The sequence below is a fragment of the Ahaetulla prasina genome, chromosome 10 (genome assembly GCF_028640845.1).
Source record: "Ahaetulla prasina isolate Xishuangbanna chromosome 10, ASM2864084v1, whole genome shotgun sequence".
NCBI classification, from domain to species: domain Eukaryota; kingdom Metazoa; phylum Chordata; class Lepidosauria; order Squamata; family Colubridae; genus Ahaetulla; species Ahaetulla prasina.
This window is the reverse complement of record NC_080548.1, coordinates 21,809,623-21,870,570: the sequence shown is the minus strand read 5'-3', so window position 1 is coordinate 21,870,570 and position 60,948 is coordinate 21,809,623. Positions and strand designations below refer to the sequence as shown.

The 60,948-nt window shown below is 39.8% G+C and overlaps 4 protein-coding genes and 1 non-coding gene across 8 annotated transcripts; 1 reads left to right on the top strand and 4 right to left on the bottom strand.

Annotated features, from left to right (window-relative positions):
• Positions 1 to 1,882: 1,882 nt before the first annotated feature.
• Positions 1,883 to 15,696, bottom strand: SMPDL3B (sphingomyelin phosphodiesterase acid like 3B). Of its 2 annotated transcripts, XM_058196189.1 has the most exons (8): positions 15,413 to 15,696; positions 14,430 to 14,643; positions 12,734 to 12,831; positions 10,226 to 10,369; positions 9,871 to 10,043; positions 8,034 to 8,214; positions 6,352 to 6,485; positions 1,885 to 4,866 (listed from the first exon to the last, which is right to left on the bottom strand). In XM_058196189.1, exons 1-8 carry the CDS (start codon positions 15,471 to 15,473, stop codon positions 4,471 to 4,473), a joined length of 1,401 nt encoding a protein of 466 aa, XP_058052172.1. In that variant the 5' UTR covers positions 15,474 to 15,696; the 3' UTR covers positions 1,885 to 4,470. The 2 variants fall into 2 exon arrangements, with proteins under 2 accessions (XP_058052173.1, XP_058052172.1); XM_058196190.1 differs by lacking the exon at positions 14,430 to 14,643 and having other exon boundaries at positions 1,883 to 4,866; positions 15,413 to 15,692.
• A 1,830-nt stretch (positions 15,697 to 17,526) lies between these two features.
• On the top strand, positions 17,527 to 25,266 carry RPA2 (replication protein A2). The gene is made up of 9 exons (XM_058196217.1): positions 17,527 to 17,655; positions 18,208 to 18,299; positions 18,382 to 18,483; positions 19,311 to 19,424; positions 19,763 to 19,837; positions 21,086 to 21,199; positions 21,465 to 21,578; positions 23,004 to 23,098; positions 24,442 to 25,266. Exons 1-9 carry the CDS (start codon positions 17,640 to 17,642, stop codon positions 24,524 to 24,526), a joined length of 807 nt encoding a protein of 268 aa, XP_058052200.1. The 5' UTR covers positions 17,527 to 17,639; the 3' UTR covers positions 24,527 to 25,266.
• A 1,454-nt stretch (positions 25,267 to 26,720) lies between these two features.
• On the bottom strand, positions 26,721 to 38,876 carry PPP1R8 (protein phosphatase 1 regulatory subunit 8). Of its 3 annotated transcripts, none has more exons than XM_058196125.1 (7): positions 38,728 to 38,876; positions 36,624 to 36,684; positions 33,560 to 33,713; positions 33,143 to 33,405; positions 31,616 to 31,760; positions 31,201 to 31,265; positions 26,721 to 30,030 (listed from the first exon to the last, which is right to left on the bottom strand). In XM_058196125.1, exons 1-7 carry the CDS (start codon positions 38,793 to 38,795, stop codon positions 29,680 to 29,682), a joined length of 1,107 nt encoding a protein of 368 aa, XP_058052108.1. In that variant the 5' UTR covers positions 38,796 to 38,876; the 3' UTR covers positions 26,721 to 29,679. The 3 variants fall into 3 exon arrangements, with proteins under 3 accessions (XP_058052108.1, XP_058052107.1, XP_058052109.1); XM_058196124.1 differs by having other exon boundaries at positions 26,724 to 30,033; positions 38,728 to 38,875; XM_058196126.1 differs by having other exon boundaries at positions 26,726 to 30,033; positions 33,143 to 33,363; positions 38,728 to 38,873.
• Positions 35,765 to 35,932, bottom strand: LOC131204892 (small Cajal body-specific RNA 1). Its single transcript, XR_009156663.1, has one exon. It is a non-coding gene; the product is annotated as a small Cajal body-specific RNA 1 (non-coding RNA).
• A 3,720-nt stretch (positions 38,877 to 42,596) lies between the features above and the next one.
• On the bottom strand, positions 42,597 to 56,360 carry STX12 (syntaxin 12). The gene is made up of 9 exons (XM_058196130.1): positions 56,099 to 56,360; positions 51,512 to 51,581; positions 50,408 to 50,507; positions 48,805 to 48,942; positions 47,969 to 48,012; positions 46,781 to 46,886; positions 45,507 to 45,579; positions 45,048 to 45,130; positions 42,597 to 44,277 (listed from the first exon to the last, which is right to left on the bottom strand). Exons 1-9 carry the CDS (start codon positions 56,205 to 56,207, stop codon positions 44,185 to 44,187), a joined length of 816 nt encoding a protein of 271 aa, XP_058052113.1. The 5' UTR covers positions 56,208 to 56,360; the 3' UTR covers positions 42,597 to 44,184.
• Positions 56,361 to 60,948: the final 4,588 nt, after the last annotated feature.

The following is a 60,948-nucleotide window of genomic DNA, read 5'->3' as shown; positions in this document are numbered from 1 at the left end:
CCTTTTTCATAGGTTGAGTAATACTTTAAAATGCTTAATTTAGAACTGTTGCAAGACCAATAGCTCTCATGACACTTTCTGTCATTGTTTTCAATTGCTTATTCTGAGTTCTTAAGTATTTTGAATCATGCAGTTTGACACATACTGGAATTAAAAGTTAATTCCCTCAACTCTTTTGTTTCCTTTTTATCAGCCCTCAAAAGCCCAAGTTAAACACATTCAAGGCTAAAATCCTTTGAAGACATAGTTGGAGGTAATAAGTTGTCAGGAAAATATGCCCAGAACTGCACTGTAATTCCAGGGTTTTCTGTGGATCATATTTTAGGCCCTATTTATGCAGAAATACTGAAAATCCCAAAGGTTCACAAACCTCAAAACACCACTGCAGTTCCCACATAAATTACCAATAGTCAAAACTGGTACTCAAAAGTATTTGCAGATTGATTATTTATTTTGGAGCATTGTTATGTCCCCTCATCTCAGTTTTTATATTATACCTTTTTCTTTAATCTGACAGTCAAGGGGACTGGAACCTAAGTCCAAGCAACTTCTTCTGCCCTATATGTAAATATGATCTTCAGGTTCCAGGAAGTGTTTGTTTTGTCTCCGTGAAAACTTGAAAAAACATTAAACAATCGCTGTGAAAAGGCTGATCCTCAAACCACCTTTAAGTTGTTGTTGTTGTTGTTGTTGTTGTTGTTGTTGTTATTATTATTATTATTATTATTATTATTTATTAGATTTTTATACCGCCCTTCTCCTGAAGGACTCAGGGCGGTTTACAGCCAAAATAAAAACAACAGCAATGTACAATTAAAACCAAATTAAAAAACTTATTATATAATTGGCCGAAATTTAAAAACATTTAAAATCTAAGAACCCTTAAAATTCTTCTAAAAATTTAGAATTTAAGCCAGCCCCGCACGAGTAAATAAATATGTTTTCAGTTCGCGGCGAAAGGTCCAAAGGTCAGGCAATTGGCGCAAGCCGTGGGGAAGTTCGTTCCAGAGAGTAGGAGCCCCCACAGAGAAGGATCTTCCCCTGGGGGCCGCCAGCCGACATTGGCGGACGGCACCCTGAGAAGTCCCTCTCTGTGTGAGTGTATGGGTCGGTGGGAGGCATGAGGTAACAGAAGGCGGTCCCGTAAGTACCCAGGCCCTAAGCCATGGAGCGCTTTAAAGGTAGTAACCAAAACCTTAAAGTGCACCCGAAAGACCACAGGTAGCCAGTGCAACCTGCGCAGGAGTGGTGTTACATGGGAGCCGCGGTTCCTTTATTCCATGTAGAATATTAACGTCTTTATTATTTACCCTAACCCATTTAAGTTCTATTAAGTCAATAAACCTCATATTTTTCTGTGTATGTCAAATTGCTGAAGTTAAAAGTCTGCTCCAGCCACTATAAAGAAAAATAAGAGACCCGGAATTGAATTCCAAATTGAACCATGGGCCTAAGCAGGGGGTTGGACTAGAAGACCTCCAAGGTCCCTTCCAACTCTGTTACTCTATTCTATTCTATTCTATTCTATTCTATTCTATTCTATTCTATTCTATTCTATTCTATTCTATTCTATTCTATTCTATTCTCTGTACAAGGCCTGCCTTTCTATTGAGGTGAAATTCTGTGTCATAAAACATTGCAAGTCTTCCCTTATTGCTTTTTATGGGATTGTAGACATGGGATAAAATAGGAAATGAAACAAAGAACTGAGGCATTAAAAATCATGAGTCATGTGCTGGGACTCACGCAGTGCACTTAAAAATACCTTTTTTCATTGTAGTTGTTGTTGTTGTTGTTGTTATTATTATTATTATTATTATTATTTATTAGATTTTTATACCGTCCTTCTCCCGAAGGACTCAGGGCGGTTTACAGCCAAAATAAAAACAACAGCAATGTACAATTAAAACCAAATTTAAAAACTTATTATATAATTGGCCGAAATTTAAAAACATTTAAAATCTAAGAAGCCTTAAAATTCTTCTAAAAATTTAGAATTTAAGCCAGCCCCGCGCGAGTAAATAAATATGTTTTCAGTTCGCGGCGAAAGGTCCAAAGGTCAGGCAATTGGCGCAAGCCGTGGGGAAGTTCGTTCCAGAGAGTAGGAGCCCCACAGAGAAGGATCTTCCCCTGGGGGCCGCCAGCCGACATTGCTTGGCGGACGGCACCCTGAGAAGTCCCTCTCTGTGTGAGTGTATGGGTCGGTGGGAGGCGTGAGGTAACAGAAGGCGGTCCCGTAAGCACCCAGGCCCTAAGCCATGGAGCGCTTTAAAGGTAGTAACCAAAACCTTAAAGTGCACCCGAAAGACCACAGGTAGCCAGTGCAACCTGCGCAGGAGTGGTGTTACATGGGAGCCACGGTTCCTTTATTCCATGTAGAATATTAACGTCTTTATTATTTACCCTAACCCATTTAAGTTCTATTAAGTCAATAAACCTCATATTTTTCTGTGTGTGTCAAATTGCTGAAGTTAAAAGTCTGCTCCAGCCACTATAAAGAAAAATAAGAGACCCGGAATTGAATTCCAAATTGAACCATGGGCCTAAGCAGGGGGTTGGACTAGAAGACCTCCAAGGTCCCTTCCAACTCTGTTACTCTATTCTATTCTATTCTATTCTATTCTATTCTATTCTATTCTATTCTATTCTATTCTATTCTATTCTATTCTATTCTATTCTCTGTACAAGGCCTGCCTTTCTATTGAGGTGAAATTCTGTGTCATAAAACATTGCAAGTCTTCCCTTATTGCTTTTTATGGGATTGTAGACATGGGATAAAATAGGAAATGAAACAAAGAACTGAGGCATTAAAAATCATGAGTCATGTGCTGGGACTCACGCAGTGCACTTAAAAATACCTTTTTTCATTGTAGTTCGTTAACTATCGTGGGCTCACACCCACTGCATTGAACTAAATCAAAAGCAAACCAACCCAACCTCGTTTATCTATTTGCTAATGCGGACTTTTGAATGTTACCTACTGCTTGGGTCACAGGCAGTGATGGGCTGCAACCGGTTTAACAACTGGTTCTGTGAGCGCATGCTTTGCGCGCACGCATGGGCTTCACACGTGCACGCCTAATGCACTTCCACGCAGCATTCAAAAATATAGCAATTTGAAATTCAGCTGCTTACCTTCTAAGGCAGCCCCAGTAAATAGAACAGCAGAGGCGCGAAAATCAGCTGAGCCAGAAAGAAGGAAATATAGGACAGAATAGAGCAGGGGTGGGAGGGTGTGGCCAGCTGATCGTCAGAACTACCGGTTCGTCCGAACCGGTCCGAATTGTTAGCAGCCCACTACTGCTCACAGGTGGCTTACAGTTCTAAAAATATAACAGTCTACAAGCTAAAACCAACCATATTGCAGAGCTGCTGTCTATCTAAGTGGGCTTCTCAACGAAAACTTTCTGGAAGAGCAGGCACTTCCTTCCTAAAAGTTAACAAGGTTTCATATAAGAAAAATTTCCCCTTAATCTCAATTTAGGGCAGTAAAAACCCAAACAATTAAACAATCTTTTGTAAATTTACTGAATCTGTGATTCCATGGTGCCCTCAGCAGAAGATTTCCAATCAAACTATTGTGTTGGTTTACGCATATTCATTTTTCTACACATCTTGTGCAACTGAAGACATTGGCATAAATGATAACTCCACTGAGTTTTCAGTTGACCCTATTTTACTGAATCCAGTTCTTTATAGTGTTTGGGTATCAAATCAAGAATTTCCAAAATGTCATTTACTCAGCCTGGAGTGGAGATGTAAAATTGGTATCAGCCAGGGGTGGGTTCCCGGGGGTTCGGGGCAATCCTCTAGCCAAGGATCACTAGGGTTTGGTGAACCCCCAAATACCACCCTTGGCTGGCCACGCCCAACTCTCCCCTCCCAGGAGTCTCCACGTGGCCCATTCACCATTCCAGGTAAGTGCAGGGGCTGCGCAGAGGGTCTGGGAGGGCAAAAACCAGAAGTTCTGGAAGTCTGGAAATGGGCCTGTTTCCAGCCTCCGGAGCAAGCTGTTTTCGCCCTCCCGGAGGCTTGAGGAAAGCCCCTAGAGCCTGGGGAGGGCGAAAAATGCCCCCCTCCCCCGCCGTGGTGCAGGCAGTCAACTAGGAGTCCACGCTCTGGGACATTCCATCAGAACCTGTCCTCTTTCACGAACATCAGTTTGAAATACCCTCTTATGCCACTGCAGCATAACGTCCCAATCCCTAACTCTTGAAGTCATAGCAATGATACTCTTAGATTAGAAGCTTTGCCACCTAAGCATGTGTTTGTTTGTTTTTCCAAGGGAAACCTTGCACCATCCCAATGCAAGAAAAATACTAATTTTGATATGATGATGATGAAGTTCAGATGAGTTTGCAGTTCCAAAATTCATCAGAAATGGATAGTCTAAAATTCTTAGGATGCTGCCCCCTGTGACGGTCACTACATTCTGCGTTTCTTCTTTGCTCCTGTGGAATCTGCGTGGTGCTATTTGTGGCCCAGCTTGCTCAAGATGTCCAAGAGGCCTAAAGTAAGGAGACCCATTGTAGGGCAAAGTAAGAAAATGTCCAGAATTGGAATTGCAGCTGCAGCACTTCTGGCTATAACACACTGATTGTATTTTTCAAAGTCAACTTCTCTGATAGCACAGATGTGATCTGTTTGGCAGCTGTCATTGCAGAATGTGTTGTCGTACTGCACAGAATTATACCGGTAGTACTTCTGGAGCTGGCCTTCATCTCTCATAAGCTTCTCCAGGAGCAGATGCATGGAGCGAACAGAACCATCCATGATCTCGTATGCCTCTGTCAGGCTGTATTCTTTCTTCCACTCGGGAGTACCCATGTTAGCGTGGGTGAGGTTTAAATAATAAGTTATGATATCCTAAAAAAAAAAAAAAAAGGAACAGAAAACATTTGGAAGAAATTCTAAGAAATCTGTTAAAACTGATCACAGTGAGCTTACCAGATTCAGGTTGCAGAAATTCAGACAACTATGCAATAGCAGCAAAAACATACAGAGAATGCAACTCTTTGGTTCCATCTACTGGACATTTACATTTTTGCAGCCTGATGTAGTAAACTTAACAATGATAATAAAGCTAGTGTAGGAGAAGAGCAGGCAGAATTGCGGGTAGAGTTAAACACATCATCGGCTTAGAATCATTGTGTCCCCACAAGTGCTCTAAGTCCACCCCTCCTGAATTCTTATTTGGGGCCACTTTGTACTGAACTTTAGTTCACCAGATTCTTGTGTATATAGGCAATATGCAACCCAATGGCAGTCCTAATTCTTTCTGCCTGACAGATAGCCATTATATTTCCTTTGCCCTCTGTCAAGGCAGCCAAAAAGGAGATCCCATTCACTCTCCACTTTTCTTCATTTCACTTTCCTGGACTGTAGCAACCAGGACAACTAACACCACTGGGTTCTCCATGGAAGGATGCTCAGTCAGTCAAGTAAACTAACATTGTATTTCAGGAGTTTTTGAATCAGGCTGTAATCCTTCTGATGGTCAGCAGGATCCTCACAACTATTGCTCAGCTCTCTACAGCCTCTCCCCTGTTCCTTCCCTCCTCTGTTCCTTCCCAAGGCTGTCAACATGAATAAGTGTTGTGGTCCGCCAGCAGCCCGTGGACCTGAACAGAGTCAGACAGTAAGGAGGCTGGGGAGGACAATGGGCCAGTCCTGGTGTCGGGAAGGCCTGGACGAGGGCTCTGCGTCGGAGGCAGAGATGGGGCCAAGGCCATCTGGGAGCGATGCGCGGACTCCGGAGCCTCCAGAGGCAGACAGCAGAGAGGCAGAGGAACAGGAGTAGCTTGTTCCTAGTGCATGCATGCAAACAACTGCCAGAAGGCAAGAGCAGATGAAGAAAAAAGGACAACTTGGGAGTAAGGCCAGAAGATGATTGGCCACTCCCATAAGGTTTAAAGAGCAGCAACCAGCCATTGGGTTCTTTGTAGAAAAGCAATGTTGATTTCCGTGCTTCTTGTTAGCGTCTCTTGAATTTTGTGGGGTTTTTGCCAAGAAAAAGCCTTTGGCAGGTTGCCAAAGACATCAAAGGTTAGTGATAAGGCCAAGGGACTGGTTATTAAGAATTTTGTTTTGGACTAAGCTGAGAATGAATTAATTCTCAGCTGTTTTAATAAAATAAGTTTGTTGAGGACTGAATTGGGCCTTAGTCACAACAATACCTGGGCTTGGTCACAACAAGATTCAAGCAAGTCACAGGAGTCCAGCTCAATTGGGACCATCTAGAAACCTCTAGTGGGCAAAATAACTTGCCCGCAGTGGTGACACGGATCACCTCTGGAGCCGGCACCCTGATTTCTTAGAGACAACCATAAATAAATGGAATTCTCTTTCTACCTTCACAAGCAGAGTGCCACGGTCGTATTTAAAAACACGGATGCCAGGGTTGTTGGCTCCATTCTGCACACCTGGCAAGCTTGTCTTCCAAGGTGTAATTGCTGGAGCTAAAAATATGACATTGATCGGAAAATCTGAAAGAGAAGACAAACAACGTCGGGAATTTTATCACATGCACACATACACACACATTTTATTTTGTGTTCTGACTTAGACTTACGGATACAGTGAAAGCAGACAGAGTCCCCAAAACCCTCTTTTTATTTCAACAGCTTTGAATTCTGCTCATTCAGAGCCTGTTCATTCTCAAGCTGTTCATTCACAGATGAGTCCCAAATAGTTGTAAAGAATCCGACAGAAGTCTGCCACAGTTCTTCTGATAAGGCTGATAAACACCCACCTTTATCTCCTTTGACAGCTGCCAAGACCTAACTGGCAAATAATTTTGCAAGGCCACATGGAAACACAGAGTCAACATGGAGGCTGCAGTCTTGAAACTGGCCAGCACGAACAACAGTTGCTTCCTGCAAAGGGCTCACGTGCCTTTGCTCCTCCTTTATATCTTATGGGAGGGGCCAATCATCTCCAAGTCCTACTCCCGAGTTGACCCTTTTGTTTTAACTGTTCTTGCCTTCTGGCAGCTCTGCATGCGCGCACTGGAAACAGGCTCCCCTTGTTCCTCTGCCTCGCTGATGTCTGACTCTGGAGGCTCCGGAGTCCGCACATAACTCCCAGATGGCCCTGGCCCTATCTCTGCCTCTGATGCAGAGCCCTCATCCGAGCCTTCCCTAGACTCCAGGATTGGCCCCTGTTCCTCCCCAGCCTCCTCACTGTCTGACTCTGCTGCCACTCCGCAGGCCGCTGGCGGACCACAACAGTCAGTTCCTTGCCAGACAGTAACAGGATATAATCCATGATGGAGCAAGGAGTGATATGCAGACTGGACTAGTGGCATTCAAGTCCCAACAATGTGTCAATTGGCAGATGAGACAAGGAACTGCCTTTGGCAATGCAAAACTTGCAGTCACTTTTGGGGCACCCCCTCTATCTTAAATTGAATGGGTAGGGATTGGACAATAATGCTCCATTCAATTATGGCTCTCCTTTTGTGGAATCTACTAATTTCTGGTGGATTCTGATACAGATCTTATTCCTGGGCAAATATTATTTAATTATAGGCTTTTGGGGCAGCTAATGTAAGGTAACTGGAAATTTTGTTGAATAACAGAATAACAGAGTTGGAAGGGCCTTGGAAGTTTTCTAGTCCAACCCCGGCAGGAGACTCTCTGCCGTTTCATATTGTCCAGTCTCTTTTTAAAGAGAACTTTGTTTTAACTATGCTGCTAAATTATATGGCATTTTTTCAGTTGTCAGGTTTTGGCAGACACGTGACATCTTTCGATAGTTGCCAAGCTCCCAGCAGAGTCCAGTCCTGTTATTTGCCTTCCTATAAAGTACTTTTGCCCCACAACCCTGTTGCTCTACAGCAGCGGTGGGGTCTACTAACCTTTGCTACCGGTTTGCAGTGGGATCGCGCACAGAAGCTTCCTGATGACATCGGGGTCGGTGGCCAGAGCCTACCCCCGATTTTACTACCGGTTCGCAAGAACCAGTCCAAACCAGGGGCAACCCACCACTCCTCTACAGACTGGAAGACGTCCAGACAATTCCAGAGGACGTACCTTTGTTATCATAGAACATTCTAAAACTATCCGTATGGTGATGCCCAAAAAATTGTGCGGCAATTACAGCATGATGTTTCTGAATGATTTCTGTATATCTTTGATTGAAGTGTTTTCGGAACCAGGATTTGCCTCGTTTCTTTTCAAAGATGCCAGGAGGAACATGCCCAATAATATAGACCTGGGATAGATCAGACAAGGGATAGTCAGGGGAAATAAAGACTGTGGGATACAGTTTCCTAGCCTTCCCCAACCTGATGTACTCTCATGATCATCAATTAACCTGATCAATTTTTAAGAAAATGTTGGATAACCATTTGTCTGAAATGGTGTAGGGTTTCCTGCCTGGGCAGGGGGTTGCACTAGAAGACCTCCAAGGTCCCTTCCAACTCTGTTGTTGTTGTTGTTATTATTATTATTGCTTTGGGAAGTGATGGGACCAGAGCTGGCTCCAAATTTCTACTTTTCCCAATATCCTCTCTCAATATATGTTCTCTCAACCTATATAGACCTGAAACTCCTGTTATAGAAATTTAAAAAAATTAATCTACACCTTGTTGGCTTCAATCTGAATAGGTTTGGTACAAACCTGTGGTGAAATCCAATTTTTTTTTTTTACTACCGGTTCTGTGGGCATGGCTTGGTGGGCGTGGTGTGGCTTGGTGGGGATGGCAGGGGAAGGATACTGCAAAATCTCCATTCCCACCCCACTCCAGGGGAAGGATACTGCAAAATCCCCATTCCCACCCCATTCTGGGGCCAGGCAGAGGTGGTATTTACCGGTTCTCCAAACTACTCAAAATTTCCACTACTGGTTCTCCGAACTGCTCAAAAGTTCCACTACCGGTTCTCCAGAACCTGTTGGAACCTGCTGGATTTCACCCCTGGTACAAACCCTTCTCCTAAACTGCACAAACAAGTTGGACTTAATGGTATCTAAGGCTCTTTGTAGATCTTACAATCTATGATTCATACTCTCTTTGGCTAGATTCATTCATACCACACTAAGTCGTAAAATGGTTTAGTTTTATTTATTAAATATATATATTTATAAAATGTTTATCCATTTTTTTCTTATTAGAAATCAAACCATGCTTATGCCTTAGCATGTAATGTAACTCTAACTAATTATGGGTTAAACCATGGATTGTGACTTAATTATGTATGTATCCTTTAATTCCTTCTTGAAATCATGACATTACTGAAATGTGTTGACATTCCAGAGGTATACCTTTGACAATCGCTTCATAGTATTGAATGCATTTTTGTAGTTGAGTTGAGAAATTATCCTGAATATAGTTCTGTCCCAAAAGGCTTAGAAGCAGTGGTGGGATTCAGCCGGTTCGTACTGGTTCAGCAGAACCGGTAGCTAATTTTTTGTGGAGTTTGGCAAATCGGCTGAATAGCGTGCCTCACCACACCCAGCCCTGCCTCGCCCACCCCTCCCAGCCAGTCCTTGCCTTGCTTCCTGGCTGTTCACCTCACCTCCTGGTCGCTTGCTTACCTGGCCTCTCAGCTGCTTGCTCGCTGACCTCCTGGCTGCTCGCACACCTGGAGTCCAGGCGGGCGAGTGACCGAGAGGCCAGGTGAGCAGCCAGGCAAGGTGAGCCACCCAGTGAGGAAAGGCAGGTGAAGCGAAGCTGGGTGGGACAAGGAGTGGCTGGGAGCGGAGGGATGAGGCGCCACTCAACATGAGTGATGTCGAGTTGACCATACCCACCCAGCTGCACCTACCCATCTTGTCATAAGGGCTAAGAACCAGTTGTTAAATTATTTGAATCCCACCACTGATTAGAAGTATTGTTTAAAACAAGAAAAGAAGGCAGCTGAAAGTAACCTTTTCTCCTGTTTCTGATGCCTTGGTCAACAGAGTTTGCAGCCACTGGAATTGGTCTCCTGGATCCTCCAGACTCATGGACCGATTATTCTTATCATAGTACAGGTTGGTGTTGAGGACAATTATTCGCCTCTTTGGTCCAACACCAGGCAGCGACTGAGTGTAGAAAGCACCTGCAAAACAGTCAATAGGTCAGTTTAGACCAGAGCGTGTCTGGTAGGAAGCAATTAATTTGATTAACTGGATCGTCTGAATGGGCTACTAACTCCAGTTCATTTCCTTACAGCCCCTTATGTAGAATCATAGGAAACATTTTTTTGGGGGGGGGGGGCAACTGCAATCTGCCATCACATACCTGTTCTGAACGTTTGTATGGAGGCCTCATCAAGCCACGGCTGCCATAGGTCTGCTGTTACAGTGTAGATCTTGTTCTCCTCAGCTGGAAACTGATTTTTGGGGTGGAAGTCATGGTTGCCCATTGCTGGATAGACCTGAGTATCTGAAGTAAGCAGGAAAGAATATAGCTTGGTAGAGAATGGTATAAGAAAGAAAGCTGTCCCCACAGTAGGAAGAAGCAAATCACACACGTTTTGTCTTAGCCATCCTAGATTGATCTGATGCTAAGCATAAATCTTTACATACAAATCTGAATGGTGGAGTTCACAACAAGATCACATTATGGTTTCCTATGATGCGTGGACTCAAAATTCTTTTTTTCCAGCAAAATCTGAAGAGGGGTACCAGAGATGGTATACCTCGGCACAGAGTAATTACAATCAGTGTAACTTTTATCTAACAGGGATGCGGTAGCTCAGTGGCTAAGACACTGAGATTGTCGGATCGAAAGGTCGGCAGTTCAGCGGTTTGAATCCTTAGTGCCGCGTAACGGGGTGAGCTCCCGTTACTTGTTCCAGCTTCTGCCAACCTAGCAGTTCGAAAGCACACAAAAAATGCAAGTAGAAAAATAGGGACCACCTTTGGTGGGAAGGTAACGGTGTTCCGTGCGCCTTTGGCATTTAGTCATGCTGGCCACATGACGATGGAATTGTCTTTGGACAGCGCTGGCTCTTTGGCTTTGAAATGGAGATAAGCACTGCCCCCTAGAGTCGGGAACGACTAGAACATATGTGCGAGGGGAACCTTTACCTTTTAACTTTTATCTGAACCTATATTAATTTACAAAATGTGGACCTAGACAGGAGAATCACCAAACAAGGAGATCAAGTCATGGATTGAAACTGTCCATCAGATGTTAAATTTAAATTTAATTTAATCAGATGGTAAATTTATGTACTTATGGAGCTAAGCATATGAAAAGCCAAAGCAAAAAGGATTCTGAAACATAGTGAACCTATTCTATATCTCAAGTGAATCTCAACCTTGGCCACTTTAAGATGTGCGGACTTCAACTCCTGGAATTCTTTAACCAGCACGCTTGGCTGGAGAATTCTAGGAGTTGAAGCCAACACATCTTAAAAGTGGTTAAGGTTGAAAAACATTGCTATATCTGGCAAATCAAACAATCATATGAACCCTTAGTTAGGATTTCATACGCTCTCTGCACCAAGTTATATTATATTATATTATATTATATTATATTATATTATATTATATTATATTATATTATATTATATTATATTATAATATAATATAATATAATATAATATAATATAATATAATATAATATAATATAATATAATATTATATTATATTATATTATATTATATTATATTATATTAAGTCATACTATGGAGAATGGGCTACATTTTTCCCCTAAGGAACTATACTGGCATATGTAAATTCTCCCCATTATCCTGAAATAGGAACATATTTCTTGGAGAAACCTGAGAGCAGAATATATACAATCTTGTCTATACTTGCTGCTGCTTAGGCAATATATTCTCAGTAACCTTCAAAGACCAACGAAAGTTCTGTTATTGTCTCCCACAATCTAACACCTCTGTGTTGGCTGGGAATGTTGAAATTTGCAGTCTCAAAACATTTGGAATAAAGCAGAATGGGAAGATTATTCTGCTCCCACTGCTTAATACTAATTTGGACTACGAGTTTTTTCTTTCCAAAAGTGTACTTTACATCTAACTTTTGGAACCTCACATAATCTTATTTTAAGGACAATGAAGACCATATGCAAGTAAAATGCATAGGATTTAATTTAATTCATCAGGAATATGGAATTGGCTAGTAAGCAATCAGTATGTTTCTGTTGCATTTAAGCCAAATAGGATTAAAAATCATCAACTTCATTACTGAAATATTTTTTTCAATCGATTTTTCTATTAAAGTGATAGCCAAGATATTTGCAGCCATGTGGAAATATTCAAATCCTTCCGTGTTTTTCAAGATCTTGATGCTATGTGACTGGCTGCGGCCAGCAAAACAAAAATTAATATTTTAAATGCTCTAAACCAGGGGTCTCCAACCTTGGTCCCTTTAAGACTCATGGACTTCAACTCCCAGAGTCCCTCAGCCAGCAAAGCTGGCTGAGGAACTCTGAGAGTTGAAGTCCACGAATCTTAAAGGGACCAAGGTTGGAGACCCCTGCTCTAAACATCATCTCATTTTAATAACAATAACCTAGTCTAAACATCTGGCTGACTGTGCATGCAACAGAATGCATGCAACATAAGAATGGTGATTTAATAAAAAAAATCTGCACCAGAACAATTAAACAACTTCACAAAACCATCACACGTGTACCCCTTTCTCTGTGTTTTCTCTAATACATAGGTGTTATATTAAATGTATCATGTTACCTTTGATGCAAAATGTAAAATGCTGCATCTGGTTATGGCCTTTTACAGGCCTGAGCTTGTTATTGCCCACTTATTCTAGCATTTTGTACCTGGAAAGACATCTCGGATCAACTTAGTTAGCTTTTCTATTATTTCCAACACGATTTTTTCTCCCAGCTTTTCATCTGGCACATGAGGAGTATCATCACTAGAAAACAGCAAAAAAAAAAGACATCCCAGTGAAACCCACAGATACTAAGCATAAACCTAGATAAACTTCATATAAGAAAGAATAAAATAAGCGTACAAGTCAGGTGTCAAGCGTGCCTCCTTTCAAAACTCAAGAAAGAAAAACTCCAACTCCATTGTTTGTAGAGAAAGGTATCTTTTTCTAAGAATGAACTGATTGCAACGAAAGTAAAGCAAGTTCTGAATAATAGGTGTGTCTTACACATACATGTTCCCACATAAATCCCTACCCCCCCCAAAGGTCAAGCACTTGTGTCCAATCCACCTCTCCCTCAAGTGTCATGTGAGGGTCATCTTCAGATGGTTTCATTTCTCTGGTATGCACGGACCGTTAACTGCGAGTGTTATCAGCCCGCTTCTTAGACTTTGAATTCTGCAATTACATCACAAAAAAGGCTTTAAGAGTTGTAAACCTAATCTTGCGTAGCTCCTTCTCCAAAAACACTACACTACTAACCAGAGCATATAAAACATTTGCTAGACCAATTCTTGAATACAGCTCGACTGTATTGGAATCCATACCACATTTCTGACATCAGTACAATTGAACGTGTTCAGAAATATTTTACAAGAAGAGTTCTCCACTCCTCTGAATACAACAAAATACCTTATGCCACCAGAGTTGAAATCCTGGGCTTAGAAAATTTAGAACTACGCCGCCTTTGACATGACCTGAGTTTAACTCATAGAATCATCTATTACAATGTCCTTCCTATTTAAGACTACTTCAGCTTCAATTGCTTCAACCAAAAACTCTACTATTGACCTCACCCCATTTCTAAGAGGTCTGTAAGGGGCGTGCATAAGAGCACAAGAGTACCTACCGTTCCTGTCCTATTGTTACCTTTCGTTATATCCAATTAATATAGTTATTACATACTCATACTTATATATATGCTTATATATTGTATAGTTATTACATGCTTATGCTTATATATACTGTGTGACAAAAATAAATAAAATAAAAATTCATTCCATTTATCTGTCGCAAGTTAAGTTTCGTTTCTGTATTAACTCCCTCCCCCCAACCTATGGCAGCGGAAGCAGCTAGCCCATATTTAAAGATACATTACCCCTTCCCAATGCCTAAAGACAGCAATAAAACAATTAGCTGAGCAATAAAACAATGAAGGCAGCATGCTGAGGCTAACACCAGGTCTCAACACTGATAGAAATTAGCCTAACAGGTGATTAGGCTAAGAAGCAGGGAGATAAAAGGGATTGAAATCTACAAAGACAGATATGTAGATATGCCCGTCCACTATCTCTGTTTTATTCTCAACCTCATTAAAGTTTTTTATTTCCATCACAGGCAACTTGCAATTATGAGTCGCATACAGATTTAATAAATAAATAAGCAAACAAACAAACAAAGCTATCTCTCTTGAACTAACATATTCACATATTTGCATAGGAATCCTGAATCGTTGTAATTGTTGAGTAAGAGAATGAATGAACAGTTATTCTTGAATGGTTAGCCAGCTAAGCGGTTAAATAAAAGTTTGTTCTGTTGCTTACTACAAAACCTAGGACTCAGGCTATTATTATTTTTTTTACCCAGTCCAAAGAATGAAGTCTGGTTCAGGAAGAATCTTCTTCATGGCATAAATAGAAGAATTGATAAGAATCCAGGGAGCGTCACACAAGTAATCCCCCCAGGTTCCTGCACTGATCACTGGCTGCGTGCCAGCCGATGGACACACCTTCAAGGGATCTGTGGACTTTTGGTACTCTGGGTCAAGATGAAGGTCTGAGATATGCCAGAAGAAACCTGCATCAGCAAACAGAAAATTCACAATAAAATTGCTCAATATTTGTTTCAGTTTCTGCATTCACCAGAACCAACGTTCCTTATTTCAGACAGCAAAATGCCTAGGATTGTTCCTGCGCAATTGCAAGTTTTTCCCACATTTGCCAAGCCAAATGACTATTCATTTTTTTTGTCTTAAACCAAAGACAAGCAACCTTTTTCTCTTGGATTTTGAGTGGTGTGCCTGAGCCACCCTCATAGTACCATAGCCAAGAAATGGGTGGGGCAGCGACAACCCTAAACTTGGCTTGATTTATGTGTGGTTCAAATGAGTCCAATGGACTGAGTTAATTATAAACACACATCAACCCCTTAAAATGAAGACACATTTTATATTTGGTATGCAGGGAGTTTCTGCATACCAAATATAAAACATAAAACGAGTAGAAAATATTAACGTTTGGAAATAAATCTTAAAAAGGTTTACTTTTGCCAACTGAATGGCAGTTGCCAACAGCACATAACTTAGGCGGTTTCTCTGCAACTGATCTGCCAGAAGAAAGGATACAGCTAAAAGCAAATTGATTAAACAGTGAACATGATTACTTCTGTGTAATATTCCTCTTCTGTCATATTAAAACAACAATTTAGTGGCAACTCTTGAAGAAGCTCCTAGGGTGGTGCCCATATCCAGTTCTAGAGACTTAAGTGTTGCCTCATGAAACTTATCATTGAATGCCATTCTTTTAAACAGACAACTTTGCAAATTAAAAAAAAACCTGGAAAATACCTGAAGTTCCAATTACATTCCTGCAGTGCATCAGTAGCAACAGAATCTTCCAAAAGTCCATTTTGGTTTCGTGGCTAACAAGCACCGAAGATCTGCTTTGTCTCTTGTAAGTGCAGCTGTGGCAATCTGTCAGCCTTTTTTTATTCTCCTCCCCTATATCTTTGACTCATGGCTTATTGGAGGAACTGACTTGGCATCAGAACTTGGCACCTTTTCCAGCTTAGCAGAATCCCTGTAAAATATTTCAACAGTGTGTTTAACTGAAGGAAATAGGTAGCCGAGATTGCTGGGGAGGAGGGTCAAGCTTTATATTACAGTATCTGTGTGCCTTCAATATGTTACCAAGGTCTTTTGTCATTTGACAAGCTCTTTGCTGAGGTAGCAGGATGGAACAAGTTTGTTTTCTGGTAGAGAAGCTTTGGTGGGTGGGGAGGGACAGGTAAACGTGCAGGTTCTCTGCCAAAAACTGCATCACACAGTCCAGAGTGATCTAACTTGTTTGGAAGAAAAACTCTCTCTTGGTTGCTGAATGAAAACAAGATTTCCTAGAGTGTTACAATTCTGTTGTTCCACCCCAAGCCATTTTAAAATAGAAGTGCTACAAATACGAATAACAAATATTGACTTTGCTTACTATTTATTTATTTCCCACATTTACTATATTTCTAAACAACATGAGGCATACATACCTTGAACATACCTGATACTCCTTCCTCCTCCTCTTTTCCCTACAACAGTTATTAGATTTGGGACAGAAGCTATATACATGCTGCTGCTCAAATTAATTCCATGAAATTTTGCTTATTTATTTATATAGTCCTTTCAAAATTGAGTTGGGCAATGAACAGATCAATTCAGGAGTTCACAACATGGCCCGCAGTCTATCACATCTGGAGAATACCAGGTTGGGAGGCAATTTCTAAATCTTGTTTAGCAGTTTACTTGTTTATCCAAAATCTTCCCTAAAGTGCCATTTGCAACCGATTTTCTGAAATGTAAAACTTGATTGCATCCTGTTCTGGTCCCTGTTTCCCCTCTCCCCCCCCCCTCCTGCTTGCAGCTGTCCACTTATCCTGGCACATCTGTATCTTTATTTCAACAAAGAGATCAGTGCAGGAATGTTTCAGAGGCTTTGCTTGCAGGAAAAGATGCAGTTCTAATCCTCGCATCTGGAAGAATACCCATGGGGTATATTAAAAAAAGCAGGTGCTAAAAATAGGTGTTTTGTGCTGAAACCTTTTCAAATTTTTGCAACACTGAGATAAAAAGAAAAGTCTCTAGAAAGTTGGGAAGAACCAGGAGAAATTTCTACAAATTGGTGTAGGTGGATGGCAACTCCTCTTTCTTTATAGACAATATAGTTGAGGCATTCCCCAATTTTATATTTAAAAACAAGTTTCATTAATCTCACTGGTTTCAGCCAGTGAGATTTACAACCGACTTTCATATTCTCATGTAAATAAACAAAAGACTGAAAAATTTTGCCAGGCTTATCTGAATCTAAACAGTGATAACCCTTCAATTAATGAAGGTTCCTTAATAAAACTAAAGTGCTTCAGTTCTGCAGATACTTTCGCTTTTCAAAAATGGTATGGCCAAACGCCAGGGAAATCGGTAGCCATGACAGAAGGGCATGTTTCCCACTAATAAAGTTTCCCAAATAAAATCTGAACGCCAGTACAATCTCACAGGAACTTCAGCTTCTTTCCTATTTTAAGGAAACAGCCCATCCGACCTGGCTAGGGAAGGTGGATACAAAGACCTGAAGAAACTACCCATCTATAAAGAGATCGGTTAGCTAAAGCTAAAACCGTTCACTTAATAAATTCCCTAATTTCCCCAGAAACGCAATTCTCAGAATATCAATTTCATCTGTGTGCCTCCTGAGAATTCTGGGAATTGTAGTTCCGGAACTACAGTATTTTTACATGCGCCACTCTGGCTTCTCTCTCTCTCTCTCTCTCTTTTTCTGTCGGCTTTCCTCTTCAGGCCCGTTCCTCAGAGGGCCCGCCCCTTTCGGTTTCCCCAGCCATCGATTGGTTGGGAGGAAAGGAGGAGGTGGGAAAAGCCGGGGGAATGACCTATCCCGAGCGCCCGTGTTTGCGCGCGCGTGGGAAAAAACGCGCGAGGGCGAAAGCGAGCTGTTCTTGGGGGGTGGGGGGGTGGGAGCGAAAGCCGGAGTTGAGCGGGAAGTCTTTCCGCGCGTGGGTCCTCCTACTTCGGCAGCATGTGGTCCGGTCACGGTGAGGGCGGATGGCGCGTTCTTGTATGCGGGAGTTCCGAAGACCTTTCCTTTTTTTGGGGGGGGGGCAATGGGGGAGAGCAACTCCCATCACCCACAGCCTGCACGGCTGTGCCTCATGGGAGCTGTACTTGTTGAAAAAAACTATTTTTCTTCTTTCGTTTGTCGCCATGACTACGTTAAAAACGATGCCATTTATTTATTCGTGGTAGATTGCCGCTTATCTAACCTATGTGATCCTAGGTAGCTTACAGGAAAGTAAATTTTATAAAAAAGATGCATAAAATAAAATATAGGATCTGGGCATTATTTTTTCATATGAGTAATTGGATCAAATCTGGCAAAAGTACGCAAGATGCCTTATTTTCTCCCCTGGAGACGCTCATGAGTCTCGTATTTTTAGTTTTGGTTTTATTTTAATTTCTAATGAACAAAAAAGTAACCTAAAGTGTATTTCCGTGCACTTGAGCTGCTTTGGAAAAAATTCAGAGACTGAAAAGATGCAAAGAAAAATGTTATTTTTCCCCCCATGTTTTTTCTATTATCTTTCCAGGAGGTTATGACAGCAATTATGGCAATATTAGCTATACACAGTCGCCTGGAGGATTTGCATCACCTTCTGCAACCCAAAGCGAGAAGAAATCGGTATGTACTTCTTTATATCCAGTCTATTTTCTGAAAAAGTGACAGTAAAAGGATTATAGTGTAAAAATTTTCATCTTTGCAGAGGTCAAGAGCTCAGAATATCGTTCCTTGTACAGTATCACAACTATTTTCAGCTGAACAAGTGGATGATGTTTTCAGGGTCCGTGAAGTTGAACTTTCACAGGTAATTTTCAAAATTGCCTTGACTAGGTTTATTATATTTATTTATTACATTTATTACATTTATTTATTATTAATAAGTAATTATTAAATAAATATTTGTTAAATAAATATTATTATTAGATTTATTATATTTATTCAGTTTGTATGACTGCACATCCCAAAAAATGACTTTGGGTGGCACACAGTATTAAAATAAATTAAAAATTCCGTTCATGAATACAAAAATTAAAATACGTAGCAGCTGAGAAGATATCCCAGCAGAGCCAGGAGTCAGGACCCTTCATGCATTTGGGGTCCCAGGCCTGGGCAGACAATCAGGTCTTTAGGGCCTTATGAAAGGCCAGCAGGGTCTAATCGCCAGATGAAGAATGTTGTATAGGGAGTGCTGTGGCAGAAAAGACATAGTTCCTGGGCTCTGCCAATCAGGGAAAGATGGTCCCTTAGGTACCCTGTTTCCAAGACATGAAAGGCTTTAAAGGTGACAAACGGCACCTTGAATTGCATCAGAAGCACAACAGCAGCTGACACAGCTCACAAAATAGTGGCATTACAAGTGCCAAGCAACTGGCACCATTTACCATCCACGCAGCCACATTCGGTATCATTTGAAGCTTCCGAACACTTGGCAGTTTTTAGTTCTGCCAACACTGCTGTACAAAGGTTTTAGTTAAATGTTTCCTCTCTGGTGTGACACATTTTCATCTGATTGTGCCAAATCACGATTCAGTCATGATGTATACATTTGTGGGGTTAAATTAACACAAGGATTAATAGGAGATGCCACTTTACAGTCTATTTATTGAGATTTGCTTCTGTTTCCTCATGCAGGTTATTATTGTGGGCATAATCAGGCATGCTGAAAAAGCTCCAACGAATATTCTCTACAAAGTGGATGACATGACTGCAGCCCCGATGGATGTGAGACAGTGGGTTGACACAGATGTATGTATCACATAGGCTTCGATATACATGAAAAGAGATAGCATGAAGTGGCAGCTTATGGAAATGAGGTCCATGTTCAAATCCATACTCATTTTAGAACTAATAAGAAAATAAAAGTGGGGGGAGGCATAAATGCTGCCTTGAGTTATTTAGAAGGAACGTGGATTCTAAATGTAATACATTGGTTACAGAGTTTGCAATTTGCTCTCCCTTAGCTTTGGTTCTCCATTGGGATAAAGTAAGATACTAGAATCCTGACATTCTAGGTTGATTTGCATTACTTTGTGAAACATTGCTGGCAAATGCCAAGAAATCATTGTCTCTTCTTTTTATTCAAGGAGGAGGGCAGTGAAAATGTGGTGGTTCCACCAGGAACCTACGTAAAAGTAGCTGGCCATCTACGATCTTTCCAGGTAAGAGCTGTGCAACAGAAACATTTGAAAATGAGAACTGCCACATAGTGCTGGATAATTCTGTTTTCGCAAAAGCACTGAATTAATTTTGAGCTCCCCCAACAAAAGACATTTAAGTGCTGTCTTCTTTTTTAATCTGTCAGATGCGAAGATGGCAAGTAAGTTTGTGCGTGTGACATATGTGTGTTCCTTGACTATTGAGAATCTGTTTCATTTAGACATTTTTCTGTGATTTCAAGGAAGTAAAACTGTGTTTACAGTCCAAATACTGTGTTTTTCCCCAGTCAAATAAATTGGCTACATTTTAAGCAAAATTGTTTTACTACCGGTACCTAGTTACTAAACAAGTTTTTTCTCTCTGTCATATTGCTATTGTTTGCCTGAGAAGGAAACCAGTTTGGTTTCAGCCAGCCTCAGTTAATGCAAACCAAGGTGTGGTATGTTGTATGAGCCAAAGTACAATATAGCTATAGAAAAGTACAATATATTTAAAAAATAATTACAAGCAGCAGTGAATTGGACTCATGATGGTAAGTTCCTAAACATGAGAATAGAGAAGAACTTTAGTAAGTGTGAGTAAAAATAACAAAACTGTTTTTAGAAGTAAATAATGTCTTACAGAAAAGACATTGGTCACCTCTGAAAAATCCAGTTAGCATTCTAAAGTAAGTATTAAGCAGGAATTTATTGTTTTACATTGTGGAAAGTAAAATGCTTTTACTTTCTTAGATTATAATGTTACTCAATAATCAGGTCTCTTATCCTAAAACTAAAAACCCAGTAAAACAATTCTATTGGAGAATTAGGACATTATTGGACAAAAAGCCACATTTCGCTCCCAGGTAAGTTAGTCAAAATTGTTAGAATGAGCAGCATTGGCTGTTAGAAAAACTAACATTACTTTTCCTGTGGAGAACAGAACAGATTTTTTAAAGGTAGATACAGCATGTGAAATTCATTAGAAATATTACTGAAGATGACAAAGATTTATGTAATGAAGTATTCTTGCAATACTTTATTACTTGGAATTGTTAAAGAACAGAAACTTAAAAAACAAATCTAAATTTTTAGAAGAGTCTAAAAGGAGTAAATATTTAATAAGACTATTGTATGCTATTAAAAAAATATTCTTAGCATATTCTTAGATTTGTTTTTCCCTGTAATGTGAATATTTGGAATTTATTTTGAAAAGTATATCTCTTGAGAGTTATTGGCCAGAACATGTTTAGAGTTCCTTTAAAATTCCAGAACAAGAAGAGCCTGGTTGCATTCAAGATTATGCCCCTGGAAGATATGAATGAATTTACTACACATCTGCTTGAAGTTGTCAACGCACACATGATCCTCAGAAAAAGCAACACGGTATGTGGGCAAGCAAAACAGGCACTAATTCAGCCTTTCCTGGCCTAGTCACATATGCCTAGGCAAACTGGCCATCCTAGAAGAAGCAATCTTAATATATTGAGATGGTTCCAGGTTCTGGAAGGGAGCAAACTGATTGAAAATTGTAGAGCGCTTTAACTAATGGCATTGTTACAGGTAGCTAGAGCTCAATTTCTATTTTACACATGCAGAAATATACGTAATTACCTTAACTGGCCATTGGTTTTTCCTCCTTGACTTTTAGCCCCAATCTTCAAAAACACCTCAGCCCTTTGGTGTATTTGAGACGAGCAGTATGTCAAATGTAGGAGGAAATGATACTTTAACAATGCATGGTCTCACACCGCACCAGAGTCAGGTATGTATAGTTAACAGATCATGAATGAAGGCAAATATACATGTCCCAGGATAATGTTTGCAAGATCCAATTTGGATCGGTCTTCTGAGCTTTCAGACTTATGCTGGAGCCAGTGGTGGGTTTCACTTATCTTTGCTACCGGTTCGCTCGCGAAGAAGCTTCTGCGCATGTGCAGAGTGTATGTAATGACCTCTGGGTGAGCGGAGCCTCCCACCGTCACTGCTACCAGTTCGCCCGAATTGGGGTGAACCCACCACTGGCTGGAGCCCATCTTCAGGGAATTTCTGTCTTCTGGAATATGTGCTTTGGGCTATTCTGTGAGTTTTTTTTATTTATTTATTTACATTTATATCCCGCCCTTCTCCGAAGACTCAGGGCGGCTTACAGTGTATAAGGCAATAGTCTCATTCTATTTGTATATTTACAAAGTCAACTTATTGCCCCCCCAACAATCTGGGTCCTCATTTTACCTACCTTATAAAGGATGGAAGGCTGAGTCAACCTTGGGCCGGGCTTGAACCTGCAGTAATTGCAGACTGCTGTGTTCTAATAACAGGCTTCTTACCAGCCTGAGCTACCACGGCCCCTAAGTTGTATTTATATGGTGTCTTCCTATTGGTTGATTGATATATTGATGGCTTGCAATTGGCTGTTGTTTCCTTATGCTGCCAAGCTCTCAGATCCTAAGTACCTGATAAGCTAGTAATAAATCAGCACTCCTATTAACTGATAAGGGGCCCGTTTCCCAGCCTTCAATCATTTTCCTGGCTATCTTTGTCCTTGCTCAGCCAACAATCTTAATAGCTGAGAAATTGAATGTATGTCCTTGTTCATTGTAATGTGAGGCTACCAATGAGTTTAGGTCTTCTCATCTGACTACTCGTTTGTGTTCTTGCAATCAGGTGGTTAGCTTTCTCCATTTACAAGATCAATTCTGGGCATGGCAGCAGATTTATTCTATGAAACTTCCTAAACATCTCTCCATATGCACTTGCAAGAGTGATCAGATACTGTTACCTGCTTCTAACTAGTTTCACTTTTGCACACAAACCTCTCCATTCCTGGTATTTCTCACATGTAACTTCATTGCAATGCTGGACATCTAGGTCACAATTAAGCACAACTAACTTTCCCAACACTTTTTAAAACACAACAATAAAATCCTAAAGTGAAAGGTATTAAAAATGGCCTGCTGGCACATGTACTTTCATTATAAAACTGAAACTCTGTACATCTGAAGAAAAATTGCTGTGACTGTTCATTTTTATATCGCTGCATGTTTCCGCTGTAGGTTGAAAACAGAAATTTGGGTACTGATGTATAACATGGCTGTTGTATGACTAATAGGGCTCTTTATTTTTTGTTAAAAAACATTAGGTCTTTTCTGCATTTGCCTTTGAATAACTGAACTCTTGCTTTTTGAAGGTTCTGAATTTGATTAAAAGCTGCATGACAACCGAAGGGATAAGTCTTCATGATCTGAAATCTCAGTTGCATAATATTAATCTACAAACGCTCAAGTAGGTAACAGACTGGGAAGTTAGGTTTTTGACATACTGGGCTGTTGGTATTGCTATACCAAAAGGAAGTCATATTGATTCCTTTCAAACCTGAAATCTACACCTGGGGTAGAGTATCCAAAGCAAACTTACGATCAGGTTTATTTTTCCTACTGAAAGTTTTTCAAAGTTGTGTTGCTATATAGCTAGGATAATGCACATTAAGCATTTTTTACATTCCTCACCCTTTTGCATTTTATGTTTGGTTCTTTCAAAGAACTTTGCAGCATCATATGCTCTCTCTTTTGGTAATTATGTTTTGTTAATACTGTACATGAAAGAAAATGCCAGGTCGCCCAAGGCATTTCTACATGTTTTTCTTATTGCCTGACAGGAGCTAAATTTAGTGTGGGGATATGTAAGATCAAAAAGTTCCTCCAAAATGTTACCAATAACTCTTTTTCCCCTCAGACTTCCCCCTTCTTTCCTAAGCTTCTTTGTAATAACTTTTTTGGAATAGTTAATCTCTTCTTACATGCATGTTTTTGTTTTTGTCAAGAACGTTTAGATTCACTTCTTAATGAACTGGTATTTTCTTTTTATGTATTGCCTAGTAATTTTATATAGAATAGAACAGAATAGAATAGAATTCTTTATTGGTCAAGTGTGATTAGACACAAGGGATTTGTCTTATGATGATTCTACTTTACAAATAATTCCCTCAACACTGTCAAACTATTTACTAAATCTGCACTACTATTAATCTTCTCATGGTTCCCATCACCCATCTCCTTCCACTTATGACTGTAACTTTGTTGCTTGTATCTTTAAGATGTATACTGATATTGTTTCCTGATTGCTTATTTGTAGCCTATGACTATCATTAAGTGTTGTATCATTAAGTGTTAAATTTGTACCCTATGACTATCATTAAGTGTTGTAAATGTTGTACCTTGATGAAGGTATCTTTTCTTTTATGTACACTGAGAGCATCTATACCAAGACAAATTCCTTGTGTGTCCAATCACACTTGGCCAATAAAAATTCTATTCTATTCTATTCTATTCTATTCTATTCTATTCTATTCTATTCTATTCTATCTTGATTTTATCCATTTTATCAGTATTCAGGATTAGTTTGCATGTTATATGTTGTTACAGCTTTGACTTTATTTTGGTTGGTAGCACCAACTGTGGCAATTTTAATTATATTCTGGTTTTGTATGTTTCCCCCTCTTCATGTGATTTTTTTCCTTGTTATGTTGTATATAAAACGTATGTTGTTCTATGCTGCTCTTTAGTTAAAATAAAGTTTAAATTTCAATTTTTACTGAAGAAATTATTTTTTCCCGTCCTTCCATTCAGGAAAGCTGTTGAGTTTCTTAGCAGCGAGGGACATATATACTCCACTATTGATGATGAACATTTCAAGTCTACAGATGCTGACTAAGGTCTGATTGGTTTATAATAATCTGGGTCCAAAGTTTTAACAGATCCAAGACTGTTTTGCCTGATTTAAGTCTCAAAGTACTCTTGATGGTGACACATAAGACTGAACGGGACCTGAGGACATGTCTAGAACAGATGCCTCCATCCAGCTGTTTTGTGGGGAAGGGGTGGCCATGGTTTCTTAGCTTTTTTGCCTTTTTCTGTAAATGGAATCCTCCTTTAAAAAAGTATTTTTTTACTGATATAGCAGTAGTTTATTCGGAGTAGATATTCAATCTAGGATGCTTTGCATTTCACAAAAACTTTGGAATGTGAAAATGCTTTAACTTTGCTCTAGCTAAATATTATACTATGCAGTTTTGTACACCTGAAGCCCCCATAATTTTGAATAATCACATTATGCATTCTTGTACAATATTGGAGTTTGCTTAACTCAGAAATCCTACTTACATACATAATTATGTAATTTAAATTGGGGATGGATTATTTCACTGCAAACAGTAGGTTCAGATTTATCCTTAGTTTAACAATTTTAAATTCAGGAGCAGAATTAACACATATCCTGGAATCTGACTTGATTATTCGTATAGTAATTATAGATGACAGCATGTACAGAGACATTAATGTAGTTTACATACTCAAATTCTGGCTGAGAATGTAAACATTTGTGAAAGTTAAGATGACAGTGTTGACATTTAATACATGTAAAAAATATAATAAAAGCTTGCTGTTCTGAAAACATCCTTGTGTAATTAGTCTTAAAGTATGTTAAAAGAATAATGTAAAAGCTTGGTTAGAATTGCAAGACCAAAATGCCACCTTTTTAACTCCTGGGTAGGATATATCCCACGGACTAAACAATAAAGTTTTTGATTTTGTATGGTTATGGCTTTCAAAACACAGGTTCTTTTAAGTCTTCCTAATTCCCATGAAAGGGAAGGATGATAGTTTTTTTAAAAAAAATAAAATTCAATGGTTTTCCAGATCACTATTTGTGTCTTAAATTTAAAACCTACCTCACCTACAAAAAACATATTTACCTCTCTCAACAACCACCCTGTGAGGAAAATTGAACTAAATGATTCGTCCCAAGTCACTGAGTTTCCATGAATGACAGTGGATCATCCTGTTCTAACGCAACATTTGAACCTTTATTGTAATGGAATGTAGCAAGGAGATTGATTCAGAGAACGGTGGAATTGCAGTCCAGAGTAGAAAGAGGCAGCATAGTTTGGAGGTGAGGTGTGAGAGAAAGAGGCTGAAGACAGCCCTTCCCTAATAGTTAACAGAATATATGGTAGAAGCAGGTAAGACTGCTTAGTCTGTTAAGATTCTGTCTACAGGTGTGAAAACAATAAAAGAACTTGGGAGTATGCCCATGTGCTATTTTTGGTTTCAGGCCTGACAATTACTGATATATGCACCTCAAGTTGTTTGGATCAAGAGCAGTTGCAGCTGTGTGAAGAATCTTGGGTTGACTTGGATTTTAAATAATTTATCTACTGATACTTTTGCATTTTACTTCTCTTCTGCTTTGCCCTTGTCTGGTTTAGAAGGGAAGATCTCCCCCCCCACCCCCACCCCAAAAATCCTCTGGTATTGAATTACCTTTACCAGCAGCCTTATCAACTAAAATTGGTATCCCACTTGGAAAAAGTAGAATGTTTCCTGCCATTTATGAACTATCATTTTCATTTTGAAGCAAGATTTGACGTCTTCACATCTGACATTCAAGTACTTCTCCGTACATTACATTTGTTCCAATTTCATATCACCAAAACACTTTGACGCAGACTACCAAAATACATCACTTTTACCAGTAAAAGGAAATAAAATATGACCTTGTCTCTCTCTCAGTTTATGCTGGCTGATGGGGATCCTTCATGAATAGAACATTCTATCTATGTATCTCTATGTATATCCCAAGAGAAGAGATGCAGATGTACAGCTGGAAAAGAATAATCCAAAAAGGGATTTAATCCAAAATAATCCTTTCTAGACTTTCTGGAAAAAAATACTGCTATGAAGATCCATGTTGCGTTTATGTTCTGACACAGTAATACATCAATATTATGGCCCATTTCTTTAATATGAGTTTTCAGTACAACCACACTTTGAATACTGCATATAATTCATGTCTCTAAACATGAACTATAACCGTATTGTAGACCTGAAAATACTGGCGAACGATTAAAGGAATGTAACTGCTTTTTCCCCCCAAGGAACAACAGAATTAGTACTCTAGTTGAGAAAAAACGTAAGTGGACAGGAGAGAGAAGTATAAATTCATCATGTTACTAAAAAGGTGGCTACTGTACTTTTATAATCCTGAGGCTAAACGTGGAGGGAAGATACCATTTTTACACAACATAGATTAAATGAATTCACTACCCTCCAGAATAGTGAGTGCCGTCAATGTAATTTAAAGGCAGCCACGGAGTTACCTCAGTCTTAATAATAATAATAACAACAGAGTTGGAAGGGACCTTGGAGGCCTTTAATCCAACCCCCTGCCCAGGCAGTAAACCCTACACCATCTCAGACAGATGGTTATCCAACATTTTCTTAGAAATTTCCTGTGTTGGAGCATTCTTGCCTAATGGCTTTAAGCAGAATTAATAAAGGTAGTCCTCAGAATTAATAAAGGTAGTTCTCATTTAGTGACCACAATTGCAACTGGTAACTCAATCACTAGGTGAAGCAAGCACTAAGTGAAACCATGACTGCCTATGGTCCTACTTCAGCTTTTCTTTGTTCTACACATCTGTAAATGCAAGAATTGGTTGTAAAGTTACTTATTCATCACGTAGTAACTGAACAGTTGTTAAACAAGGACTACCTGTATGCATTCAATATCAGTGACGAAAAGCATGGGAATAGCGCCATTACATTCCACTTGAAAGCTTCGTAGAAGCATTAGCACAACATACTGTCGTCCCACGAAACTTTCGTATTCATTTTATGATTTTAAAAACATTGTATACCACTTTGAACATTCTCGTTAAAAAAGAGAGCAAGGTTAAAAAAAAATTAAATAGGATGGAGTGGAAATTAGGTAGGGTAATTTTTACCGTGAAATCTGGGAATACACATTAAACTCTCCATTTGGCAAAACAATCATTTAATTTACAGTGTAATAAAGGTTACAGATAAAAAGCTCAACAGTGTGAAAAGGCCTATTACACAAATGTACAAATGGCTGTACAGAGCCCCACACACTTAATTCCGTCCCCTCCCTGCCCCAATTTCAGCCAAGCTTGGCTTCAAAGAACTGAAAAGACAAGTTCAGACTATCCCAGGGAGGTCAGGGCCAACGCTACCACATAGTAAATTCCCAGGAGATGTATTTTGCAAGAACCAACTACTTTTTTCTTAAATCTTACTTTCAGATCAAGCAAGGAAAAGTTCAAGTGTTTTAAATTCATCACATCTTGAACACAAATTAAAGAATCATTCCACAGCCTTGGGAAAATTAATAATCCAGAGAGATAAAACTGCAAATGAAATGAGAGAGGATTTGGAGTACAGGACACAGTTCATTAGTCATTAGCAATTTCTTCCGAGAATTATGTTACCTAACATAATTTTTTTAAATTGCATTTTTTAAAGAGGCCTACCATATAAAATGAAACCAAAAACCAGATAGTTTAGAAGTATCCATCTACTATAGACTCCAATATGATATAATCCAATATACCACAGGGGGAGCAGTTGAGGTTGGTCAGAGGCAACTAATACAAGGAACTATTTGGCCCCAAAGGTTACTGGTAAGTTATTTGATATAATACTTTTGTGGGGAGGTGTAGTTTTGGATAACTGCAAAGTTTCCAAATGACAATCATCTTCTATCTTGGCTCATTCAAGTTTAATAAACATCACCAATTTTAATTGGAGAAAGTAAGTCATGGATGAAATCTACTGGACCAAGTGCTTGAACATATGATATGATACCTGCCCACTGTTGTGCTACAAAGGAATGTGAAGTGCCCCTAAATATCCAGAATCAAGAACAGTGATGATCACTAGCTTGCAGTCTTGAGAGTCTAGAACATCATATGGGACAATATACCTCCAATTTCATAGCTATTTGGGGATACACTGTCCATACATTGAAATCAATAGTAAAGTTTTGCTCCAAATATTTGGAACAGAAATGAATATTTTTAACAAACTGCAGAATGATGGAGCCGAGTTTAAGCAATGATTTAAAAATGTGCAGTTTGATGTGAGAACTGGCTGACCATTCTTGGGCTCAACTTCAGAGTTACCCCATTAAGGAACTGCTTGAAGAAATAGCATTAATCTTAATATGCTACCCTAAAATCATACAAGATTATTGCTGAATGTTTTACTCCCTGGTCCATCAACATAGGTAAATGTGGCTATTGGGTAATTCTTGTTCTGTTAAGGACTGGTCATAAATTTTTTTTTTACTAAATGCAGCTTTACTAAATCTCAAATGGTCATAATCTTCTCAGTGGTTCCAATCAAGAATGTCAAAAAGCAATTAATTCCATGACCATTTCATTTGGTTTGCAGTCATAAAAGCAATTGATGGTAGTTTACCTCATAAGTGCAGAGGATTCTACCTAGACTAAAAGCACTTCATAATCCTGAGATACAAAAGCAACACATGGTATTTGACTTAAATTAAAACGATTGCTGATGTGCTTGTCAAAACACTATGGAAGGGTCAAGAAATTCTGCTGGGGCCTGGGGTTTCCTTTGAGACCAGCTGACACCCCCCCCCAAAAAAAAAGAAAAAAGAAAAAGAAAAAGAACCGGGACACTATCAGCAGCAAACCACCTGCCATTTCTACAGCTGCAACATATACACAAGGAAAGTGTCCCTTAAATGCACGAATAATGCCAGAATCAAAGTAACTGGGCCACTGTAATGTCTGGGTAAATGAAAAAGAACCTGCCAGGCGATGTGGTTCCACAGGCAGTGAGAGATATATTTTTGCATTTCATTTCTTAGACGCCTATTGAACTCTTCTGAAGGTTGGTTGTGTAAGGGAGTCAAAAACCCTCCCCACCCCCCCAAATCTGGCTATGACCCCAAGTCTGAGAGTTGTGGCTGCACTTGTACAGTTCCCCCTTCCCCGCCTGGCTTCTGGCTCCTGCCTCCCGGAACAGACTCAGATTGGCTCTTCAGATCAAGAGAGAAGGGGTCGGCTTCTTGCCCGGCCAAGCTTCTTTTGCGTATTTCTTTTTCTTGGGCTCATTCACAACTTCGGGATTAAAGACAGCAGGATTGGGAGCTGGGTTCATGGCAACAGTGGAGGGGGCAACCGGAGTCAAGTCCACATCTGGGGCAAGATTAGGATAGGGCATTGGTAACCCCCCAATGAGCGCTGTGCCGTGAATGGTGTGGGTCTGGGCGCCTGCCTCATTGTGGGTGGGAGGCAGGCCTCCATACAGTCCTCCACTGTAGGGAAAGTTCTGCATGCGACGTGTTGCAGCCTCATCCACAGTCAGGGAGCCAGAATTGTCCATCCGCTTCTTCTGTCGAGAAACAAAACATACAGGATTAAAATATGCCCCAAATGCAGACATTTAGCAGAATCTGAGCTTTTGTGAGGATCTCCAGAAGGGGGAGGGGTACATGCCAGAGGAGTAAGAGGCTACTCGGCCCAGATATCATGTATGAGAAGGTGAAGACAGCCTCCCCACCCCCAAGAGTTCAGAGGCTATACTGTAGATCAGGGATGTCCAAACTTGGCAGCTTTAAGACTTGTGGCTGAGGAATTCTAGGATTTGAAGCCCAACAAATCTTAAATATTGCCGGGGTTGGACACCCCTGCTGTAGATGCAAATAGGAGAGTCTTCACTCTGACAAGATTTTTTTCTATAGGTGTGAGCAATAAGGAAGAATTAACACATTTCTTGATTTTGGGCCTGACAATTTTTCCCTTCAAAATACCAACCTTCATTGTTAGTAGGGTTAAAAACAGAATTAGGTCATGAATATCAGTTCCCTGCACTTTCCATTTTTATCAAGTCAGACCTAAGCTTATTCTCTCACAGCAGCTAAAACCTCACAGAGAACTATTTTAATTCACAGCTGAGAATTTGGTTCTGTGTGAATCTATTTCTTTTTTTAAAAGTTAGCTAACCCTGTGTTCAGTGCTGCATGGGTAGAGTTGAATTTCTGACCATTACCGAAGAAATACTTCTTAATTTTCATGTCAAAGTAAGCTATGACCTATGGAAATGAATCTTGATTAAATCTTCTTCCTGGCTATGCAGAAAAGGAAGGGAGAATGAGGGCAATCATCTGTGTTTCTGCAGCTTAGTAACCAGGGGAAATGGTTGTTATATAAAATGGAATTCAGAAACTTTTCATCTGGATGACTTTTATATTATATTTGTAATTTTTCACTTTGTGGAACAAAAGATGATTGTTGATGAATTCAACAATCTTTTGTTCTATCAAAACCTAATCTTATTTCTTTACATATTTCTGTCCTTGCCAAAAATTAAATATGATCTAATTGGCAACATAGTCCACTGGGAAAAATGTAATTGAGGATCTGAATGCAAGTTCTGATACTGAAAGTATATTCATTACTGACAGATTTAGTGGTAATAAGAATCAGAGGGTTTAGACTACGCCCATATTATTTTAATAATATAGCCATATCAGCTATACTTTTCAATTTAGTTACATACCTTCACTGGAACTACTGCAGTCTGTACCATGTTTCTGAAACGGCCAACGGAAGGGTCGACGTCCTCTGTAGCAGTAAGAGAGATTGAAGTACAGCAGTTAATTGTAAATGGAATCTCACGAATATATTTAGCACTGAAAGAATTTAATCCAAGTCTTTCCAAAAGTAAAGGCGTTACCATTAATTATCTTCTTTAGGAAAGTATCTGTATATTGATACTTGCTTGCATGCAAGTAACAAGGCAGGCAGCGTTCTTTAGGAACAATCTATGAGTCCACAGGGAACGGTGATGGGGTACCCTTCAGTTGTTTTGCACTATAACTGCAACTCTTGACCATGGTAGTCAGAAGGGATGAGTTGTAACTCCAACCATCAGAAGGGAACTGGGTTGCTTATTCCAGGCCCACGTTACTCACCTGGATTAATGATTTCATCGTCATCGCTGAATGTTACTCTTGAGTTCTTTCGTTTTCTTTTTGGTCTCTGGATATCCAAATTCCCTTCTTCTATTGTCAATGTGGAAATCCTCTTGTTATGGGCCGTATTGAACTCTGTCAGGTTCTAAGATGTCAAAGAGAAAGAGATTTGCCACTGCAGCACAATGTCAGGGTTCCAGGTCCCCAACAAAATAAAGCTCTGAGGCTTGAGGTTCCTCAAAGTTCCAATTTATTAGAGTTGTCACAGCTGGGAAAACCCGCATCTGAAAGCTTCTAGGTTTTCCACACCCAGTTGACAGTTCACAGTCCAGTCCCACATCCACAAGTTCATCACATTGTCCAATCAACTCTTCACACTCAATTGGATACAATCTTCAGGCAGTCTAGATCAGACGCAGGCAAAAATCCTTGAATACGGAATGTTGTTATGACTAACCTTCTACCGCTCCAACAACAACCCCCTCCCAACTTCCCCAGCTAAAATGTGTGGCAGTTTTATTTATTTATTTATTTATTCACATTTTTATACCGCCCTATCTCCCAAGGGACTCAGGGCGGTTTACAGCCTAATAAAAAACATACATATAAATACAGAGTAAAACATCAATTAAAAAACTTATTAAATAAGGCCGAATATTTAAAATAGCAATAAAAGTAATAAAACCCCAATTAAAACCAAATTCAAAATTTAAAATTCTAATCCAGTCCTGCACAAATAAACAGATGTGTCTTAAGCTCGCGGCAAAAGGTTCGAAGGTCAGGAAGTTGGCGAAGTCCTGGGGGAAGTTCGTTCCAGAGGGTGGGAGCCCCCACAGAAAAGTTAAGAAGCAAAAAAGAAAATTGTCTTCCAAAACTGACACACAGATTAAAGGATTAATGATTTGGGGAGATGAAAACTGTGCTATAATTTCCTACTCTGTGCTATAATTTCCTACTCTGTTGTGGCAGTAATCTTATGATATTTCTGAACAGACAGAACTTTATCCTTCTGTGGGGTTTACTGGGGGGGGGGAGAGGCACTGTAAACCTTTGAGGGGAAAAAATCCTGGCCAAATGTTTTTGAAGAATATTGGCGTTTATTATATGGCAAAGCTTTAGGCGTCCACTCTGTCTCTTAAAATCTGCCACTAAAATTTAATTTTGAAAACGTCAGCCCCACTTTTTGATAGGGACTACACAGTATTTAGACCCTAATCAAGAGGAAACTTCAATAGGGGATGAAAACAAACTTGAGCAGCTCTTGGCTTAGCCCACTAGAAGATATCCCCAGCTAAAACAAACAATAAGAATCTGGTTGGAAGAATTTGGTCACTACTACTTTTCTCTTGCCCGGGGCCAAAACAGCAAATTCGTCACACAGAATCCTCCCTCCCCACTTTTAAGGATAGCACAGCTCTACTCAGGTGTTAATGCCAAGCCACAGTTCAAGCCAAGAGGTCTTTGTCCCCTTCATAAACTAGATATGCAACATGGGTACCACAAAGCAGGTGAAACAACTGTGCTCACATCTAACTCTGTTTCTTCCTCTGGCAGACCAAGCAAGCCCTTGAGTTCATCGTCTTCACTGGTCATCTTCTCATCTCCTTTCACTGCCGAGGGCAATGTCTGAGGCTTTTCTCTCAAGGTGTAGGCCCGTGTGGAGGCGCCAAAGGAAACCGTGGAGTCAATGGGAATCTGTTGCGGCTTATGAGGCTCCAAACGAATATGGCCCAAAAACGTGCCATGTGCTATGCATTTTAGAATAAGGAGGAGAAGAAAAGCAACAAATACTAATCATGTTACTAAAATATTACTTACAAGCACAGTCTCTTTCCTTAATTTTGGTGTGTTCCTCCCTCTTAACCAGTGCCCTGTGCTATCTAGTTACTTTAAAAACACTTCCACACCCCATCAGGATGCCCTGGACATTGGTTGTCAACTTACTGCTGTTCAGGTCTATAAGAAAAACTCTCTTTAGATGTTTATGGTAGACCAAAGCAGCATGGACCCGAGAGCATGACTGGTGATCTATGGTGAAGTCGCACAGGTCGGGGTTTCTCCCAAAGAGATAGTATTTCTTCTCATCGATGATCAGTTTCTGTGACAAGATATGCAAAGACAAATGGGTGGATATTTTGTGGGAGGCCTATACTTTCTTAAAATTATGAGCCTGGGTATAAAAAGGGGGAGATCCTCATTGTGTCCTGAGAATAAAGAAAAAAGGCAACCAAAAGACTAGCAATTGAAAAATGTGTCACTCGTGGATCAAATTTTCATGTTTTAATTTTCACATTGGCTTAGCCACAGGTGGCCATTTTTTATTGTATTTTAGTTAAAAATTTAAGGGTTGGGTTATCCGCAAATATATACAGGTTCTTGAAAATAATTACACATAGTCCTCAAATTACAATGGCAACTGTGACTAGAATTTTCATTGCTAAGCAAGGTGGTTATAAAACGTGACATCATATGATCTCATTGCTTAATAAAAAAAAAAAACAACCTAGAACTAAGGAGATATTTCCCGACAGTTAGAACAATTAATCAGTGGAATGACTTGCCTCCAGAAGTTGTGAATGCTCCAACACTGGAAGTTTTTAAGAAGAGATTGGACAACCATTTGTCTGAAATGATATAGGGTTTCCTGACTGAGCGGGGGATTTGACTAGAAGACCTCCAAGGTCCCTTCCAACTCTGTGGTTCTGTTAAGTACACTAAGGTGGTTTGTTCATATAAAATAATTGAATCAAACTGTAAAATAAACTATGAGTGAAGGGTGAATGGATCAAGAGTAAAGGAAAATCTCAGAAAGGTCATAATAGGATGGGATCCTTAAAACTGATGTGTCTCAAGAACAAATGAATACTATGTTGGGTGTGGACATGCTGGAAGTCAGCTTGCTTTGTAAATATATAGAGAGGCGCAATTTGCAACATCTGCTGGCTTCTCCACTGACTTTTCTTGTGTCTGTCTCTGAGGTAGTTTCACAAATGATGATCACACCACCATAATTTTAAACTGGTTGTCAAGTACCTGAATTGTGATTGCATGACTTATGAGGATGCTGGGACGGACTGGATCTCTCATTCAGCACTCTTGCAGCAAAAATGAACAGCTGCTGAACGAGTGGTTGTAACTGAAGGGCCGTGCGCGTGTGTATGCGTGCATGAATGCGTGTAGATAGTTCTTTCTTAGTGATCACAATTGGGACTGGCAACTCCATTGCTATGCAATGTGGTCGCTAAGTGAAATATCATGTGACTATGATACTTATGACACTTCTCATTTGGTTGTTAAGCAAGTTACTACGAGTTGTCAAGTAAGACATCATGTGACTGTGACTTGAGATTTTATGGACAACCTCTCCTTTGACCCTGCTTGCTGGAAGCCAGTTGTAAAGCATATATCGTTCACATGACTGTGGGGATATGCTAAACAGTCATAAATGCAAGGACTGGTCGTAAAGTTACTTTTTCAGCACTGCTGTAACATTGAACAGTTGCTAAACAGGGCAGCCATTAAGCAAGGTCTATCTGTATTTGCAGATGAGACAATCCATCAATAAGTCAAACCCACCTTTGGGGATATATTTTGAACTTAAAATTCTTGGTTTATCTGCAAGTAGATAGGGCAATGAATCAAGATACAAATTTATTAATACCATGTGACACTGCTTTTCAGTATGGGACAATTTCTACCTATCTAAATTAGGGGTCCCCAACCTCTGGGCCACAGCCCATTACCGTGGCCTATTCACAATCGGGCAGCGGGCCACCACACAGGCGTGCATACAGCTCAACTTGTGCAAATGGTGGCCAGCACAGTCAAGTTGTGTGTGCATGCGCGTGCGCACCAACCAGCCACTCACACGAGTCAAGCAGCGTGCATGTGTGGCCCAGCCAGCCATTTGTGCAGCCCTGTTTCCCCCCCTCCCCCCACCAAGCCACAACGTTGGGGACCACTGATCTAAATGACAATGGTACCTGCAGAAAAAATAAATTAACTAACAATTCAGCAACTTTACAAACAGGTATAAGAAGTAGGCAAACTGATGTTCCAGAGTTACTTAAGTTATATAAAAAGAAACGGGAAAGCAGAAAAGCTAATAATTATTTTGCCATTCTTCAAGGCATCAACAACTGAAAACTCATTTGTGCCTCTGAGTTATAACCCGATGTGATTCTCCACACATGGAGCTTAATCACTTCATGGCTTAACTTTGATGTTGCACTTTTTAGACCCAGCCAATCACTAGTTTCACCTTTGAACTCTAAATGAGAACTAAGGCACAGATGGCTTGGTTAGTATCAAGTGCTTAAGACGTCTGTAGAAGTGAAGTAGCACCATAATTTGCAGTTACACATTTATAATACATTCTTCTTAAGAAGTGTTCCATCCCACTTTTGGGATATTTGGACAAACCAGAGAGTGTTATCAGAAAGTGCATGAGTCACTTGCTTAGTCCTTATACTGCTCCCTTCTTTCTTGTCACACTGCAATTAAACCAGGAATGATCCAATTAATTGTAGCTTTCAATTACATCCAAATATAGATTCTTAAAGTAGCAGCAACCAAGTTTTTTGGTTTAGAAGAGAGATAGTATTGCAATGGAGAACAAACAATATAAGAATGAAGTACCCAAACACCTTCTAACCAAAGACACGAATGCTGAAAATCTGAAATCATGCAAAAACAGACTTCTGCACAAAAGTAATCATTCTGGATCCAAGTAGTAATCCAAATTATTAAAAACAATAAAAGATATGGGTGCACATTCACACCTAATTGTGTAAAAGCACCATTATCTTTGAATATTTGGATGCAAATAGCCACATGCAAGCCCAACAGAAAAAAATTCAGATGGCTTGCTAGAAATAGCCAAGACAATCTAAAACTAAAAAAGGTTTTAGATATTCAGTGTTTCTTTTTGCCCGTGATAAACTCTACAGCTATCCAGTACTGTATGTCACCTGGCTTGTATTCAAATTTTCTGCGTCTATTTTCATACCTCAATAAGTTTATCTCCTTTGACTACATCCAAGTGCAACCCTGGTGGAGGCTTTCCTGCCCTAGGAAACAAACACAAGAAAAATATTTTGTTTAAGTATATTTAAAAGTAGCCATTCGAATCTCTGGTTATCAACAGATGTAAAATGACCACCAATTGCTCTGACAGGGAGAACCTGAACTTGGGCACAGAAAGTCAATTATGCTCAATGCTGACCCTAATGTTTAGTTTAACTAAGCATTCGTGAGCACAGTTTAGATATATAACAAATTATGAATCAATTGCCTTAATATGGTTGCCTGAAAAGGGGACTGAAAATTTGTTAATTTGGGCCTACAGATAATGAAACCTCCAGTTCATTAGGAATATGATTCCAATTGTTTGGAAACAAAAGTGGCGTGTCCTATGTATGGATTTCCTGGAATCATCTGTAAGACCAGTGAGAAACAGCATGACTCAGAATTAAATTCTGTGCCCTTTGGCCACAGCATCTACTTGGAGGTTATTTATTTATTGAATTCAGCATATAAGGAAACAAATGTGTTGACAAATACAGTCTGTGATGTATAGGTTTATAGGACCGATTTAGCGTGGATGGCATGTGGCTGAGAGGCAAAACCACATAACATGACTACATAACTACCTAACATCTCCTGTTCAGATCTTGCCTCTGCTACAAAGTATTTTAACTTTTATGCTCTCCCAAATCTGCTACACATAAACAGTTGTGTAGCAGCTAAAACTGTTAATATATGTTAAGCTTTTTGAGCACTCAATATTTCAAATGCTTGTTGCAGTTATTTTTGGATGCACATAATTACCACTACATAAAAAGACACAATCTCCAAGGCTGGCGTCAGAATCCCTGTTGTGTCCTGTCATTAGTTAAGGTAAAAAGAATGGATATGATACAAACGATTGTTTTGGTACAATATAGACAACTTTTTATCTTTGAAATGCCAATCTCTCTCTCTCTCTCTCTCTAAAAAAAAAAACCTTGGTGGATCTTGTATTACAAAATCCTTGACCATATTTGCATTGTTAAGGCACATTTTGACAACTCTTCAATTGCTGCTTTAATCTCTCACTTTCACATTTTTTCTGTAAAGTCTAACAAATACACAGTGAAGTCTACAATAGGTCTTTCCCAACATATCCCCAAGCTAAGCTGTTTGAAAAGAATAAACCTCAAACTTCAATCATACAATTTCATAATAATTATTTAAATCACCTAAGCGACACAGTTAATAATCAACTTAAAACTCAAACTTTCTACCTGGCACCCACTTTGATCTAAGGAATACCTAATTTGTTACCACTCTGTCCATTATTCAGATTCTTACACCTGAGGCAAGATTTATGTCCAGATATCCCAAACGAATGTCCATGCTGCCTAAATCAACTTCCCCACCACAATCTCATTTCGTAGGTTTATATGTAGGACTTCAATAACATACCTAGGATGAAAGCATATTTTGATTTCTCCCAGGCTCAGAATAGAATAGAATAGAATAGAATTTTATTGGCCAAGTGTGATTGGACACACAAGGAATTTGTCTTGGTGCATATGCTCTCAGTGTACATAAAAGAAAAGATACGTTCATCAAGGTATTTTCAAGAGATTTTAAAAGTAAAACTTATGTCATTTGTCCACACTCAGCAGCCTACTCTCTCTCATTTCACAAAGACCGTTCAGTAGCCACACAGCCTGCTCTGTATCCATCACACCGCGTCCTATATTGAACTTCTTCGCCATCCCTATTCTGAGGCACATCAATAAGTAGCAAGCCCCCTGCTCTGGAGGACCAGAGACATCCTTTGAGGTCGAAAACATGTATTCTGCCTAAGCTTAAAAGCACTCTTTCCCTCCCCCCCATCCCAATTATTTCACATATGAAGCGGGACACTGCAACGCTCAATCTTGAGGGGATTCCCTTCAATCGGTCCTCCCTTCCAGGGGCTGCTGCTACCCACTCTCCCCAGTCCCCGGACCCGCTTCCCCTCTTTTAGGATGCTGCTCCGCCTCCCAAGGAAAACGCAAGTCCCCCTTTGCAACGGCCAAGTTGCTTCCCCGCTCTCCAACGGCACACGCCCCCACCCTCACCAGGTCGGGCAGTCAAAGAGTGGGAGGCTACCGCCGCCGCCACCGGCAGAGTTTGCGTTCGCCGCCATCTTGTGACTGCCCCCATTCAGCTGGGCGCGGGGCACGCCGGGAAGCTGGAAGACCAGGCGGGAGGGTTAGCGATCCCAGCATGCATCGCGCCCAGGCGGGCAAGGGGGGGGGAATGCAAGGGGGAAGAGACAAGCTGCAGACAGGATGGAGCGTGTTCCGTCTTTAAGCGCGAGCGCGGCGTTCGGGGCAACGTCACAACGACGCTCCTTTCCAAGAGCGGGAACAGAGAAGCCTTCGGGGAGGGAGGCCATTTTATACTCGCGGAATTCAACCCGGGGGGGGGGGAAGGGGGCGGCGCGCGCTTGCCTCTTGTGTGGGCCGGAGTCCGCGCTCTTTCTCCTGCAACCTGTGGCGGTGTTTTTTTTTTGTTGTTTCCTGAGGGCATTTTTTTTTTAAAAAAATGTGCAACTGTTCATTATTACATGATGCTGACGCGAGAAACGTGTACGTCATAAAGCAGCCACGTGCGCACACTTGGCCTTTTAAAATCGCCAGCCCCTGTTGTGAGGGGCGACGAGCCTGGCGCTGAGGTATCCGCTGAGCAGAGCGACGGGCACCTGCAAACCTCCCTCGTCCTTTCAGGAGATTGAGCCGGACGCTGCCGAGTTAATTTTAGAGATGTTGGTTCTTTAGTCCGGGGTCTCGAACCTTGGCAACTTTAAGACTTGTGGACTTCAACTCCCAGAATTCCCAGTAGGGCTAGCTGAGGAATTCTGGGAGTTGAAGTCCACAAGTCTTTTTTTTTTTTTATTGAAAGAGTTTTAAAAAACAAAAACATTTCCCCCCCTTTTTTCCCCCTCCCTCCCCAAAAACAAAACAAACCCCCCCCCCGGCTTCCCGGGTCAATCACAAGGTATTGTTATACATAAACCAAGCATAGAATAAAATTTTCCCTTCCAATCCAAATAACCACATCCAAAGCTTTTCATCTCCCAACCCCCTCCCCATTACATAAAATAACTTTCTAATTATTCAAAGGCAATCTGATATTTCTTAATCTGATATCTGTTTTGTAGATAATCAATCCATTTTTTCCATTCAATTAAATATTTTCCTGCGTATTGTCTTTTAAAACGCTGAGATTTTAGCCATCTCAGCCAAATTAATAACTTTCAATATCCATTCTTCTATTGTAGGTATCTCTTCTTTCTTCCAGTATTGTCCAATCAACAGTCTTGCTGCTGTTATTAAATTCAGAATCAATTTAGTCTCAATCCCTGTACAATCCGTTATAATTCCCAAAAGGAAAAATTGTGGCAGGAACTTTATCTTCTTCTTCAGTACATTTTGAATAATCCACCAAATTCTTATCCAAAAGACCTTAATTTTCTTGCAAGTCCACCAAATATGAAAATATGTAGCATCATCACAATCACACCTCCAACATTTCGCTTGGATATTAGGATACATACATGATAATTTTTTGGGATCTAAGTGCCATCTATAAAACATCTTATAAAAATTTTCCCTTAAATTCTGTGCTTGTGTAAACTTAACATTTCTAACCCAAATTTTCTCCCATGTTTCCAACATTATTGGTTCCTGAATATTCTGTGCCCATTTTATCATACAATCCTTTACCAAATCCTTTTCCGAATCTATTTCAAGCAACACATTATACAATCTCTTTATATGCTCCTGGGTCTGATTTCTAATTTGCTTCATTAAATTTTCCTCCCTTTGCATTATACCAATTTTTTGATCTTCGAAGTCCACAAGTCTTATAACTTGCCAAGATTGGAGAGCCCTGGTCTAGTCTGTCTTCTTAGGGCTGAGTTCACGTAAGGTCCTTGAACTAATAGTAGCTGCATTTTGACAGTAGTACAAAAATCGCGTTTCAAGTATTACAAAGTCCATCCTGTGTGTGTGACACCCTCAGGTTGGTTTTAATACTTGGCTTGTATGTTGTGCCCTAACATTAATGTACAGTGTGACGCCTGGAAATGAATTCTGTACACCAGTAATCGGGTTAAATGTGAGTGCAGCTGATGTTGGATGCTCGGATGAATTCTCAAAGTTGTGTTAATTCATGATATTCACAAGATAGCTACGCTTTTGTCTGAAGGGTTATTACAAACAATCCAATTTAAACTCAACCCCCCCCCCAACTGTACTTTGAGAAGGTATAATAACTAGAATAGAATTCTTTTTTTATTGGCCAAGTGTGATTGGACACACAAGTGTATATGCTCTCAGTGTACATAAGGAGAATAAAATACATTCCTCAATAAAAAGATACAGCACTTAGTGATAGTCAAGATTACTAATAAGCTATCAAATCGTACTAGGAAACGGAAACTATAAATTGAAAGATACAAGCAACATGGTTATAGTAATAAGTGGGAAGAGATAGATACTAGTAAGTAAAAGAATAATATTAATACAGTTTTAGTAAATTATTTGAGTGTTGTGGGAATTAGTTGTTAAGCAGAGTCCATGCAGTCACGTTGATTTGTGTTGTATGTGCATATAATATGCATATATTTTCACAGTGTGTGTGTACCTTGGAATTGTTCTTGGCTTCTGGCAATTGTTGAACATCGGTTTTTCACATCATTTCCCAGAAGCGGTTAGTCATTGCCTTCCTAGGGCTCTGAGTGAATGGCTGGCACCAAATCATCCTGCTGGTTTCTTGCCTAAGCAAGGTCTAGAGAACCACCATTTAACCATTATGCTGACTCTCGTTTGCACACTTGGCAAAAACAAATCCTTTGGTGAATGTACTCTGATCAGTCTCGTTGCCTTCTGACATAGCTATATATTTACTAACAACAGGATTCTGTAGTCAATTATCAATTATTTTCTTGTAATTCAGGCTGTCTTGAAACAAAAAAGGACCACCAAAGTTATCAGAGTTGCAGTGATATCTAATTCGAAGATTTAAGTTGAACTAGAAGTTCAGTTGTACCAGGAAAAAACCACAGTATCTCCACAAATGGATTATTCATCTTTTTATAAATGCAACCATTTTAACATTCAGTAATGTTCTTTTATTAACCTGCTTCTTGCTCCCACCAGTAAAAATTTGTATATAGGTAGTTTTTGAGCTATGTCCACAGTGAGCCCCAAATTTCTGTTGCTAAGCAAGACAGTTAAGTGAGTTTTGCCCCATTTTACAATCTCTCTTGCCACAGTTAAGTGAATCTGCAGTTAAGTTAATAACAGTTATTAAATGAATCTGGCTTCCCCATTGATTTTGCTTGTCAGAAGGTCACAAAGGTGATCACATGACCCCGGGGCATTGCAGCCATCATAAATATGAACCAGTTGCCAAGCATCTAAATTTTGATCATGACCATGGAGATGCAACAGTGTGAAAAATGGTTGTAAGTCATCAGTGCTGCTGTAACTTTGAACCATCACTAAATGAATGGTTGTAAGTTGAGGATTACCTGTATTTGAGATATCACTCTCAGAGAGAGCTATCTCAGCAGGTAAAATCATCATCTGAAATAAAATTTGAGTTGAATTTGGTAACAAATAGGGTAGGACGCCTCACTATTACTCCAGACATAATCTTCATTGGCAGTGACTTCTACAGCAAACCCACAAAACTTGTGCATTATAAAATCTTATTAGGACATAAGCTTTCATGAATTTAAGATGCTGTTCAGAGGCTTGAAACATAAATCTACATGAAGCACCATTTGGAATGGACTATAAGGAACAAAAGCCATACTCTAAAAATTTTCCTAACAATGCAGTCTTGGCTTTCAAATTGAAGTCAAATATTTTCTCAACAGTTTTTAAAGCCAATTTATACTGTTCAGGTGATTTCTACTAAAAAAGGAGACATGTCACATATCTAAAAATGTTTATTGATACTTAAATGGATGGAATGATAGTGCAAAGAAAGATGTGCAACTGAAGGCATCGTTCTTCACGCAACTTTCACAGTTTAGTCATTTAAATATGTAAAATGTGTGAAGTAATAAATAGATGTCAGGAGAAAAACATTCACTACTTGTATACAGAATGTTACCAAGTCAACATTTTAGGCTTGCCATGCCCATTTTCTTTTAAGAGTATCATTGACCCAAATAAGCCACCCAGAAATTTCACTAAAATTACAAGTTCTGAGCAGATTAACACAGCAAATCAGACATAAAATGGAACCCATGGGTCATAAAGACACAGAATAGTGAATCTTAGACTGGCATGCTTCTAATCCTCCATTGATGCAAAAGGTTTAAACCTTCCTTTTACTATTCAGAACACTTTTCCTAAACTGTCCCAATATGGAAAATGTTTTTTTTTAAACCCAAATAGGGTACCAGTACATCAGGATTAAACTACACATTTAAATAAAAGAGGAAATCAGAACATTCTCACTATATGCAAAGGACAGAAGTCATATCAGCCTCAAGTATGTGGCAAACTTCTTTCATTAAATTTTGTTTTCCTAGTACATTTGACTGCAATATCCCCAGATAGTTTAGGAAGGAAGTTGGTACTCCAAACTAGAAATCTTTTGGACAGACATATTTACCAAAACCTCAAAAGAAAAGAGGCATAACCTCCTTATTCCATTTCAGATTCTCGATGCCAACTTTTTACTGCTATAATATTTAATGTATGTGCTAGTGGTTCAAAGTTGGAAAGAGACAGTAGGATGGGCCATTTCAAATGACACCTTCATTAAAAAGACATCTGGACATACTACTAAGCAATTGATAGTCACCACAAAAATGAAGCAGAAAGAAACAGGACTTTAAATACAAATACCTTGTGACTAATTACCAAATGATTTCTGAAGAGAAGGCTTGAATATGCCTCATACTAGCTATACTATGTTTGGGGAAATTGAGATGTTCTCTCTTCACAAGTTGAAAAACTATTCTTTTTCTGCTACATAAGGTCCCTATTTTTTCCCCAGCCCACTGGGCTACACTCAAAGCAGCTTCCACGAAGTATGCAACTGAAGTTGGGAATTGCTGTTTCAAACAAGTGTGGCAGTTTCCTGTAGGGGGGATGCACATCTGGAACAGCTGTGGATCACACTGAAAATTGCTTGGGATTTTGTACTTGGGAGTTATTCCTATATGAGTCACTTATAAAAGCAGTACACATTAAAAAAGAGTTAGATCTGTAGTGTTTATGGCAATTAAGAAACTAATCTAGATGGCTGATCACATCCTTCAATACTTGGGACAGGAACATTTGGGAAAACAAAACAAAGCCCTCCACAAGTTTAGTTACATAAATAAATTAACATGGACTGTCTTCATGGTTCACTAAATCCAAGAACTAGTTAGCTTCATGTTAGTTTTTATATTATAATTACTAATGGAAAATCAGTTTGTGTTCCATCTCACCTCAATCCCCTTATTCTTTAGGCTTGTCTCATGGCAGAAATATTAATTGCGTATCTAATTCCACAGAAATGCTTCATTTTTGTACTAGCAAAATGATTATTACCAAGATTAAACAAGCTAAAGCCAGGCCAAAAATTAGGATGCAGATCTTCTTGCGTGATTTTTTCTGTTTAAAACAAAAACAAAACAAAAAATAAAAAACAATAGGGTATACTGCAGGGAAAGAGATATACACACTTTATACCAAGAAAAGTGGCAAGAGAGGCAACATCCGGCTCCCATTTCTGAATTAAGAGTTACAGTGAAAACCAATTTAATTTAAAAACTTGAGTAAGTGGACAGGAATGGATCAGATAGATCACATTTTAAAAACATCAAATAAAACAAGTTTTTAACAGTTCGTTTAAAACTAATATTCAGAAAAGAATATTTTTGTTAGCAAGCATTTTATTCTGTGCAATGTTTGGGTATCTTATCAGCACTAGCACTGATGATATTACCTAGTTTGGGTAGTGAAACATCTGCAAGAAAACCAAGGGCCCCTCATTTCAACCTTGAGCTACAAATAATCTTCTCTATTAGTATTTTAAAAAGCATGCCATCCCTTTTGGGGTGGGAAGCAAGAGTTAGCTCTCCCAAGACTGATGCATATGGTTAAGGCTAAACATACAGTTGGAAAAGGATCAGGGTTGAGTCAACAGAGGGGTGGAATATAGAAGACTAGCTGCTTGAATGCCTTTCATGCCTCTCAATCGGTCCTAAATCACGAACATTTAAAGGGATTGAACGGAAAGCTATATATTTCTCATGATTTGGGATCTGAAAACATTCAAAATAAGAGATAGAAAGAGCATCTCTGAAAGACAAGACAGAAATCCCAACCATGCTGTCCCCCACTTCCAATTCTGAAAGATTTTGGGGCTGTACAAAGATTACCTGATAATAAGCAGCCCTCTGCAACTGTTCACTGGCATTTTCCACATGGACTTCTGCATTCTCTACATTTGCTTCTATGCTATCTATAGAGAGAAAGAACATCCAATTAAAACAACAGCAACAACCCACAACCATCACCACTATATGATGCATTCTTCCTACAGTTAAACCCTTTTATATAGCCTGCATAAAGTTATTTCAGCATGAGATTAGCAGTGTGGCATACCCTTTAGCCGTACTAAGGAGTAATTTGCTAATTAATAATGGTTAGCTTAGTTTCAGATAGGGGACTGTCTGTCAGGCCCAAACCTAGAAATGGGACCTGGAGATCCAAACGAGTCTAATCCTTTATATGTTTATATGTTTATATGTTTGGCAGAATCCTGCCAAATTAAAGCTATAACTTTCTAAGTTACTACTATATAGTTGGCAGCTAAACAAAAACCACTGCTTACTTACCAATCATGTCTCCCTGATCATGGATCATCATAGCCAAATCTTTAAAAATCTGATTCACATCCAAAATATCTGCCTGAAATGGAAGTTTGCAAAAAAAAAAGTACTGCTTTTTGTGCTTATGTGTTTCTATTATTATTTCAATTATTAAGGCAAACAGTCTTGTTGCATTTATTTTTTCTTAATAACAACCTAATATGGCTTAACTGTATAAAGTCTCATTGTCCATACTACACTTAGAGAAAGAGGCTTTTTGGAACAGCTATTTGTTGTCCTGTATTGCCACTGTTGCTGGATCTTTGGAGTCACCCTCCCCATTTATTTTTGAAGATGAAATTTCATTTATGATCGTGTATCACAAGCACTATGTCATCTTCCAGTCTTAGAAGAATACTTGGGTTTATATGTCTGGTTCACCCACTCCAATCTCTTCCCTTTCTACTACATCCTCCTCCTGTTTAATAACTGATTGTAAAAGTGCAACCCACATTTTGCAAAATCCTACACTTCGCCTGCTTATTTTTTAAGAAGATAACAGGAAAATATCGATGTGCTGCACTTTGCAACATTCTTCTAATTTCCCAAATACCGATTAGAAACTTTATGAATTTATCAAACACTATCAATGTTGCACATTTTGCTCTTATTTTGACTGTTACTAATCCGAGATTGCCTTGAAAGAAAGAAGTCATGTTCATATCCCAGGTCCCCAGTGACATGTATTCAGATACTGTGCCTGGTGCCTATCAGATTCCTTGAACCACCTGATTTTAAGTTTAAAAATATATATGAAAAACTGGCATGCTGCCATGTAAAGGGCCAGCCTCAGGCAACTTCTTAATTTCCATGAACGCCTTTAGCCCTCCACAGTTTCTAATAAAAAACATAATGGTGGGCAGCTCTAGTCTAGATCCTTAGCTTGAATTGTGTTCATTTGCCTAGAAAATAACTTGGGTATATAGACACAGCAAGAAACATCCTAGAGAAGGCAAAACTGAAGGAGATGGCAGTTTGTATTAAGGTAAACGGAGGCTTTCTACCTAGACATGATTCTCATGGCAACCGTTTTACAAATGGACAAGGCTGGCCATGCCAATTATTCTCCAAGATGTTCTCAAAATTCCAACAGTGGTCATCAGACCATAAAGGCATGCTGTACAGTATTAGATAAATATCACAAAATGCAATTAAAGAGCACAGAATGGCTTTTGACAAAAAGAGGCCTTTGACCTCTTTAATGTGTATTTTTTTAAAAAAAATTGCATCCAGCTACATACCTCCAATTGCCTAATGGCAGTTTCCCTTTCCTTGATTAACTCAAGATCTTGCTCTGTTATAGCTACGTCTTCTTCCTGAGCCTGCATCTGATCCCATTCTTCATTGCTGAAGGGGAAAAAAAATGAACAATTCACTCTTCTTGCTGTCCCCAGGAGATCAGGAAAAGGTTACTCAAATACTTTTTGGATTCACTTACATACATTCCTTAGCTGTGGAAAATATTTAGTGGTATTTAGAGCTATATTGTCTATTTCTACTTCTGCAGCCACGACATAAGCCTAAGACTGAAAAACAGGCTTGTCAGATGTTACATCTTTTCTATCCTGCTCTATGGAGTAGAGAGTTGGTCTCTGACAGAAAACCACTTGAAGAAACTAGAATCACAAATGAGGTGATAAGCCACCTGGAAAAGCAAAGGGAAGTCATCAAAGCCATTAAAAAGCAAGAATTAGACTATTTTGGACATGTGATGCGACACGCAGAAAAATACAGCATCTTTCACTTAATCCTCCAGGGGAAGATGGAAGGCAAACAAGGTCCAGGCAGAAGAACATCATCATGGCTTCAAAACAGGGGCAAAATCCAGCAGGTTCTGACAGGTTCTGGAGAACTGGTAGCAGAAATTTTTAGCAGTTTGGAGAACCAGTAGCGGAAATTTTCAGTAGTTTGGAGAACCATCAAATACCACCTCTGGCTGGTCCCAGAGTGGGGAGGGAATGGGGATTTTGCATTGTCCTTCCCCTGCCACGCCCACCAAGCCACGTCCACAGAACTGGTAGTAAAAAAATTTGGATTTCACCACTGCTTCAAAACCTAAGGGACTGGTTTGGACAAAGCTCCACAGCACTTTTTTATGCGGCTGTTGACAAAAGTAGGATTGCCAACATGATCGCCAACGCCGATGACGGCTATGGCACAAGAAGAAGAATTGTCTACTAATCAGGATGTCAATAAGAAAATCAGGAGTGCATAAGAGAAGGAGTACAAACCCTGAGGAACATGCTGCTAAACAATGATTTGGCTCCAGTATCTGAACTGAACCACTATTTCTGAATAAAAGTTGTTGTGCGTCACATATGAGCAACCTGCGATGAAGGCACATCAGATTTATTTTCAAATTGAATGTGGATTAGGAATGTTATCCTAATATAACATATTATACATATTATATCAGAAAGCAGCATTACCTGTCAAATGAGACCAACTGCTCTTCCCTGCGTCTCTCATCTCCCTGGAAAGAAACAATTCTAGATCAGCTAAAAATTTACACTGGGAGAATACGATGCAGCAATTAGATCCTTTCTGGCCTAATTAACAAGAGGGGTTTTTTTGTTTGTTTTTTTACAAGTCATGGATCTGGCGGACATATTCAAGGCAAAATTAGTTCTTTCATTTAAAAGAGTAGCAATTAACCAAGACAGAGGTTGTTAATAAAATTGAACAACTGAAATGGAATTGAACTGAACAGGAAGGGACAAATATCTTACCAAGTCACTATGTCTGCAACAGTATGATAATTATTCCTGTCCCCCTTTAAATCACTCAGTCCATCTAATTTAATCTGCTGGGTGCCAGACGTGTGTGTGTTTGTGAAAGGAATTATGCCATTCAAGGTCATGCCTCTGAAGACTTGTAGTACTTTTTTCTATTCATCAATATGGTCATCAGTCAGGCGTCATTGGTCCCTCACCTCAAGTAACAACTGAACTTTCATTTTCCCCATCGAAATTATATAAGGTTGGCATAGTGCAGGGGTCTGCAAACTTGGCTCTTTTAAGACCACAAGTCAGACCCCTGCACTTCAACTCAAAGCTGGCTGGGGAGTTCTAGGAGTTGAAGTCCTCCAGGCTTAAAGTTGCCCAGGTTGGAGACCCCTGACCTATAGTACGACTTCAGAATAAACAGGGTAGATGTGAAGCTGGAAAATAGGGACATAAAAACCATCAGGTGACTAAGACCCTTTGCCATCTATTTTTCCTTTAAAACAACAACTAAATTATACTTTTGTGGAATAACAACTTACAGAGAAACGAGAGCCAGCTCTTGCCCTGGCAACGGTTTCCTTTTCTTTCTCAGAGACTCTTCTTTGCACTGCTTGAAAATTATTTAAGGCTGCAGAAAAGTCATTCATTAAACGCTCCTTCTGAAGTTTCTGCTGGCGCTAGAAAAAAAGAAGGTTAGCTGTGATTGTAAAAGCAAACCCATCAGCTTCAAAGAAATGTTCATACTTTATTTCTTAGCTCTTACTGGATATTTTCACAGCTTTCAACATACATGACTTTTAAGAAGGGATTGGACAAACATCTGTATAAGGACAGATTTGGACAAACATCTGGTATAAGGTCTACTGCTCGAGGAAGGGGTTGAACTCATCCAGGGGTCTCCAAAGCTGGCTGGGGAATTCTGGGAGTTGAAGTCCGCCAGGCTGAAAATGGCTAAGGTTGGAGACCCCTGGACTAGAAGACCTCCAAGGCCCCTCCCGACTGATTCAGACCACATTTATCCATTGTTTTATTAAGATTCTAAGGAGATTTCATGTTTACCCATGACTGGGAATTTGGGGATCAGAGAATCAGTGTGAAAGGTTAGGGGTGGGCTCAAATTAACATCCATTCACAACAATGAAAACTTGGGGAATGAACTGGTTCAGCCCAACCTCTTACTCCCAAGAGGGTTGCTGGGAATAAAATAATCATATTCTGACGATAAAATGGACGAGGTTTGCATATGTTGCTTTGAGCAACATAATAATTGCGACAATAGGAAAAGCAGAGGTCCAACTCTTCCAGCAAACCAGAGTGCGAAAGGGTGATCTACACCTATTTCATACACCGGCAGGCACTGAAAATTCATTTGTCAACTATCCGTGCATACTATTAATCTCGATTATTACAGCAGATGGAATGACAAATTATTCCTCATCTCCAAAACGCTACTTATAACTTATTCACACTGAGAACTAGCATATGCAAAATATGTAAGTCTATGAATGCCCTCTGCTCCCAGATCCATACTACCATGTAAAGTATTGCCATTCCTGATGATTGAGTATAACATTAAGGCAGGGTAAAATGCTCCCTGTTCGGACCGGATCGGCCGATCTGGTAGCAATGGTGGCGGGTAGTTCGGAGAACTGGTAGCAAAAATCCCTGCCCCGTCCCCCATGCCCAGCTGAGCTGCGCAATCGTCAGAGCCTTTTTTTTTTACTTTTAAAAGCATTTTTTACAACCTCTTCGGCTGAATAGGTTGTAAACAAAATGCTTTTAGAAGTAAAAGAAAAGATCGCGCGCCACAGCTGATCACCCCACCCTGTGTGCGCTGTTCTACTTACCCTATGCCTTCTTCTGGCATGCACTGTGTCCGCATCTTGCATTTGGTGCACGCAGCGCAAATGCGCAGCCAGCAAACCAGTAGTAAACTGGTTCAGATTTCACCACTGCATTAAGGCATGGTTCACACATCGCCATGCTAAGTTATCATGTGTTATGCTTGATTTTGGCTTATTATGTTTTGCAAACCCAACTATTGTTGTTTTAAACCATGATTAAAAAGCATCAGTTTAATGTGATCAGCAAACCTGTTCAGCTTTCCCCCAATACATGAAAATCACAGACAAACCCACAAACCTGTTCTGAAGTAGATAAGGGCAGTGGAAGGGAGCCTAGCTCCTTCAGGTATTCATTCGTCTCTTTGGCAAGCCGGTTTGCTGTATGTTGCAACTGTTGTCTAGGAATAAAAACACATTTCAGTTTCATTCTAGCAAGGTTGTGTCCTAGTTCCATTTCCTTTTAACTTTATACTGCCATCTATTTGAATGGTGATTTGAACTGGATTACTTAATTATTGACTCAAACTGCTCCCCTTGCCCAATCCCAAATTGGTCAAACTCTGCTTTTCATATTAAAACAACTAACTTAGATATTCACCCTGCTTTCAAAACCCGGATTCAAGAGTTTGATTTTTGTTCAGAGTTGTTTCTTCCTTGAGCATTTTCCCCCTACTAGACAATTTTTTAAAGATTGGATTTAAAGTGTCTCCATTCAGTCTGACTTAAACAGCACTCCATAACAAAACAAACAAAAAAACTCCAGAACTCCTTGTTATTCAGTGGTGAAAAAAAATGCTTTGAATGTGAAAGTTATTTAAAGCTTATGTCCAAGACTATTCTTAGAATTGCTGTAACTCCATTATGAACAGATGGAACAGGAGTGTTTTAGAGTCTGCTCATAAAGCAGTGGTTTGAGAAGCTACCCCATATCACTTTCTTTATTCTCTAGTTTCTTGCTTACTGGCATTTAATTTTTTTAAAAAAAATCGGCTCTTGGGGAAAAATTGGAGTCTGATTTCCTTCTGGCTTCTTGTAACAAGGGGTTTTTGTTCATAGGATTTTTTTTTCTTAATTAGCTTCTAGAACTTGGGCATTTTTAAATCCACACAGTACTGTGAAAAAATCAGTGAGAACTTTCGATATCATGTAATGCTACCACACAAAATTATCCAGTTCCTGTTCTTATTCTTTTTTTTCTACCTTGTTCATGTTCATAAAACTGAAACTAAGCTATCCACAAATCACCTTTTTTCTTAACCCATTTATGTTGGAAATTATTTGCAATATTATTCTATTCTATGAATTTGTTAGACCTCAAAGTTAAGATATCCAAAATTAACCTGAGTATCTGATCAGCCCTCAAGCCCTGCATATCATAAAATGCTACTCAGATCATACTTACAAGTTTTCCTGCAGTTTGGTTGAATCCTGCTTGGTTCCCAACTGATTCATCAAATTCTTTATTTGAGAAGCTGTAAACAAAAATAACATCGCTTGTCATGTACAGGTAATCCTCAATTTACAACCAACCACAAGTGAGCCCCAAATTTCTGTTGCTAAGCAACACATTTGCTAAGTGAATGTTGACCCATTTTACAACCTTTCTTGCCACACTTGCTAAGTGAATCACTGCAGTTGTTAAAGTTAGTAACACAGTTGTTAAGTGAATCTGGCTTCCCCATTGACTTTGCTTGTCAGACGGTCGCAAAAGGGGATCACATGACTCAGAGACATTGCAACCGTCATAAATACCAATTAGTTGCCGAGCGTCTGAATTTTGATCACATGACCACGGGCATGCTGTAACAGTCATAAGTGTGAAAATGGTCATAAGTCCTCTTTTTTCAGTGTTATTGTAACTTCGAATGGTCACTCAACAAACTGTTGCAAGTCGAGCGCCTGTATGTTCCCCACTGAGTTATAAGAAAATGAGAGAGTGTAAATGATTTGGTGCAACACAAAGTCTATGAGTAATTCAAGTGGGTTATTAAACTCAGAGACTACAGTCATAACCCACAACAATGAAGAAAGTTATTACACTTGGCTGCCTTAAACAACAGACTGTCGCTTCAAATTCTAGATTCTTTTAATCCCCCCCCACAAATACTTTGTCAATGACTATGAAGTCATCAGAAATCAAGCTAGACTCAAAAAAATTGATTTGTTCTTTACTTGCAGGACACAAAGAATAAGCCAATCAGACACAGTGATCTTAAAGACATCTGGGAAGGATAGAGGGATTGAACAAATAAGTGGAACTCTTGGTTCCAAAGTAATAGCTACATATCCCTCATCTGCAAACTCTATTTATCTATCTTTGCAGCTGTTCTAGTCCCAGAATAGGTATGCAGTTGTTTTATTAAATCCCCATTGAATAAAGGACCCATTCACAACAAACGTGAGCATATCAACCTGGCTTAAAGACAGAAATCAACAGTCATCTTCTAAGAGTGGTAAGTAATGTATAAATAATTCCAACGCTCACAACTTGTCTCACAAAGTTACAACAATGAGTAGATGGATTTAGCCCAAAAAAAAGAATTAAATAAAATCAGACTATCAAGATGCTAATCTGGCACCACTGAATCACATGCTCAGAGGCAGCAATCATTTCCCAATTATAAATTGAAAAATCAAAACAAAAAACAATCTACTAAAACTCCTGACAGTCAACAGAAGAGGGATTGTTTAGCGTCCATGCTATTCTGGGCACTTTTGAGGAACAGCAATTATAGTAACATCAACGTATTTCTCCCTATGTCATGGGGGAGGCTGCTATCAAAATTATTTCATCTATTTATGAATTATTGTTTAAATATGTTGACGTGAGAAGAGGCTAAATTAAAAAAAATGCCATCAAAGGAGTGCCAGTGAGATCGCTAGTCAGTAATCACATGCGCTAGTATCTTTTATTACTAAAAAAAACCCCTTCACTTATTGAAAAATGAACTTCTGGGATTTTTGGGCAGATTATCAACAAGCATTCTGTAAATATGTTTTAAACATATTGATTCCAATCCTAGTCAATGTGGGTTTCAGAAAATCTGTTGGAGATTAGATCCCCACAAAAATGAAGAAAAATGAAATCCTGGGATTAGAAAACTTACAATTACGTCGACTTCGACATGACCTGTGTTTAACACACAAAATCATCTATTGCAATATCCTTCCTGTAAATGACTACTTCAGCTTCAATCGCAATATTACAAGAGCAAAAAATAGATTCAAGCTTAATGTCAACTGCTTCAAACTTGATTGCAGAAAATATGACTTCTGCAACAGAGTTGTTACTGCTTGGAACTCATTACCTAACTCCATAGTCTCTACAAAAAATCCCAAAATCTTCAACCAAAAACTGACCTCACCCCATTCCTAAGAGGACTATAAGGGGCGTGCATAAGAGCACAAAAGTGCCTACCGTTCATGTCCTATTGTTCTCTATATTATTTCTAATTATTATAGCTATGCATATCCTTTACTTATATATATATAAGATAACCAAAGATATATATATATATATATATATATATATATATATATATATATATATATATATATATATATATATATATATATATATATATATATATATATATATTTTCTGAGGTTTTCACGGTGTTTGTATATAGGTCTTTGGTTGTTGGGTTTTCTCCCGTGTAAAGTTGGAAGTGTCTTGGCGACGTTTCGACGAAGTCCCTTTCGCCATCTTCAGGCTTCAGCTTCGTGCTTCTGGGAGCAATGTGTGATCGCAGCTGTTTCTTCCTTTTAACTTTAAAGTTAAAGATGACGAATGAGACTTCGTCGAAACGTCGCCAAGACACTTCCAACTTTACACGGGAGAAAACCCGAACAACCAAAGACATATATATATATATATATATATATATATATATATATATATGTGTGTGTGTGTGTGTGTGTGTGTGTGTGTGTGTGTGTGTGTGTATGTATATGTATATATTTCATGATATGTTTTTCTTTTTTTTACTATGACAATGTTTATGTATACTGTTGTGACAAAATTAAATAAAAAAAAAAGAAGACGCTCTCTGATGAAGAAGCCAACTATCCGACTTATAAACTTAAAATAAAAGGCTAATCCAGCTGTGGGCACATTGTAGCCTAGTATGTTGCGTACAAAGCTTCAGTCCATTGATCTCTAAAGCCTGCACAAACAGGACAATTCAAGCCTATGTTGATTCCTCAGCAGGCTGCTGCAGGCTGTGCCAGCAGGAGATCATCTCTCATATTAAATGTGGGCGTGAATTGGTCTCATGGGGAAAGTGATGGCCCTATTCCCTGAACATTTTTGTGGTCTCAGTTGCCAAAATGAAACCGATGGGAGCTATGACTTAACTTAGATTTGCCCATATTGCTGACCACTCCTTGTAATGCTATGCAAAGAGTCTGAATATCTTTGCACAGAAAAAGTTCGGTGTAGTATTGAGTTTGTTGGCAAGACAATGGCGAACCCTGAGTTCCGGTAGTCCCTTGGGCATGAAAGCCAGCTGGATGACTTTATGCCAATCACTCTCAGTCCTGTCTACCTTCCAACCTTGTTGTGGGGAAAATAGGAGGTGGAAGCAGACTTTCCATTACCCAAACTAGATCACATCATCAATGCTGGAAGGGAGTGGGGTCTGCTCTTAATTTATATTCTAGTGACTTGCCCTGTCAGTGTTGATAGGAGTGGTCTTGGTGTAGATGTAGATTTAGTGTGTTATTTTTTTTTCCTGTTAAAAAAATATTTGATTTACTTAAATATTTACATCACCACCATCTCTATCACACTAAAACTATAGACAACTTTCTCAAATACCCTGATCTAGAGAACAATCTGTAGGCAAAAATGGGGTTAGATATCATTATTACTATATTACTATTACATTACATCATCATCCATCATCATTATTATCTCTTTTATTCATTAAACATGAAACTCAGTCAACTGAACATTTAAAAATGTGTCATAAATATGATTGGTGCTAATGGTTGATATGGGTTGCTGCCAGCGTCCTAGGTATTGTTATTATTAGTTACTTTATTCATTAAACATGAAACTCAGTCAACTGAACATTCAAAAATACATCACAAATACCATTGATTGGTGCTAATGATTGATACAGGTTGCTGCCAGCGTCCTAGGTATCAACCAATTTATTTATTTATTGTTGTTGTTGTTGTTATTATTATTCACTTTATTCCTTAAACATGAAACTCAGTCAACTGAACATTCAAAAATGCATCACAAATACCATGGACTGGTGCTAATGGTTGATACGGGTTGCTGCCAGCGTCCTAGGTATCAACCATGTACCTTCTTAAGATGTACGATGTTCCAAGTAGCACAGTTTTTTGCAGTTCCGCTGGTGTTATTGCAGAAAGCTGCAATTTTTTGATGTATCTTATAAAATTCTTGGACATGGTACCAGTGGGTATCACTGTTACATGTTTCATCCATAGCTGTGTAGTTTCGATGGCCAGGTCTCAATATTTCATGATTTTATTTCATGTTGTCTTCTTCTTCTTCTTCTTCTTCTTCTTCTTCTTCTTCTTCTTCTTCTTCTTCTTCTTCTTCTTCTTCTTCTTCTTCTCCTTCTCCTTCTCCTCCTCCTCCTCCTCCTCCTCCTCTTCCTCTTCCTCTCCTTCTCCTTCAACGTTGCATGCAGATAGGGATCATGCCTAGACTCTTAAGACTTTGGAACTGCTCGCTACTATATTTCTCATCCCAATTCGTAAGTTCCAGTATTTAACATTCTAAACAGATAACCCCTTCTTCCAACGTTAGGAGATCGCGTGGATTTCACAAATGAAAACGCGGTACAAACGATTTCAAAATAAAGAGGTTAGCGAGATGGGAAGGAGGGGGGGTGGGGGGTGGGAAAGAAACATTTCTAAAGGAAAGATGGTTGTTTGGGAGGGAGGCAGAATCCAGGAGATGGAGGGAGGGAGTTATGTGGGTCAAAGAGATCAAAAAAGCATCACTCACTGCATTGTGCCAGACGTTGGATGTTGGCGCTGCAGGTCTGGATAATGGTGCTGAAATCTCGAACCGGAAGCCCCCCAGGCCGGTAAGTCTCTAGCTGCCCGTACGACATAGTTATCTCTAAAGCCTCAGGGAAGGGGAGGAAAAAAAACAACAACCACCCCGAAGACACAAGAAAACAACCCCAACCGAGAAGGACAAAACCTCCTATTTATCTGTCAAACCGAGACTCTGCCGACGCCTCCACAACTGCGCACGCGCATCAGGCAGGCCCGACCTTTTCTCTCTCTCTCTCTCTCCCCCTCCCCACCCACTTTCTCACGCAGGCGCCGGCCTCACTAGAGGAAGAGGTAGCCGGTTGGGCAGCGAAGGGGGCTGTACGCATGCGCCTTAGCCGCCAATGCCCCAAGGCTTGGTTCAACTGCCGTTATCTCAAATCGAGGCTCGGTGCCATGGCAACCGGGGGTAGCTTGGTTGGTGGTGGTTGCTGTTGAAAGGAGGCCGCGGTGGTGGACTTTGTGATGATGATGATGATGGATGATGATTCCCAAGAGATAACGGCGTGGCGTCGGCTCCCTCTAGTCGACAATGTACACCCGTTGCCAGTTCCGTTGAATTAAATGGGGATTGAGTCTTCGGTAAAAAGGGGATTCGGATGAAATAACAACCGATGTATCCAGGGGTGAAATCTAGCAGGTTCTGACAGTTTCTTCACAACCGGCAGCGGAAATTTTGAATAGTTTGGAGAGCCGGCAAATACCACCGCTGGCTGGTGGGGTGGGAATGGAGATTTTGCAGTATCCTTTCCCCAGGAATGGGGTGGGAATGGGGATTTTGCAGTATCCTTCCCCCTGGGGTGGGGTGGGAATGGAGATTTTGCAGTATCCTTCCCCTGGGTTGGGGTGGGAATGGAGATTTTGCAATATCCTTCCCCTGGGGTGGGGTGGGAATGGAGATTTTGCAGTATCCTTCCTCCAGAAATGGGGAGGGAATGGAGATTTTGCAGTATCCATCCCCTGCCACGCCCACCAAGCCACACCACGCCCACAGAACCGGTAGTAAAAAAATTTGGATTTCACCAATGGATGTATCGATAACAACAACGCTACCGAATTCCCTGGCTTGTAGGTATCTGATCCGAGGATTATTATTATTACATCGTGGATGTTATTCTGCGAAGGCTTACTACAGGTTAACTACACTTTGAGGCCGGTAGCTTTTTTTTTCCAGGTAGGTGGTAGATTAAAGACCAAATTGGAAAATTTGGGGCAACCATCAGATGGCAGCAGCAATAGCAGGATTGTGGGTCTCTTAGCTGCCATTCTCTCTGGCTAACTTTGATCTTGCAGTCGTGTAAAAATGTCCCTTATAAAAATTATCCTTGGACGTGGGTGAAAAAGGGACCAGGCCCACTAATATAGAATACCACTACCAATAGTCTAGGGATGCAGTGGCTCAGTGGCTAAGATGCTGAGCTTATTGATGGAAAGGTCGGCAGTTCAGCGGTTCGAATCTCTAGTGCCGCATAACGGGGTGAGCTTCCATTACTTGTCCCGGCTTCTGGCAACCTAGCAGTTTGAAAGCACATTAAAAAATGCAAGTAGAGAAATAGGGACCACCTTTGGTGGGAAGGGAACAGCGTTCCGTGCACCTTTGGCATTGAGTCATGCCAGCCACATGACCACAGAGATGTCTTCGGACAGTGCTGGCTCTTCAGCTTTGAAACGGAGATGAGTCACCTGTCGCTCTCTTGAGTTCCAGTGCGCAGATGTGCGCCAGCCAGCTGGTTTCACGCACGCAGGAGCGCCGGAAACCAGAAGAGCATGCATGTGCGCAACCGGAAGCTGAGCCATTGGGGTTCGTGTGCGCATGCATGCCAGAAATCGGAAGACTAGATGACTGGCACGCATGTGCATGCTGGAAACTGGAACCTCAGCTTCCCGGTGCATGCATGTGCGCTGGGAAACTGCTCTTTCGGTTTCTGGCAGTCCTCCCATGCGCATGTCTGCTCCTGTTTTGGCACTTGGTGCTGAAAAGGTTCACCAACACTGGTCTAGTGGTTAAGGCACCAGGCTGGAAACCAGGAGAGTGTGAGTTCTAGTTCTCCTACTTTAGGCATGAAAGTCAGCTGGGTGACTTTGGGCCAATCGCTCTCTCTCAACCTAACCTAACCCACCTCACAGGCTTGTTGTGGGAAAAATAGGAGGCAGGAAGATATAAAGTGTGTTCATCATCTTGAGTTATTTATAAATAATAATAATAAAGGCAGAATAGAAAGAAAAATTCTAGTCCCATTTTAGGCATAATGCTATCTGGGTGACTTTGGGCCAGCCGCTCTTTTTCAGCTCTAGGAAGATTGCAAGGGCAAACCACTTTTTAAATCTTGCCAAGAAAACTGTCCAGGCAGTCACCAGGAGTCAACGCTGATTTGAAGGCACAAACACATACTTATATACCAAGAACAAAGGTGTTGTGACCCAGGCCCAATAGACGCACTCAGTTCAAAAAACAGACAGACTTTATTAGAACATCTGAGAATTAACTCATTTTCAGCATAGTCCAAACTAAATCAAAACAAATTCTTCATAACACAAGTCTTCAATCTTATCACCAACCTTGGTCTAATTAGCCAAACTGCCAAAGGCTTTTTTTGACAAAAGTTCAGAAGTAGAAGACGCCGACAAGAAATAAATGCAGCAAGACAAAGAGCAATTCTATCAACATTCTTTTCCGACAAAGAGCCCAAACACGGTTGCTGGTCTTTTAAGCCTTATGGGAGGGGCCAATCATCTTTTGGCCCTACTCCCGAATCGTCCTCTTAGCTTTAGCTGCTCTTGCCTTCTGGCAGCTCTTCTCATGCGTGCATTAGAAACAGGCTCCTCCTGTTCCTCTGCCTCGCCACTGTCAGCCTCTGGAGGCTCCGGAGTCCGCACATCACTCCCTGATGGCCCTGGCCCCATCTCTGCCTCGGACGCAGAGCCCTCATCCAGGCCTTCTCCAGCCTCCAGGACTGGCCCATGTTCTTCCTCAGCCTTATCACTGTCTGACTCCGCTGCCAGCTCCGCAGGCTGCTGGTGGACCACAACAAAAGGTGGATGGATGGACTCAATGACAGTAAAGCTGGGTGCATTGTAGGAAGACTTGGAGGACAAGATTGGGGACTGATTCTTATGGAGAGTATTTGTGTGGGCTGTCCATTTTGAATAATGTTGAATATAAAACCAGTGTTAATGTTTTCAGAAAGGGCTATACTCTGTTCAAAATGCTGGTCTTCTTTACATCGTCTAGGTTCTAGGCGCTGTTAGATCATTTTCTCCTACATCACTTGGGTCAGTTATCTGAATTGTGATGGGTGGCAAGCTGAATAGAGATTGTTCATGGGGAGACCATGCCAAAATACAATCTCACGTATTTCCTGTGTCTAACAACAAATGAGGAAAGATAGAGTGCTGTGCTGGCAGAAGGTCAGTATAATACAAAGCCATAATACAGTGGCTTGTTTAAATTCATACAGCATAATGTGACATGGTCACATGTCATTTTAAAGTATTATTTGCGGACAGGTTTGCTAAACCACAAAACAGGGATTGCAGCAACTCACTAAGCTAAAATCAAAGAAACTACAGTATATAGTAAGTCTAAGTATATTGAGTGAACTAGGTCACATGGTTGTAAATAAGATTTATAGCTTAATGTAATATATGATGGGCTCCCTTTGCCTTTTAACTCTGCAATTGTTCCTTTTAACTGTTTTTAACGATAGCTTTTTTATTATTTTAAAGTTTTATCTGGAAATTGCTCAGAGATATGCAAGTGTAATAGGTGGCATAGAAATCTGACAGATAGACAAAAATAAAATAAAAAATAAAAATGAACCAGCCTATAATGACTTGTTCATTAAACCATGTCTGAAGCAAATTCTGACAGAATAATCAATTTAAAATCAATAATACTATTGATATATTCTGATTTAATCCTGGAGTTTTCTACATTTGAGCCCATCCCAGCTAATCAATTAACCATAAAGAGATAAAACTGTCAACTGGTAAAGGTTAGAAGTTGCACTTTGAATATCAAAACTCCAATTGGAGGGTATAGAATAAATCTCATAAATCCCTAAGGTTTGGGGAAGTGTCTGGCAAATATCAGACACCAGGGGACATCAGTGCTCAGTAAATGTTTTGAATTGTGCAAGGTTTATATAAATATTCTTAGCCAAGTATTAAAGCTGTGTTGAAACTTCAGGTTTCCTTTGTTTATCTGCTGTTCAAGTTGCAGAACAGCAGGAGCTGGTCGAGCGCATGTGCCAATAACGTGTGCTTGCAAGCCTCTACCCACAAGCCACAAATGAACAAACTCAACTTTCAGTTTTCTTCTAAGAAGTTTATAATACCATCGTAGATCCAGCTACTGCTACGTCCATTACAGTCCTTTGTAATTCAAAAGTTTAGCCTAAAATCTTTCTTGGTTCTTATCCGTGTGCCGAGTACATACTATATGAGAAAAGTGTATTTTTTTTAATGTTTGAAGGTTTGGCCAAAACATTATATAGCAACAGCAACTTTCTTTGTGAGTTTTTTTCCTATTGTAAAATGCAGAGACAAGGAAATTGTCTTTGTGTTATCTTATACTTGTTCTTTAAAGGAGCAGATGACCTTTGTCCATAAAACAAAACCTTTATAGATGTTCCTGAAAGCTGACAATTCAGAAAGGCTGTTAAGACTCCTGGCTTTGAATGAATGAGGTTAAGCAAACATTGCTTCTTTTTTTTAACATGCTGTATGAAGCCAAAGTTTGCTTTAACCAGAATTTGTTGAACAACCATAGGGGTTTGTTTTGCACATTATTCAAAA

What these genes read in the sequence shown, in the direction of transcription:
- RPA2 (XM_058196217.1), top strand. An exon ending in GTGAAGTTGAACTTTCACAG is followed by an intron (nt 18,484 to 19,310) that starts GTAATTTTCAAA and finishes TTCCTCATGCAG; the next exon opens with GTTATTATTGTGGGCATAAT. An exon ending in GCCATCTACGATCTTTCCAG is followed by an intron (nt 19,838 to 21,085) that starts GTAAGAGCTGTG and finishes TTAAAATTCCAG; the next exon opens with AACAAGAAGAGCCTGGTTGC.
- PPP1R8 (XM_058196124.1), bottom strand. Translation starts at nt 38,795, where the DNA reads ATGGCGGCGAACGCAAACTCTGCCGGTGGCGGCGGCGGTAGCCTCCCA. An exon ending in TCTTATAGACCTGAACAGCA is followed by an intron (nt 33,406 to 33,559) that starts GTAAGTTGACAA and finishes TAACATGATTAG; the next exon opens with TATTTGTTGCTTTTCTTCTC. An exon ending in CTGCAGTAGTTCCAGTGAAG is followed by an intron (nt 30,034 to 31,200) that starts GTATGTAACTAA and finishes GTTTCTCGACAG; the next exon opens with AAGAAGCGGATGGACAATTC.
- STX12 (XM_058196130.1), bottom strand. Translation starts at nt 56,207, where the DNA reads ATGTCGTACGGGCAGCTAGAGACTTACCGGCCTGGGGGGCTTCCGGTT. An exon ending in ACCAAACTGCAGGAAAACTT is followed by an intron (nt 50,508 to 51,511) that starts GTAAGTATGATC and finishes TTTTATTCCTAG; the next exon opens with ACAACAGTTGCAACATACAG. An exon ending in CCTTATCTACTTCAGAACAG is followed by an intron (nt 48,943 to 50,407) that starts GTTTGTGGGTTT and finishes CTTTTTTTCTAG; the next exon opens with CGCCAGCAGAAACTTCAGAA.
- SMPDL3B (XM_058196189.1), bottom strand. Translation starts at nt 15,473, where the DNA reads ATGGACTTTTGGAAGATTCTGTTGCTACTGATGCACTGCAGGAATGTA. An exon ending in GAATGTAATTGGAACTTCAG is followed by an intron (nt 14,644 to 15,412) that starts GTATTTTCCAGG and finishes TTGCTGATGCAG; the next exon opens with GTTTCTTCTGGCATATCTCA. An exon ending in CATCAGAAACAGGAGAAAAG is followed by an intron (nt 8,215 to 9,870) that starts GTTACTTTCAGC and finishes GATCTATCCCAG; the next exon opens with GTCTATATTATTGGGCATGT.